We start from the raw sequence: 65,944 nt of genomic DNA, 5'->3' as shown, positions 1-65,944 counted from the left end.
CGACACCATGGCCTGGAGGACGGTTTCAACATCAGAAGATCAAAACTCTGCTTCTATTCCGACATTTCGGCACCAATCTCTCAAAGAAGCGGTCGCGCGTCGCTCGCTCGTTCAAGCCAAGACGGCGGCGTCCATCGCCGCCCCGGCCTCCGGCACACCGCCCGGCTAGACGCAGCCTCCCGCCTCGCGCGCTGCGGGAAGCAAACGCAAGGCCCTCATCAACTGGAAGCCTAGGCCATTTGCAAAACCGGGCCCTGACGACTTCGCGGTCGTGCTCAAGCCACGCAAACATGTGTCGCTGCACCAAGCCTTTTCGGAGAACCGCTACGGTACCGCCGTTACGGCCTACCTCGGGCCTGAGGTGGCAAGGTCTGTTACGGTTCTGCCGTCCCGTGAACAAAACCTGATATTGATCCACACCCCGAACCCGGCGACGGCAGATCGGCTCCTCGGGGACTTATCAACACCGAGCGTGCGGCAATTCCGCTCCACGGATACTTTAGGCAAGACGGAGGCGATATCTGCCACGGCGTCATCGTCGTCAGCAACCCTGACACGACTGAATCGCTTTGAGAGCAGGTGCAATGGAGAGCAGGCACCATTGTCGAGGTGAGGAAATTCGGTTCCTCTAACAGAGCTCGGGTAACCTTCGCCGGTAGGGAGAAACCACGTTTTGTGCACTGTGAGAGCATGCTCATCCCAGTGCAAACCTACTACCGGACAATCCCGGCCTGCGGCCTGTGTGGGGCTGTCGGCCACCGAGCGGATGCTTGTCCCAGCACTCAGCAGAACACGTGCGGACTCTACGGGCAACAAGCCCCCTTGTGGAGGGGGTGCGGGCCCCTCACGAGTGTGTTCCACGGTGCTCTGTTTGTGGCGGTGGACACGCCACAAACTCACGGGAGTGTGCGGCAAAATTCCACATACACAAGATGGCCGCCCCGGAGGGCGGGACAAAGAGGAAAATGGCGGCCAAGAAGAACAGCCGCCATCTTGGCCTCCCCGGTGAGTCACCGAGCCGGGACGACAGCAACACCGAGAAGCCGGCGCCACCTACCGGAGAAGCCGGCAAGCGACCGCCGACGCAGCCACCACCACACGGCGGCACTGGAAAGCTGTCGACGTCACCACCACGAGGCGAGGCCAGGGCCTGGGCCAACGCCGTGAAACACGGAACGCAGGTGAGCGGTACGGGCAGGGCTGCCTCTTCTTTCCCTACCTGCTCCCCCCGTGCGCCACGCACTGCGGAGCAAGCCCAGATAGCAGCTTTCGAGGGCCAAATTGAGATGCTGCTCAAGAAAATTACGCTCCTGGAATCGCAGATAAAACAGCCTACCATTCCCCCCTCTACCCTCGCAGCTGAGGTTATGGATAGTGAGCCCGCGGCACCGTATGCAGAACTGAGCATGGAAGCTGCACCTGAGGCCCGTCTAGAGGCCCGCATAGACGCCCGTTTCCACACCCTAGAAAGTCAAAGTTCCGCGGAAATAACCTCCACCATCGCCAAAATAACGGAAAACATACCGACAATCGTGGCACAGCACATCGCGCAATCCTCGCGTGGCGTCGAAGAACCGGCGGTCTTACGAAAAACGTGTCTGGCCGCTGTCCTAAAACGTCGCGCCGCAACATTGAAACTGAAGCAGAAGACAATGTCAGCTGCTCGCTCTCCGGAATGGAGGATGCTCCCCTCCCCGCGAGTGCTGGCTCCGGAGCAGCGTCCCTGCAATTGGTCTCTCCCTTCAATGACCATGGCGGAAAGCCCTCAAATTAGGTGCTCTCCCCGTACCAATTCGGCCACCCCCATCCAAATTACCCATTGGAACTGCCGGGGATTCCGCTCCCGCGCCAAGCGGGTGGACCTCCGGCTTTTCCTGTCAACATTCGCTTCACTCCCGGCGGTGGTTGCCCTCCAGGAGCCAGGGAGCGCCGCCACCCTTACAAATTATACCACGTTCCAGCAGGACCCCTGTTCCTGTATCTGCGTGCAGAAAAATTATACAGCCAACCAGGTTGATTTGGAACTCAACACTGATTATTCCTATGTGATGGTCACCCTTCTTCCGCTTAAGAAACAAAACGCACCATTACATATACTCAACATCCATTGTTCTCCCAAGCTCAAAAATGTAACTTTCGCAGCCCTCTTCAGTCGCGTCTTGAAGGCTGCGGGCGATTTCAACGCTCACAGCACACTCTGGGGGTACGTGCGTGAAGAAAAGCGCGGGCGCAAGCTAGCGGAACTTGCGTCCACGCTGGGCCTGACTCTTCACACCGACCCTGCACAACCAACGCGGGTGGGTAACTCCGTGACTCGGGACACGTGTCCGGACCTTACCTTCACCAAAAACATTAGACACGCAGAATGGGCCAACACCGAGGAAACCCTGGGCAGTGACTAGTGCATACTCAACACAACCGTCTGAAGAAAACCATAGGCAAGATCCCACGCCCAAGCCCGCCTACCCGACTGGACCAAGTTCCGGCAAAACTACACTAATTCGGCCCCTATCCATGAACAAGGTTACCACGCGTGGTCACCAGAATTGGTTGCACACCTTCGTTTGACGGAAACTCAAGTTCAACTATAGGAGGCCACGCCGGAGGTGGACAACCACCTCCTGCACCTATGGGAGGTGCGGCACAGCCTGTCCGTAGCTGGCGCCGCCGAAAACACAATCGGAGGCTCAAAATTCGCATCGCCGAGCTCACCCAATGAGCAGCAGAGTACGCGGCCCAGCTCACCGAATTGATTTGGGTGGACCGATGCAACACGGTCGCTAGACAAATGTCTGCCCAAGCACCTGGCGTCTCTTTCGCACCTTGATCGATCCGACTCAAACCAGAGCCGAGACACAAAAACACCTCCAACGGGCTATCCATAGCTTCGACGGAGACATCTCAAAATTAGCATGCAAACTACGCGATCAATACCTTTGTATACAACAGGACCCCCGAGAGCCAGCGTACTCGTATGCAGCTTCTGAGAACGTGGAGCTGGACCAACCGTTCCGGCTTCACGACCTGAAGGCGGCCCTCACTGAAATGAAGCGACGAACGGCGCCGGGAAGAGACAAAATAACAGTGAAATTTCTTGCCAACCTTCCCGACCCGGCCTACGAGGCACTCCTCGCACACATAAACTTAATCTGGCTCGGTGAGGCACCCCTCCCAATCGAATCGAAGACCGCCCTGGTCACTTTCATTCCGAAAGCCGGAAAAGCCATAACCACGGACAACCTCCGCCCCATCTCCCTCATGTCTTGTGCGGGAAAGCTGATGGAGACTATGGTGCGAGACAGGCTGTCCAAGTTTCTGGAAAACCAAAACGTTTTAGCAGACACCGTGTTCGGGTTCCTCCCGCACCGGCCCGCGCAAGATGTTCTGCTTCAACTAGACCACGAAATTCTAAATCCCGTGGAATACCCCCTCAATGGCAAGGCAGTACTCGCCCTCGATTTGAAGGGGGCTTTCAACAATGTCACACTCGACATAATTCTGACAGACCTCTCCCCAAACCATCTGTGGACGCAATACGTTTCAATACGTTAAGCAATTTCTCTCTGACCGGCAGTCGTACATCCGGATACAAGATCAAGAACACGGCCCCTACCAATTAGGCACCAGAGTTACCTCGCAGGGCGCAGTCCTCTCACCCCTACTATTCAATTTGGCAATGCTGAAACTCCCGGCTCAGCTGGAGAATGTAGAAGGCATACAGCACGCGCTGTATGCCGACGAGATCACCATCTGGGCTAAACACGGTTCAGTAGGAGACATTGAAGCCAACCTGCAGCAAGCGGCGGAGATCGTGGATGCCTACACCTGCCGCTGCAGCCTTCAATGCTCCCCGGCCAAATCGCAATTTGTGCACATTCGCCCCTCGCCGAAGTGCACTACCAAAATCGGACTGTCCCTACCAAATGGACCCATCACAGAACACGATCAGATCAGAGTACTGGGTCTCTTTACTCATAAACACCGCCGAGTCGACACAACACTGGCCAAAATGGGCAAGGTGGGGGACCAGGTGGACCGCATGGTTCGCCGGGTTTCCAATAAACGCGGGGGATTACGGTGCAAAGACGCTTTGCGGCTGGCGCACGCATTCGTAACCAGCCGAGTGTTGTACTCGACTCCTTACCTCCACCTTCGCAGGTTTGACGAGAACGCCCTCGAGGTGATTCGTAAAATATACAAGCGTACTCTCGACCTCCCACTCAACACATCCTACCAGCGCCTCCTCGGGCTGGGACTGGTCAACACCTTCGCGGAACTCCGAGAAGCACACTTGACGAACCACTACGCAAGACTCTCAAAGACGCCGTCGGGTCGCCGCCTTCTTGCCCGACTACACATCCACCATCCAACACTGACGTAAGAGTGCGTGCGCATCCCGTAAATCTGGAGATACGCCCTGCACGTGCGCCCTCTTCCGGCCAACATGACACGAGACGACCATAGTGGCCGGCGCCTCGCGCGGGCGGAAGCATTGGCACGTCACTATGGAAACAAGTATGGAGTATTCTATGTGGACGCCTCCGGCCAACCCCATGGGGGTTGGTATACGGCCGCAGTCGTCCACCGAAACACCGCGGTGAACGGCCCTATGTTCAAAGCACAAGACATAACCCATGCGGAAGAGGTGGCCATCGCGCTCGCCGCTCCAGATCAGCACTCGCGGGTTATTATTAGCGACTCATGAGGGGCCTGCAGAAACATCGAAAGGGGCTGTATTCCCTATATGGCGTACCCCTTACTTCAAGGCAGCAATTATCTCGGGGTCTCCGCGTCCCGCACGATAATATGGATTCTCGCGCACGAGGGTCTCGAGGGAATCGAATCGGCCGACGCCGCTGCCCGCGCGCTCACTCTCCGGGCATCGCCCTCATGTCCCGTCGTTGCGGACTCCGACCCTAATGCGGCATTTACCTTCAAGGAAATCACCCAGCACTACCAATACGGCCATGCAATCTCTCCTAAGCCCTGGAAGGGCTTCACGAAGGCGGAGGAGTGTTTACTCCTTCGTCTCTATACTAAAACACTGTTGTGCCCGGCAGTCCAAAAACATTTCGACCCTGCGTGAACAGGGAAGTGCCCGCACTGTGAGGAAAAATCTTCGGACATTTTCCACATAGTGTGGGCATGCCAATAAACCCCTCACCTTCCCCCTATACCTAACCCTACCCATATGGCCCTGGTCGGCCGTGCCCGAGCCTCGGCTACAGCCAATGGGCTCCTGTAATCAGGTGCCCACCTAGTCTTTATAAGGAACGGCCCCTTAAGGACTGCTCCACACGCTCCGTGTAAATACTTCAAACAATGAAGTTTTTCAGTCACTCAGTCAGTCGCAGGTTGTCCCGTTGCGAAAGGAATAAGACGGATGCCGCCGATCGCTCAGGCACTGGCTACCCGCATTTGCTGGAGAGCATGGATTTATTTGCGTATATTGGCGGCGAGCTCGACCACTGGAAAAGCAAGCGCCACCGTCGGCGTGACGTGGCATGGAGGATCACGCGGACACAGTGGCTGCGTCGGCTGGTTCGGAAGCGCCGAAGCGAGCTGAAAATGAAAGTTTAAATTCCCACCTGCGCCGCATTTCTGATTAAGTGGTGAAGCTTTACCGCCTTGGGTGTCTGCTTGACAACTTTTGAAAGTACTATAATAGGTAGTGGCTGCCTTTGGAGGCGTGCAGCATGGTAGGCTACAGCCAACACCACCTAGAAGACTGAAGGCCCCCTCCCCGCCTCCTCGCCCAAGCACCTACGTCACCAAGCTCAGATCATCGCTCGGATTGACGGCGACCGCCTCACCGAGAGTCTGTGCGCTAGGGTAGGGCGCGAGGGGGCAGCATGGACAAGCCGCACAAGAACAGCTATGGATAGCTCGCATTGGCTTCAGCATTGACTTTCGCAAGAACCCAAACAACTCATTTTTTTAGTTTTTGGTATAATTAGGGCCAAATATTACCAAAGGCCGCAGCATTGAGCTATTCCGTTTTCATTAGACAGCTATATTGTGAAAGAATGGCACACAACATCGTTAGGCGTGGTTAGGCAGCCACATTTTCATGCGCCTCAGTCGGATTTTGTTTCCCTTGTGCTGGCCACAGTGATCGGAGCTCCTTGCAGTCGTTTGCATCGAATGCTGCCGGATAGCAGGCACGTGAGCGTGCGTCGTTTTTACGTCAAGATGCATATTTTCTATTTTGTACTCTGTTTGTGCTCGTGAACAAACTGCCAGAATGCCGGGCTGCTGTTGCGCTCCAAACTGCAAGTCCAACTACGCTGAAGAGCCGCGTTACATGTGCACGTGTTTTCCGATGACCCTGTGCCGCGAGCGGCATGGACAAGAGCGGTTCCGCGGAAGGATTTCACTCCTACGAAGAACACAGTGGTAAGCTATCAAACAGTAGTATATGATGTGGCTTATGAGTCGATTCGGGGGCTTTTTATTGAAGCAATGTGCGTTTTTCCGGCTGAACGTATCCAGCAACAGCCGAATCGGCTTGCTTGCGTTGTCGGAGCATGAAACGTGCTCATTCTTCTATTTGTAGTATCGAAAGCCGAACCGAGCCGTTTTTGTTTCAGGCGGTATGAAACGTATTTGCACAGAATTTTTTTTTGCCATTTCAGCTCTGCGAGAAGCATTTCGCGGCAAGCGATTACGTCAAAACATCTGAGTACACAGATGTGAAGACGGGGAACGTTACTGAAGTGCCGCTGAGAGTCTTAGGCTGAAGCCGGATGCGGTACCAAGTGTGTTCCCTAATTGTCCCCAGTACTTTTCGCGGCGACATGCGAGCACTCGGGAGGCTCCGGAGGATAAACGAAAACGTGTAGAGGACGAATCACTCCGCATTGCCGTGGAAAAACCTCTGGAAGAAAAGCAACAACAAGACCAGCAGAACAAAGTTTTTCTGAATTTCTTCATGCTCTGCCAAGCTTTAACACTTCGCCGTTTTGGTCTGTGATCAAAATGGAGTCCAAGGTTCTATTCCTGGATTTGACTGTTGATCAGGGCGCCTCTGTACGTTCGTCGGTGGTAGTTTGTGACAACATGTGTGTGGAAGTGTATTATGGGTAAACCCGCATTGTGGAAATTCATGGTGTCAGTGTGCCTGCAGAGTTGCAGGACTTTAGACAACTAAGTGATATGCTTCAACGTGTTGAGTCTCTGCGCACTGCTCATTCTCCCAACAATGACCAGCGGGCTCGCCATCTGCTTGCAACTGTGGAGGAATCATTGGAAGAGTTAATATGCAATGATCAGCCCCAGCTACACGAATGGCACCTCGAAGTGGTGAAGTTTATAAAATCCCAAGTAGACCTAATCCTCAACAACGCTGCACGCTACTCGTCAGACCTTGTGGTATTTGCAAGCCTCCTTTACACCATTTCACCGCATGCGAATAAATTCCTCAGAAGTTCACTGAAGGTAAAGTTGCCTCATCCAGAGACAATAAGACGTCTCTGCTCTGCTCAACAAGTTAGCCCAGCCATACAACAGCAAGACTCATGTTTCCTGTATTATGCTAAGATGGTTGCTACCACATTCAAAGGGCATGAAAGGATAGTAACATTAATGATGGACGAAATCCACATTCAGTCATACTTTGATTTTAAAGCTGGGTCAGTAGTAGGTGCAGCAGTCAACACTGCAAGTCCGGCAAAAAAAGCGTATGTCTTTATGACTCAGAGTCTGCTTTCGAATAACAAAGCTGATATGCATATTTTGCCAGCGGCTACAATTGATGCAAAATGCTTGCATGATTTTCTGCGAATGCTAGTCGTCAAGCTTGAAGATACAGGATTTAAAGTAATTGCCATCATCTTGACAATAATTCCATCTACAGAAAGGCAATGTCGTTGTTTTCAGACCCTCCGAGACTAAAGATAGTTTATCAGCATCCAGCTGACAAATCACGACCTTTGTTTTTTGTCATAGACCCTGTCCACGTGTTGAAATGTGTGAGAAATAACTGGTTAAATCAACGCAATGCAGGAAGGTGCATGTACTTCCCAGATCCAAAAAGTACAGACCGAAACCCAGAATCTTGGCAGCATCATTTAACACTTTATGTGAGCTGCATGAGTCCGAACAGAATGAGCTTTTGAAGATTGCTCCGACATTGTCCTTGAAGGAATTGAATCCTTCAAACATGGAGAGGCAAAATGTAAAGTTGGCCTTGAGAATATTCGATTCATCAACTGTCGCAGCACTTCATAATACCAACATTCAGCCTGCTGATGGCACGGCTCAGTATATCAGCATGGTGCTAACATGGTGGAATGTTGTTAACGTTAAAACTCCCCGAAAGGGCCAGCGGCTTTCAGACGACCTGCAAAAACCCATAACGTCGACATCTTGTCCCCACTTAGAGTTCTTGAGGAAAATGACGCAGTGGCTCGGCTACTGGGAAAGTTTGAAGCATGATGCAGGATATTTGACAAAAGAAACACACTCTGCTTTATGTCACACAACTCATGCGCTCCATGAGATCACTATCTACTGCCTTGAACAACTTGGTATGCAGTATGTTTTGGTAGGCAAATTTCAGACAGATTCCTTCGAGGATCGGTTTGGTCGGTACCGTCAGTTGTCTGGTGCCAACTATCATGTGTCAATTAGGCAGATTTATGAGTCTGAGACAAAGCTGCGGGTACAGAAAGTGCTCGAATTACCAGACATTGACATGGTGTGCGATGTTCCTGTCATTAGTTCCGACTCACTGCTGAGCCAGTTTGATGTCACAGTTAGCGACAGAGATATTGAGAAGTGGCAAGGCTGCCAGCTGTGACATATGTTGCCGGTTACTGCGCACATGCAGCTGTAAAGAAACTGTTGTGTTAGCCGTGCAAAGAAAGTCTGGTAATGGATGATGCAGAGATAGTCGTTGCTAGAAATGTCCTTATTACCAGCATGACCAGAGGTGGGCTGAAGTTCCCACGTGAACTTGTTGTGAATGCTGTCCTTACCACAGAAATAGTGCTGGACAAGCTTAGGGGTCCCCGCTTCGCCAAACAATTCTTTGCACTTCCTAAGTAGAAAGAAGTACTGGTGGCTCTTGTGTATGGCATCCTCAGTGATAATGATGACCTGTATGTTTGTGTTAATGGACATGCTCCTCAACAAGTCATGCATTACATTTTGAGTGCAGCAGCAAACACCCTTTTAAACAACTTGTGCAAAGCAGCAAACAACAAGTTAGTAAAGGACAAGTTGTCTGCCACAAAGGCAAAGCGAAAACTTGAAACTGTTAGAAGTTGAGGTGTCATTTATGCATTTTACTTCCACAGTATTTTTGTAAAAAAATACCTTTTTCTCTCATCAATGTCAAATAAAATGCCTTTCATCCTACCTTCATTCTCAAGAAGGCTTCTGATGTTCTAATCTCTTTCCGTTATTTGTCGCGAAACATTGTACGTGCCTGGATATTCTTGCTTGAAGCAATAGTGTGTGCCGAAGCAGTAAAGTGTATTCGCAGAAAATTTACTCAACCAACTTTTTTTGTTCCTGACACCGACATGCATCGCATTTATGTGCACATTTAACAATAATGTGTTCTTGTACAAAGAAGAGACTGTCAAGCTGTGTATAATAAAGGATCCTGTATTGCTGTAACCAGAAATGAGTTTGTGTCACTTTATGAGTGTTGATTTCCTCCACTTTGAACTCCTGACATTTTACTTTCATGTAATGTCAAATTTTGCCATTTTTATAATGATCCTGATAGGGCTTTTGAAAGTAAATAAAGCATCGAAGTGTAAAATATAATATAATCATGGTGGTAGGTTGAAAAGTGAATAGCTTATAACAACACCACATTAGTTGATGCCCAACAGTGTTGATAAAATTTTAGATCAGTCGCTTCCAGTCAGAAAACGGTTTCTTACATGTGTAAGCACGCAAAACGCCTCCTTAAGGCACGAGGCAACAAACTGTGGCGATTTTTCCCGTCCAAGCTTCGTACGTAACTGCAGACGCAGCATATTAGTTAGTTCCTACTCGTAACAAGAGGGAGCGAATTTAATTTTATTTCACGGCAACGCGCCGCTTCGCGGAGAGAGCGGCCGTGGTGAAGCCCACTTCCAGGACGATCTGACCTGCGTGACATCACGCCGCCACGTGGAGGCCTTCAGTCTTCTAGGTGGTGTTGCTACAGCTCGGTGCCGCAGTGCCGGACGCACGCAACGGAGAGCCTTATTCACACGTAGCCGCAGGACAAGGAGCTGCGTGAAGCTTGGCTGGCGAAACTTAGAATCGGCAGACTGCCATCGCCTACAACTCGGGTATGCAGCAAGCACAGACGCGAGGAACATTTCTGCTACGGCGCCGGGACTGCGCGATGTTCGGTGAGTAGCATAAAACGCGCACTGAGACGCTCGCCCGCGCCCGCTGCCCGGCTAATGTCATGACGGTTTGGTCTATGAACTTGTTGATGCTAGATACTGGCAACTTCTCTGGAACGGAAAGGGAGGGGTAAGACGCACATTATAAAAAGGCACGGCATCTGGTCATGTTTGTGTTATGAATTAATGCACTGGATTACAAAAATCAAGCAGAGGGAAATCGCACGCTGAGAAAACCGATAAACATAAGTGCGACGCAACTTGAGAAATAATACTGAGATGTCTCAGAATTTTGAAGACAAAAAGGATTGAATCGTCGCGACGACAGATCACAGCCGCCGTAGCTAGGCGTCGAAGTCTCTATAACAGAATTATTTTTGTACAGTTCTGATAGCGTCCAAGCAACAATTGTTGCTAGTGTACTGTCAAATGCTCATATGCTGCGGCCTAAAGCTCACGGCATGGAGCGAAACCGCGCTCACAGCGAAAGCAAAACATTGCGCACGGACATGCATGCAGACGCGCAGTCGGTCGCTGCGAACCCGTGTGATCGCTGGATTGAGGCTCCATTCTGTTATGCCCCATTTGGTTATACAGACAGCTCACTATAAGCACATATTTAACATAGCTTACTCTCAGCGTTTGCCTACCTTTCACGCAAGAAGCCTGTTCGGGAGACTCCATCGTGGCGACCGCGCGCAGTGGCGTTCACGTACTGTACGTATTCGGTAAGGAGATAGCGTTTATAAACGATTCTGGGCTTTCAGTTTGCCCAAGATTACTATATCGACAGTCAGAAACTTCCCTCCTTTTGAGAGTACCTGCATAAATGTCCAGGAGGGCTACCGCATGGTGTTTTTATTGAGCGCCGTAAGCGAAACCTATGAGGAGCGCGCCGCGTGATCCCTCATACTACGCAAGTGAGGCGCTTCCGAAAGATGGCGACTCCGTAGCTCCTGGCTGCCAATAATACAAGTTGCTGCGCGGCCTTGCAAGCTTTTCGAGCAATTTGGGCACGCTTACGACCTCGCTCTGCCAACTCTTCTTTGCTGAGGACCCGTTTTAGCGGTATTTTTAACCTTCTGTTGCACGCCTCCGCCATTTTAGACAAGCCATGCACCGCAAGCTATGCAAGGGAACGCGGACCAATTGCAGACGGCCGCACCGCTCTCTTCAGCCGGTTATCTATTTTCAGTGCGCTGGGTCGGCCCCTTCGAAACCCACTCCACTTGAGCGTCCTCCTCACCTCCTCGAAGCCAATTACAAACGAAAAACCGCTCAACGTAGAGCACGTTATTCGTTTTCAAAACAAAGAAAAGTGACCTTCTATAAACTAAGAGACCGTTTGATTGGGCTGTTGAGGCAACGCTGCGGTTCACCGCCCGATGCTTGCGTCGGCAGTTGTGCACATTTGACGTCAGGAGTTTGGAATAAAGACATATTGGAATACCTTAACGTTATAAGGCCCCTGATCTAAAACCATTTAACAATTCTTTAGCGATTACAGCTCACCCAAACTCACCCAGTAATTATAGTGTTTTACATAATATTGCTGTTCTGCTATATAGAAGCGTTTCTGTGTAGGGTTATACGTGTTGCCCCATAAATTGCATTCATTCTTTCAGGTACACGACACCTGGACATGGGGAAGTATAACGTCATTGTATTGGCACGAGCAATTGTTTATCCTTCTTCTGGGAACTGCATTTCACCCGCTCGCAATTTAAAGTTATCGCACAGCGCAAGACGCGCCTGCATGATTTGGAGCTTTCGCGAATGCTATCGCTCATTGTATAAGTTCTCTATGTTCCCGCCGACGCCGAACTTCATGTACTCCAATTGCATGCGCGACGCGAATAATGTTGTAGTTGCTAGAAAGTAAGCGAGTAACCATCGATTACACGGAAATCTTCGACAGGTCATGTACAAAAGCCGACGCACTTGACCCGCATGTCAGATATCGACGAGTATGCTCACTGCTATCATTGTTCTGATTGTTACTTGTTTTTCTGGGCACATGTTCGCCCAATAAACAGCTAGTTCCATGACTTGCTGTCTATTACTGTGGTTGTTCACCATGACTGCAACGCGCATTCACTCGGCTCTACTAGTTTATAATCGCCTACAGCTCACGACTGGGTGATGTTCGCAATAACGTACAGTCGAACACCTTTACGGCGACGCGCTTGAAGCCTCCGATATCCTTCGTTATACACGTCACTTCGTTGTAAATGTCGTGCTCCGCGCCGCTCACAACATAACCGGGCTATAATAATTGCTTCGTTATACAGGTCACTTTGTTGTAGAGACGCTCGACTGTAGATGGACGCTGCTCGGACCACTGAGGAAGCCAGAAATGGAAAATGTATGGGAGTAGCAAAATATTTTCTTCAGCGAGTTAGACCACTACAAAGAAGGATAAAACAGTTGCGTGGAATAAACAAGGATGAGACGAGAGCACGAAATTGGCGCTGTCCTGTGTACTCTCCTCTTCCGTATTTATTCCTCGCTATTATTTATACATCTTCGCTATTTTAATAGCATTGTTACATTTTTACGCCCCTGGAACTGAGTTCTGAGCGTTCACTTAGTGGAGGCCTGCGCAGTATTATTTTTCCTCATCAAGCGCTCTTTACCGACTACTTAGGTGCTTGTAAAGGATCTTTCTTCTTAGTTTTTTTATGTCCTGATCGTGCAGCAGCCATCGTGTTTGAATGGCTGCCGACGGTAAACGTTAAAAAGCAATTCGATGAGTGATAGATGCTCTAGTGTATGATTACCGACTAACTGGAACACCTGAGGTTCTTCAAAAGGGGAGTAAACAAAATAATAATTAAGCTACATAGTAATATCCTTAATACATCTTAATACCTTTGCAACAGCAAAGCGATAATTTAAGGCACAAATTATGGCTGGACAATTATGCAGAGACAGAAAAACGAGAGACGGTGGCCTACAGCACCACCTTGAAGTTTTTGCAAAAGCTTGACGAGCATCGCCTCCGATTCCGAGAATATCTCGCCGCGAATTAATTGTTTATTGATTAAAAAAAAATGTCAAACTCAACTTTTTGATAAAGTAAGGAATTAACGTATTGCAAAGTTCGAGAACTCTTTATGCTCCGAACAGGCCCCTTGAGAATAAAAAATAGCTCGTAATTTATGGCGTCACACTAAGGTTCCGGCGCTGAGGTTTGAAGGAAATAAAGACTTCAAGAAAGTTTAGTTTTACCTTTCTTTTTTGGGCTATTGATGGATTATTTTACGGCCAATGACTGAACATATAACGAAGGAACACGGGTGGAGGCATGGCAAGAAGCTACACGTATTTACTTAATCACGATCATAGGGACACCCACGCATAAGGTTGATAACATATGTTCGCCAGTCTTTATGCCTAATTTCTTGCACGGTGTGCTCCCTATGGCAGCCCAGGCTCCAGCATTCACTCGGTCCAGCCAAGCAAAGGAAAAAAAAAAACAGCGTGCCTTGGAATGAGCTGCATTTAGAGCTACGTGATAGTTCAACGTCTCTCTGTCCACTTGTTTCCTTCTTTATCGTGTTTTTTTTCCTGGGAATTCTTGTAACGCACTCAAGTTTGAAATTAGCTCTGAAACAATACTTTAATGAAGGTACTAGCTGATTTGTGGTCGCTTCTTACTGGCCCCTTAACATGGATTACACTTTCGATTCATTATCCTTTTTTCTATTGGTATCCACCGAAAACAAGCCCGCCACAGCCTGCCGCTCAGCACAAAGTAGCACCGGAAGCAGACAGACCGTCCATTGCACCGTACACCGCACTGACAAACCGTAAACTACAATTTCACTTGAAACCCCAGCGTCGCCGGTTCCGGCTGCTATGTATGCGAAGGAAATGAGACGCCAGCCTTTCCGAACGACAAACGACGCTTCATCGCACATCTGAATGTGATGCGCCGAGCCTTCGGAAGCTCATGCTCAGGCATGTTCCTGCTTCATGGATATAAATCGAAAACATTTGTTGTCATATATGGAACATGCGCACTTTATGGCATTTCCCCAGTCTTGCTGTCTTGTCCGCTCCTTCAACTCGGCGGAGGCAGATGAGGCTGCCGTTGCCTTCACTGCTGTGATCGGATTTACCCCCATTATCAGCGACTCAAAGACCGCCATATCCGACAATGCACCTTAAATCACGGCCCCAACCACGCTTCAAATACTGCGTCCCCTATCCTTCGTCAAACAACAAGATAGTGAAGAACCCAACCCAATTTAATTTATATGGGTCCCGGCTCACGCAGGGAAACCGGGAAATCATGTAGCCCCCAAATGCGCTACAGGATTCGTCAGCCGAGCTGTGGGTTCCGCATCTGACTCGAGGGACCTGGTCAGCGAGCCACTGATTACATAACGGCACTGCACAACGCTAGCACAGGTGGACAGATCCCCCGGCCCATCCCAAGCTCACCAAGGGACAAAAAAACACCTGGCGCCAACTCGAAACGCACTCCTTTCACAACCCACAAATATACACACACTTTTACCCTCAGTTGATAGACCCACACTGCTCACTATTAGAGTCCACAGCCTCATGAGACCATATTCTCTGGGTCTGTATAGAAGAACCCCACCGCCCCCACCAGATCTCTTTGCTGCTCACTCACCTGAAGCATGGGAGGCAATATTCCGGGACCCGAGCTTGGAAGTTCAACTTCGGGCCATCGAAAGAACTACATTGACGAAATAAAGTTGTTTCCTCCTCCTCCTGTCTTTCTTCCGCCACTCGTTAGGCCTAGCTTTCTGGCGCTACTATCAACTTTGGAAAACTTCAGCGCGCGATGCTTCTAAATGGCTTGCATATAGACGTCATCGTGGTCGCTATTTTGGTGTGCTAGCACATCGAGAAGCTACGCGTACAAGAAACGCGACAACACGAAAAGCGCCTCTTGCTCCGAACGACAAAACGGAAATGGTGAAATCAATAGTATGAAAAGCGGTCACCGTTCAAATACAAAGCACTGCGCTGTATGTTAAAATGCTGCACTGATATCGTGGTGACTATCATGCCCGGGTACTGGCGCATTGGAAAGCTGCGTCCACGACGTTACGGGAACATTATCGACACTTGCCGAGAAGGCGACAGCAGTCGAGTTCCAGTTGGACAGAACCGTGACGTTGCTGTCCCGTTGGGGCCACCTGGCGAGCAGCCTGTTGAACTCGCCGCGCACCGCCCTGACCAGAGCTTCCGCGTCGTCACGGGCGCTCGCGTAGCTCACCTCGGCGCTGTAGCCGGCGAACAGCTCGAAGCCGGTGAGCAGATACGTGTGCGCCAGGCAGAAGACGCCGTGCAAGACGCGCGCGTGCTGCTCGCTCTCGTAGAAGCTGTTGATGAGGCGCTGGCTGGCGAACAGCGCTGCCACCTGCACGGGCGTTGAGTTTCGCGGCTAGAGCTACTTAACAGCATGTTTGAGTGAGTGATTGATTGATCGATTTAATTATCGATTGATTTAATTATTGATTTTTTTAATGATTGGCTTTCGTGATTTGACGGCCCGAAACAACACTGCGGCTACCAGAAACGCCCTATTTGAGGCATTCATATTAATTTTCACCGCCTGCTGTTCCCCAGCATGTCACTACATATAAATACAGGAGTCTTTCATCGTTTTGCATTCATCGGAACGCAGCTAACATTGCCGGGCACCGAACTAGCAATCTCGTGCTCAGCATCAGAACTCCATAGCCGGTCATCCATAGCCCTGGGCCGCCACCTCGTGAAAGGAAGTGCGAACAATGATGGCATACAAGTTTCGGGTTGTGAAGTCATTCGTTATTAACTGCATAGACTTGTGAAGGAGCGCTAAACGATGGGGCAACGAAAGGCAAACGAAGGGCGCAGACTAACAACCAATTTTTATTTGAAGGCAGTTCAATGACTTTGTCTATAGACGAGGCGCAAATAGTTAAAAAAGAGCTATTCACTGCGACGCGGAATAGTCAGCGCAGGTAGCAACCCGAACGCACAACCATGTTCAGCGCTCTTCCAAAAGTTTAAATGTACCAACAAGCTCAATTTACAACTCTTGTGCGCACACTTGCACGTATGAAAATACATGTAATTATTTAAGTCGAATGAATCACTTTTTTTCATTGATACACTACTCTTGTTTACTCCGCAGCTGAAACAGTAATTCATTTACGTTTTTCAGTAAGCAGTTATATGTAAGCAGTTATTTTGCTTACGCGTTAAGCTGTAACACGTGACGTAGCTTTGAGCACTTAATTCTGCAGAAGTTCACACAGGCTAATCGAGGCACTCAGAATTTGTTCCCTCAGTTTAATGCTTCACCACACGTTGGCTGATGAGTTGAGCCTGTGTTGCTATGGCTCGATAACGATTGCCACTTTGGACGTTGATGCCTGTAAATCACTTACAAACAATATTTGCAGCTTTCCATTGGCCCTACCTAGAGTACCTCCTCCCAGCCTCAGCAAGATATTGAGCGTTGCGCCTCATAGGGAACCTCGACACGACATGGCGACGTTAAGTAACAACCATCTTGTGCGGAAGTTGTCTATTTTGCGTTCCACCGACACCCTTCGAGGATAGAACCATGGAACAAGGGTCTGAGTGCGCTGGTCGGTACTTCAATTGGTTCATGAACGATGCATTTTGTACGCAGAAGCAACAACATGTTGCAGCTTATCATCATAGCGCAGACAATAATAACTCAATTAGGCATGCCAAAATCCCCACAAGGTATGATATTGTAGCAGTGTTCATTGAAGGGCAGTTTGTAGTGGGCGAATTTGATGCCCGGAAAATTAGGGGTAACTCTTTTAGACAAATGGCAAGGAGTGTTAACAGGAGCCTTTTTTGAGAGCCGACCGCGTCTCCGCACAAAACACGTTTCACTTTGGCACAGATGATTAAGAGATTTGCCGCTACTTTTCATTGGACGAGGGACTCTGATGGTTTCACGTCCGCGTTTACCAGAGACACCCGCTGTCTCACTACGGCCGAGGCGTTGCCGGCGGTCTTCTAACGGCGATGACATGAGGTGCTTGGAAGGGTACTTCACAAGAGGGCTCGCAACTTACTTGTAAAGCGCTTTATGGGGCTATGTAAACATGGTCGTGGGCTAGAGAATTAAGTGTAGGACACACATTTGCTTCTGTGGCCCAATAAGTAGCCATACTACCGAAATCACGTTCTCCATAAGTTTTATTCGTACAAAGTGTTCTACTATGCGCTTCCCCGCTCGACTTAATTTCTTCGCGATAGTACAGCCGGCATCAAATGTATGCGACCCACAGAATGTGAGAAAATGGCCAATATTTCCTCAGCCTGAAAACTCAGCCCCGCATTCACATTTTCAACCCGTACTAATATGCACACGAAAGAGTAGTACTGCGAGGTTTATTGGCTATCGTCAGAAAGTGCTTGAAACTTAACCCTTTCCCAAGATTCCGCCGTCCACAAACATATAACACTCTACAGTCAAGTTAATATATAATCTGAGCACACCATACGCGCTTTCTTTACTTTTTCTGCGGAGGGTGCCAGCTATTCCTCATTGGGGCTGCCATTGCAGTCAGTCTCATGCAGCTTCCTTCTAAAGCATTCAGTGTTTGCTCCACACTCCACACAACTTGCAATTGCTAAATTTGCCGTATTTCCTTCATTCTAGATTGGTCTGAATGCTAGGCGGACTCCAAAATCGGGAGTTTTAGAAAAAATAACTTCTTCAAATGCAAGCCAGTGAGAAATAAATGTCTGCGGTGAAAGAAACACGCATTTTATTACAGTTTCTTGGCTGTAATCACCAGCATGTGCAATGTTTTCGCTCCTTATTTTTTCCTCGACGTCGCTGGCTTCATTATCACCAAGTTCTCACTACAGGGAACCGTTTCCCTCTCCGTCTAGGGCTCCCGAGATGGTACACTTTCGTAATGCCCGCATCATATATGCTCGGCGTAAATGCGAACCCCTGCTATAGCGGTCAGGTTCGCTAATAGTGAGGTATGTAGGTATGCCGACGGTATCTAGACTAGCACTTGAACTTGTTCCGAGCAACGCCTGCAGCGTTTCAAGCCTCTTTCGTCTTCTCCTGTAGGCTATCCGACATTACGGAAAGCCTCTCAAAGACATCAGCAACATTTATTTTCTCCTCGTGGAGAGTATCTTTCATCGGTCGACAATATTCGCCGGCTGCAGCCAAACCAAATCTTCGTATCTAAGCCCGACTGCTGCTTCCTCATACATTATTTTGTTTAAATATGTGTCTGTCTGTATTCGAGCTAATACGTTAGCTTAGATGTCGCAGGATTTTAGAACATGCGCCTTAAACTACGAAAAATTTAGCAATCCACGTCAAACCTCTGGATAAAAACGGATTGCATAGAAGGAGCTGCACTGCACTTAAAATAATTGAGAAAAATTATCCGTACCTTTTTAAACATACTATAAAACATGGCTGCCTATACATCCAAGTAAATACGTAAAGCCGGTGTAGATTTGTGTTGAGTGTTCATGTTAACTCTGACGGCGGCATCAACCCGAAAACTTGTCCTGTTGCTCTTATATGCATGGAGCGATACCTGCACGATGCACCAGGAGACGAACATGTGCGTCTCCTCTTCGCCATTCGACTCCCAGATCTCGATCAAGGTGCGCACGAAGTCGCTGTTGTCATTCCGAAGCAGGACGTCGTGTGTCGCGGCGACTCCGTAAGAAGACAGGGCGTCTCGCCAGCGGGTCGCCAGCGCCGGCCGGCCCTTGAAGATTGTGCTGTTCTCCAGCGCAGTGGTCCGCGCAGTCCGGTCACCCACGATGCTGGCCAGGGGATCCAGAAACTCGGAGTCCACGCGATCGGCGACTTCATAGGCTGTGCTCTGCAGTGCCCGGTGGTTTGCACGCAGTGGAGAGGAATACAGTGTGCATCCCGAACTGTCTAGCCAAGTAAGTACAACTGATGAACTCAAAGGACAAACGAACACCAAATATGCCTCAGTTAACAAGCCCAAGTGTGCAGATACATGTTTGAACTCATAGGATTGAAAAAAAATTGGAAGGCAATTTAACCGCTGGTTGAATTCGATCAAACTCAATGTCAAGCTAAGCTTGTTGCGGGTGAGAACGTGTCGGAATCGCTGTGCACGGCACTTTATCGCACTGCCCCTCGCGTAGCTAGCGCCAGTGGGAGAAGCGTTCACTCTTTCTTCACTCTTTTTTGTACAATTTATTTCGTAATATAGCGTATTCCCATACGTGGCTGGTATTGGTCAATTGCTCATATCAGTCAAGAAGGGTGTTTGCATCAACGTGCTTCTTCCCAGTGTTACCGTATATAATTTATATAGTTTAATAACAGGCTGACGTAAGCCAAAATCTGCTTTCATGTTTCGATAATAATTAGGTACTTACGGAAGAAGCCGACTATCGTCTTCTCACGTTCCGCCGCGACCACGCGCGCAGGATCTGAACTTTGGCCATCCTGCTCATCGGCTTCCAAGCCGTAGACTAGTTTAGAATGCTCAATTAGCATCGAACCACGCAAAACTTGTCAGATAAGACGCACGATTGCCAGCGCGTGCTCACTCGTGGCCCCTCCGGGTGAATGCCTTGGCGGATTTGGCTTCGCAATGAGCTTCAAAATCGGCAAGTAGAAAATGGCTACTATCCGTCGGTCAAGCTGGTGGAGTTACCCTCCAGTCCTCACCAAGTAGCTAAGCCAAAAAGGTGCATAGGATCGCAACCGCACACTCTAACCCTGTCGTGCATAAAGCAAACGCTGAGCTTTCATGTCGCTGTGGTTTGCTACGTAGCGTAAACACCGAGGGCGCCAAGGGGTACCGAGACGAGTCCAATGGCTCATCGCACTGTGGCTCACTGAGAGCAACCGTGTTTTGCGTGTTGTACGCGATAAATCGGAAACAGCAGCGTCTACGTGAACGTCCAAACTCGAATTTGAACTGCTCGCCACGGTGACCTTCAGTAGGCGAAGCGTTGTGGACGTGCCCGCTCCGCCGTATAGACTTCGCAGTGCTAGGGCCCTATAATGTAAAACTAATCCAATAAGCTTAAATTCCAATCTCCTGACGTTAAATTTACGTAGCCGCTGACGCAAGCATCGGGCGGTGACCCGCAGCGGAACAACCCAATAAAACGCTCTCCTCGTTTACAGGAGGTCAATTTTGCTTGATTTCAAAACGACTAACATAGCCTACATTGAGCGGTTTTTGTTATCTAATTGGCTGTCACGAGGCGAGAAGCACGCTCAAGTGGAGAGGTTGTCGTTGGACCTGAGCGAGCACATTGAAAATAGATAACTGGATGAAGAGGGTGGTGCCGGCGTCAGCGATTGGTCCGCTTTCCCTTAGGGAGCTTGCAGTGGCTTCTCTAAAATCGAGGCGGCATGTGCAACGGTTAGTTAGAAATGCCGCTAAACAGTATCCTTAGCAAAAATAGAGTTGGCATAGCGATGTCGTACACGTGCCGAGAGGGATCGATAACGTTACACGGTCACGCAAGAAGTTCTGTTATGCGCAAATAAACCCATGCTCTCCGCCAGGTGCGAGTATCTTGTCATAGAGCGATCGGCGGTAGCCATCTTCTATTCCTTTAGGAAGGTGGCAGCCTGCGGCTATTCAGAAAAAAATGGAGTTTTGTTCGGCATATAAATGCATCTTTGACGCCTACACGTCACTTTGAGGCAATGAGTTTTTGCAGTTTTGTGACGTCCAATGACAAACAGGCGATATGGGTGCAGCATGAAACCTTTTCACCGATAGCTGAGGGTTAGGGCGAAAAGGCGTCGAATCAGAAATAATTAGTTTTCTTTTGTTCAGTCCAATCACGCATAAGCAGTGGGCACAGGTCATATCAGATTGCGAGCTATTTCGGTCTTCATGACGTCGCGTGACAGACAGGTGAATTGGGGGTGGTCCAACAGAGTTTTTGACCAATCGGGGAGGGCTGATTGCAGAATTGGAATGGAACGTTTGAATTAGTTTTACTGTATAGCGCCTCTAGTAATTCACTGAATAATGTGCAAAGCCCTGCGTTTGATTGCCATAACTCCGCTTCTGCTGAGCGCATTAAAGAATACTTTGCAGCAAAGTATTTCTGAACCAGTGTAATTTATAGTCAAGGGGGAAACGGACGCTGATCAATAAGATTGAAAGAAAAGAAATCAAGACGTTTCGGCTGCCATACGGGGGCCTTGTTCACAATCACAACAGAGATTCACAACAGAGGTTGTGAACAAGTGCCCCGTATGGGAGCCGAAACGTATTTGTTTCCTTTCTTTTAATGTTTTTGGTCGGCGTCCGTTTTACCCTTGACTATGAGCAATTCCGACCAGACGAGTTTTCGTCGAACTCTTCATTTCAGTGTAATTTTACTGCACATGCATTTCTCGACTTAGATAAAAAGTGATTCAGGGCTCCTTTAGGTGTTTTGACTGCACTACCTTCAGGTTCAGCCAAGATTTTGGACAGCACACGTCCACGGGAATGGCTTGAGATTGCCCTACCTTCGCGATGAGCCCACATGTCGACATCCAACTTTGCGGGATCTGCCCGCGGGACAGGCTATAAATGCATATACCCGGTCTGGAAAAGTAGCGATAACTCAGTGAGAGATTATCTTCAAGAAAAATCTGCGCAAGTCATTGTGTGCATGATGTAGCCCAGAAGAACACAAACACACGTAAATTCTCCATAAACGCTGTTGATTAGGTTTTTCCAAGGGGTCCCTCGCCAGGCCACACAGCAAACTTTGGCTGTACGCTGAAAGTTGGTGCGTGAATTTTAGGGAGCGTTCTACCGCAAGAATTTTTTTTCAAAATGGTTCATTAATAGCGGAAATAGCAATCTTTCAGTGTTGCCAGTCCGTGATCTCAGGAAGCGAGTGTTACACCCAACATCTCTCCACTTACCCCCGTCTAACGTCCGCAAGCGAAATCCCATCCCTGCGTTCTCCCATAGCGGAGCTAGAGGATTGCGTGACGCGTCCGTAGCGGAGGCCCCGCCTTCTTTTTGTCGCGATCTTCTTTTTTCTTTTTTGCGCAGCGCACGTTTGTTGACGGTCTCTCGCGCGCGCTCTTGCGTTTTCGTCGTTTCGCGCAGCGCGTGATTTTGAGGGCTGTGAACGAGAACACTTGACTAGTCAATGCTATATACACGAACACAGGCAGAAGCAAGCAGGTCACAGAGCGTGGCCGCGCGCTGCAACACGGCAAAAAATGACTTCGTTTCGCTCTCGGCGATCGACTGCAGGATGTAGGAACAAGTACACGAAACGGAAGTGCATCTCTCTCGCTACGGTACGCAGCAAAACAAAAACACGCAAGCATTCTGTTTGTACATTCTATTATTTCTCTAAACATTATTTGACCTACTGAAAAATTAATGAAATTGTGGGGTTTTACCTTCCAAAGCACGATCTGATTCCAAGGCACGCCGTATAGTGGGGGACTCTGAATTAATTTTGACCGCTAGGGATTTCTTAACGTGCACCTAAAGGTAGGTACACGGGTGTTTTTCGCATTTCGCCACCATCTAAGTGCGCCGCCGTGACCGGGTGTTGCTCTTAGAAGCACAACACAAAAGCCACTAAGCAACCACGGCGGGTTGCAACAGGCTAAACGAATAACTCATGTTGCCTTGAATAATTTTCGAAGTCACGCGCCAGTACGGGTGAGGTCACAGCGCCATCATGTACGTAGGCGCACCTTTGCGATCGATCCGAGAGAAGGGCAGACGTCGTTCGGTTTGAAATTTAAGCTCTTTCTGTGAAGCATAGGGATGCTGAGCAGACACCATCGTGAGCGCGCATTTTATGCACTGCGCTTAGCAGCTCAATGAGGCCAGACCTGGTGAGGGTCCTTTAAAGCCCAACCACATGGAGTGATTTTCCGTCGAAAAAGCGGCATCATGCCACACAACAGCGTCCGCCTGGAGACCGCGGGCCGAAATCTAGCCATTCGCCGCCGATCAAGCTGGGCTTGATATCGTCAGCCGGCGGCCAGCCGCCCGCCGGAAGTGGCGAACGTAGGCAGCCAGCAAGGACCAATCAGGGCTAGACTACATCCGACTTCCGGCCACCAATATTTGACGTGCGTATCTATAAAATGGTTATGACCACTAAATGAGCGCGCGTCACGGATAATTACAGATCACAGGCTTGCAGATGCGACGGGTATTCTGGGACTTCACGTGCTCGCTACAAGGACACTCGCAAAAGGGATTAGGGTGTGGCACGAGATTCAAGCGGCGATTCAAAGTGACCCCAATGATAAGTCAACCGTGCATCATTACGGCAGCTTTTTTGACACGTGCGATTTGTTTACATAAACTCTCGCTGTTCCAGTGGCCGGTAAACAGCACTACATGCTGTGCATCACAACGTTGAAAGCGAATTGCACTAAGCACTCTCTTCTCGTAGCGCTGTCATTCGAAGTAGGCAGCCGTAGCGAGTATTCTCACCTCTCTCTTCTCTAACGATCAATGTTGGCAGGTGCCTTTTTGTTCGAAGTCGGGCATGGGGTCGGCGCAGTCCGCACTCGACCTGGGATCAGTGCATTCGATTCCAGCGGCGTGGCCGAGAGGAATGCGGGGCATTTGCTGTCCGAAAGTTATCAGAAATACCCGCCATGAGTGGTTCGTGACTCCGAACTGTACGTGTCAGCGCAGGTCAGCGTCGTTCGAGAGAGCGAGGAGAGACGGCCAAATTGCGATCGTGCGCGCGCGTGGGTGAGGCGTGCGAGCTTATAGGCTTTTGTGCCACTGTACTCGTGCGCTTGCAGTCTATTGCGTGTAAATCGCGTTGATCAACCTGGTCATCTCAACCGGTTTGCTCATAAACCCAGATCGAACTCACCACTGACACGTCGTCGCCGCCGCTTCCCAGGTTGTCGTTGAGAAGACCAACGTACGCTATACGCGCTGGCCGCCTGGCCTGCAGAGACGAGTGCTTCCGGGCCAGCATGCCGAACTCACGAGATAGTGTTAGCACGACGGTGTCGGTTTGTCGTCTCGGTGAAAGGCTTCTGTGAGGGTGTTCATCATGGCTGCCTGCGAAAATGGAAATTATTTTATGTGTTATCGAGAAACCTTTTTGTTTAAATACAAACAGCACGGATGTGTCATACAAGGCGTGATCCAAGTGATCAATAACTGTGGACGAACAAGGAAAGCACCAAAGTGGAACCAACGTTCCGGAAAGGATACTTGCCTCCGTGATCCGCTGTCAGTGCTTTTCTGTTCTAAGAATTACATATTTCATTTCGCATCCATCACTATAGCGGTTTCCTTTCACTATATGTGTATGCAGCATTATTACGCGTTAACAATGTTCGCGACCCCGCTGTTACAATGATCGCATTACGCGCAACTGACAACTAAGGCATCGCTCATCGATTCACACCGGTGAGCGATACCTTAGCTTGCCAAAGCGTCTGGTGGCGTCACTTCACACAAGACGTACGGCTGCTACGACAATTACCAGAAGTTCATAAAATAGTAGGGTGGAGCGTCCGGGGACTGCATAATTTACGTTATCAGTGACGCCGTAATTGGAGGCCCCGGATTATTTTGACCGCCTCGCGTCCTTTTCCGTGCACAGAAAGTACGGTGCAAGCGCGTTCTTATTTTGCGATAGCAATCTTATGGACACTCCAGACGGATTTCTGTCGTCGCCGTCTGCATCGCCGATGCCAGGATCTTCCTCATAAAGACGAAGTGCGATAACACCATTGCCGTGCGCCTTATGCTGTATATGCGAGTGAAAGCGGCGACGGTGAGCCGGTCATGCTGGCTCAATCTCGCACGCGCAAGGGAGGAAAGCGGGGAGAAGCGCGCAGTCTCCCGTCACGCGCAAGCCACCTGGAGGAGGGGGGTCGTTTCACTACTGCGACACCTGCATATGGCGCGGCTGCGCGGCCCTTGTCTTGAAAGCGACCTGCGATCAGCGATCAGCGCACACCTTCGTGTGCGCTGTGCTCTTGCCGCTTAGTTCGCGTTGAAGAGAGAGAAAGCACGAAGGTCCATTCGCTCGCTGCTGCTAGCACTCTTCCTCACTCCAGCGCCTTGACAGCGAGTGCGCGCTGTCATCGAGGGAGATGTGTTCCTCTTTGCTCGTGCGCGCGTGATACCATGCTCGCTAATTTAGTTGGTATGCCCTCGTTTACAAGTTGAGACGACCTATAAAGCTACCATCCTTAATTTGTATAGCTGACTACACTTTTTATATTGCAATCGATGCTTCGATTTTCGGCCGAAACTGTGGCTTTTCTTTCATTCTGCTCCTAATAGAATGCAGCCACCACTGTTAAGAATCACGCTTTCGACCTCGTGCATGACAACGCCACGCTAAGGCACACTGATCTGCCCGGCGGTTTAATTGTCGTAACTGAACGTGATCTACTCCTGAACACACGAGAGGCAGAGACGAGTGATGAATGCGCCAACAAACGCAAGACAATACCAACATCACAGTTCTGTGCTCATCTGGTTAATTGCTTTGGCCACTTGGGATATTACAACAAACTCAGCAATATCAATACGCAGATGTTTCCTTGCATACTATTGCACTAATCCCACTGATGGAATTTGTGCTTTGAATAGAAAAAAGGTACGTATGCGCTTAGGCGGCGACTCTAACAGAGTCTTAGACAACGACGTGGATGTCCCCCTATACGACGTACTGTCTGATGTGTCCACCGATTAACTTAAAGGAAGCTCATTGCTTTTTGTTTAATGAGGGTGTACAAACAATTAGCTATGTGTCTATTGATTTCGGCCGGCGTAACCCCAGAAAGAGCCACGTATCAATTTTGATTTGCGGAATTTGAGTTCTCAAAAGTTCGTCTTAAGCGCTTCTGAAGTAATATAAAGAAAGTATTAAGGCTTTTGATATGCTGGAGAAAAGTTTTAGCGGCCAACACTCGGCCCACGAACTACTCAATAAATAATTGCCACGATAGTTCATTTTGCTCAAGCCTTTGTTCATTCTTTTGCAAATATGGTTTCCATGGCCAGAAATAAGCGTAAACGAGTTGTTCTAATTTTCGTTGACGCGCAACGGTCTGTAGGGCTTGTTTGCTTAACGTAAAGGCAAAACCAACCTGGGCGAATGTCAACGTGCAAGATGGCCGTCCAGCCGAGGTGAATGGCGGCGAACAGCAGAGTGTGCAGCGCATCGGGTTTGCCAATCGCGCGGCCAGGCCATGCAACGCCGGCCTCGGCCAGGGCGCGTCTCACATTCGCCATCTCGTTTCTGTTACCCCTGCAACCGGACACCGGAAATCAAGCAATCAATCAAGCAAACAAAAAACAATCAAACTAGCAACCTACCAACTAAGAAATCAATGAGTCAATCAAGCAAAATTAATAATTTATTTAAATAAGACATAAAATACATAAATATTTTTTTAAAATATTGAGCACACAAGGATTGTTACCGAAAGCACAGGAAAGCTTGTTTTGGTAGAGAAAAGAAATAACGACATGATGGTGAGCGGCGGAAATAGGCACAGCTGAAACTACTCGCATGATTGAACAATTGGCGCTTTAGTTGCGAAAAAAAAAATCGTCAGGCGTGTCAAGAGTAATGCGCTTATTGCATGCGAGAGAGTTCGCCTTTCAAGGTCTCGCTAGTAACTCTGGTCGCCGCGAAGGGGCGCAACTTGATCGCACCTTTGCGGGCTGGCACTTAATCGCTATGCTGCAAAACGCGGCGCAAGAGATGAACACTTTTAGAGCATATGTATTACTTGTTAAACAATGTATCGCTTTACATGGATTCTAAGAAGGACAGAGGCTCTCTGTGTGTGTCTGTTCTTTTTTTTCTTATTTATGTATTTGCTCCTAATTTCGGAGGAACGGTGCAGTGAAGCGAAGTGCCTACGAGTTCACCGCTGACGCCAAGTGCGGCGACTCATCTCTCCCTGCGCACGCACCTGATCACGACGTCGCAGCTGTGGAAGAAAGCAGCGCCGATCTCCGCCGCCTTTCGCGGGTGCGACATCGAGGCGCTCGCGGAGCGCGCGAACCGCGACAGCCTGGAGAGCGCGGACTCCAGCACGCTGAGGTGCACGCTGAGTACATTGTGCTCCGTCCAGCCCGAGCACACGAAGCGCGTAAAGCTGTCGCACGGGTTGGCGGACGTGTTCATGGATTGCAGCAGCCTCTCGGCGTACTCCAAGCACGAGTGGCTGCGACACAGTTCGGACGGCCTCGGCTGCGGCGTCAGGAGCATCACGACCGCGACGACGAGGCCCAGGGAAAGCACGGTGACCACAACGCGCACCAGAAGATTGGACACCATCTTGTGGAACGGTTCCTTGCCCTGGGCACGCGGCAGTCGATGGAGCGAGCGCTTCGCTGAGCAGAGCATCAGCGTAAACGCGAGAAGGGTGCATTGCTTGCAAACGGAGCCAGAGAACACGAAGGCCAAGCAAGGTGATCCCAAGGCGTCTTGTGACCGTCTTGATTTCCTCCTGCTTGTCCTTCGTATTCTCTGTCGCCTCTCCAAAGCCTTGACAAGCCGACTATACTGACAATATATCGCTTTCTTGGACGAGTTGTTTGATATCTGTTGAAGCACTGCATCGCAGTTGAAGCGAACGCAATGAGCAGAGGAACTCCGCGGGCACAGCAAGTACGAAGCGAAGCAACTTTTGAGGCTTTCCGTATGAGAAAAAGACGCACTCATTTTGTCAGCGTCAAGTCTATGTACCTATGTTCAAGCGAGATTCGATTTTTCGATTCTCTTTGATATGCTGCACTTCTACGCGTGCACATCGTTGCTTAAGGTGTTCCTGCTTGGCTGAAGAACTCCAGTAAGTCAGTGGTGACTCTATAACGACCGTGGTGCCCGCTCCTCTATTCCTTGCGTGCGTTTTCGTTGTGCTACAATGGGTTCACGAGAACAGCAATACGGGTTGAATAATACACCAGAGCTTTTGCTGAATGATGCTTGTGGCGGCGCAAATGCAGGAAACAGGACAAAGTAACACGCGACGGAGACAGCAGTTACACAGCAGTGAAGGATTATGGTCCTTGTTAAACAAGTAATTTATTATCATGCAATAACTAGAAAAAGAAAAGTTAAACCTAAGTGAAGCAATCTAAAAGCCACATCCTCCCATTTACCCCACGCGCACGCCCAACCGGTCCAAAGCACCAAAGTTCTGCTGGAAAGAGCAATGAATGGTTTGCTGATACATACGATAACCTGTCGTGCTATTTGCATAGCTTGAAAAAGACCAAATTAGTTAAGCCCAAGAAATGAACTGGGGTTTCTGGAAACCGAAAGGTGGAAAAGAGTTTGACACGGTGGTTATTACCCGTGACGTTGTCTCCATTTGTCGAACAGAAATTCAGCTCTTTTATTGACAGGCTGACAGGCGTGCTCACGGGCTCCCCTTCATTTTTGCTGCACGTTTAGTTTCGTTGCAACGGTGGTGCCATCTATCACGGCTACGGTGAAAACACATGGCTAAGTAACTAAATAAGTAAGTGATCCTGATCCCTTTTGAATCAGGGCGGGAGTTTGTGAACGCCACAGGAGATGTTGCAAGCACGAAAAGGAAAGAAAGTAAGGCGTAGAAAGGAAGGAGAGAAAGAACATAAAACACAGTTTTGTCACAGTCACAGCCTGTGAGGCCGTCTGGTTGGTTTTCCTCCAGTTTTCCGGCTCGCATGCCAGTCGTTCCCACTGTTCTAGCCGGGCGTTCGTAGTCTCGGCGCGAGCAGTTCGGTCCTTCCCGGCGAGACCAGTCAGCGCCAGGCTCTCGGTCAGCGGGCACGATGGGTAACTGCGGGAAGCCTCGGACATTGCTGTAGCACGCGGAGAAGGGTTTCTCCTGGAGCACCGCACAAGCGGCTCGTCGGATCCACGCCGAATAGTTCGTCGCGGCGTTGGTTTGTGAGGAGAGTGCCAGTGCGGTCTTGAAACAGCAGTGCGCTGCTTCTGTATCCTCGGTATTGCGGTGATGGGCATGGTTCCCGGTTGTGGTGGTAATATAGTGCCAGGCTTTGCTTTTTTGCCACTGTCCTGCGCCACATCGTTTTTTCAGCATCATTGATTTCTTCGATGACTGCCTTGCGCCACTCTGCTTCTGTCTTAGTGTCGGGGTGTTTTGAATTTTGACTGAATTTCGTGTCTAGGGACGTGTAGTTCTGAATCCAAGCCATCTTGATGTTTTTGTGTCTCATGTACATTCTGCGCCTGTAATTTGAATTTGCCATGAATTTGAGTCTGCCGGCTTATCATAATTTCAACCTCGCCTCCTTTGCTTCGTACGAGGACTAACACATTTCCCCGCTTACTGCTGCGTTTGCAATGACTATGCTGCCCCCTAGCAGCCAGCGGCCCAGTTCTGTTTGGTGACGCGCCAGGCATCTTGTGGTTTTACTGGAGTGGGCCAGCACATCCTCTGCGTATGTTGTTTCTGGTACTGCTACACCCTTCCACAGTGTGCGTCCAACAGTGCGTGGGATGTATTAATGCCTGGCCAAGTGCCAGATGCGGCCTGTGAGGGGATTAGATTTTTTTCTAGTGCGTTTTGGTGTGGATGAAGAAAATTTGGTTGATCGATGAGAGTTACGCCGAGGTATTTGTATTCCGATGTTTTTCGATGAGGTTCCCTTGGACGGTGAATTCGTTGCCAGTGTTACTTGCATTTATTCCCATCCACAGTGTGTTTTGTCACTGTTGAACCTTAACTGGTCGTTTCCTACCACTTAGCGGCAAATGTCGAGCTGGTGTTGGAGGTCAGCTCCTGATTGTGCTAGCAGCACAATATCGTCAGCGAATGCAAGACACGAAATTTTGATGTACATTGCTTGCCCGTCAGTTGTTATCGTGGACAGACGGAGGCCTGGTCCCTCATTTTCTAATGTTTGAAGGAGTTGTGGGATGTATATGTTGAATAATGTTGGGGACAGCGGGTATCCTTCTTTTAGTCCTATCTTTTGCTGGATTTTCTTCGACCATAGTTATTGTACTGTGTGCACTGCGTGTAATCTCTATGGAGGTTCTTGAGCAGGTCTATGCTTTTACAATTCTGTACAATGCTCAGTAGTTTTTGCCAAAGCCTCGAGTGTGGAACAGCGTCATGGGCTCTTTCTATATCAAGGAAAGACAGATATAGCGCTGATTTTTCCTTATTTGTCATCTCCATAATTGGGTGAGAGTGAATATATGGTCACTTGCCCTGCGGCTTGGTCTGAAGCCGTTTTGAGACTCTGTGAATATTATATTTGATTCACAGAACTTTTGTAGTCTTCGGCTGAGGATTGCGCTGAACAGCTTTTGTACATTGCTCAGTATAGATATCGGGCGGTAGGAATTTAGTTCAAGTGGTTTTCTTTGGCCCTTGTGTATGAGGGTATCATTTGCATCTTTCCATTCTGGTGGGATTTGACCCGAATTAAGGATGCTGTTCAAGTAGTGCTTTAGTCACTCTCTTGCTTTTGACTTTAGTTTTTGCTCACCGGGACAATGGCAGATGGCGTCACCGATTTATTGCAGTGGAATCGTCGTGCTCTGCGTGTCGTCGCCGCAGAAAGCGCCCACTTCGAAGTTATTGCGGACGACGCTGGGGGTATTTGATGCCCACAACTGTGGTGTTAAGAGAAAGGTTTAGTCCGGAGACTCCTATCTGAATACATTCTAAAAGAGAAATCATTTATATTGGCAACAACTGCACCGAGTTTGATGACATTTTTTATTTATTTATTGGTACCTCCAATACCCCATTTGGGGTTTTACATGTGGGGTGGGCATAGTTAGATCATATTTTCACTCAATGCCTTGAACTATGAATGACTGGAGTGGTGCACCGCTTCAGCAGGTAGATGATTCCAGTCTTTCGCTGTTTGAACGGACAAAGAGTTAAGGTGAGCGCAGGTGCGAGCTGGAGGGGGATAAACAGCCTTTGAATGGCTATGACGGGATGAAGTGCGATGCGCAGGCGTAATGTCGGTCTGATGAAGTAGTGAGTAATAAAATTTGTAAAATAGGCACAGTCTTGCTGTTTTGCGGCGCTGCTCAAGGGTTGGAAGGTTCAGAGATGACTTAAGTTTAGTAACGCTAGTGTGGTAAGAGTAGTTAGAATGAATGAACCTTGCTGCACGATTCTGTATGAATTCTAGTGCTTTTGCCAGGTTAGATTGGTGTGGATTCCACACTGAGCATGCGTATTCCAGTTTGGGTCGAACGATTGTTAAATATGCCAGTAGTTTTACTGAGGGCGAAACAAGACAATAGATTACGGCGCAGGTAGCATAGTACACGATTGGCATCATTGCTAATGTTGCAAATGTGCGAGGACCAACTGAGGTTATTGGACAAGTTAATGCCTAGGTACTTATAAGAAGTCACAGCACATATTTCTGAACTGGCGATAATGTAATTAGCTGAAATAAATGATTGGCGCCGATGGAAAGTAAGTGGCGACGTTTTTTTGACGTTGAGGGAGATTAGCGAATTATTATACCAAGTTTCAATGACGTTAAGGTTGGACTGGAGAGCGCGGGAATCAGCGTCGTTAGTAATAGGACGATAGATTACACAATTATCAGCAAATAAACGAATTTTGGAAGAACAACCTATCGGTAAGTCGTTAATGTGTATTAAGAAGAGTAGTGGCTTCAGGACTGTGCCTTGTGGCACGCCGGAGATAACGGGTGATAAATTAGATGAGCATTGGTTAGCGTAAACGATCTGTTGACGTTTAGTCAGAAAGTTGCGTATCCATTGGATAACACAAGGGTTAAGATTAAGACATGATAGCTTTAGGAAGAGCCGTTCATGAGGAACCTTGTCGAAAGCCTTTTGGAAATCTAGGAAGAGGGCGCCTATGGGTATGTTTTGGTCAGTATGCGAGCTGATGTCATTAACGAATAGAGCTAGTTGAGTCTGGCAGGACATGCCTTTCTGAAAACCTTGTTGATTAGGAATAAAGAAATTAGCGGATGTTAGGTACCTTACAATACGAGAATAAATTATATGCTCCATTGGTTTAGAACAAACACAGATGAGGCAAATTGGACGGTAATTGTGGCACGTTGACGATGATCCTTCTTTTGGTACTGGAATTATCTTACCTATCTTTCAGTCTTGCGGCACCACTTCAGATGATAATGATTGCTGAAAGATATGGCATAAAAATATAATAGATATGTGGGCAGTGTTCTTAAGCATTTTGGCATTGATTCCATCGATGCCGGCTGAGGATGTTAATTTGAGGGATCAATTCGCTCGGTGATACCATGTGCTCGATTGTTATGTCTGGTATCGTTGGGTTGTTGTGATAAGAACAGTCTGGGAGGTCAGTGTTAAGTTCAGAAGTGAACACGGAAGAGAAGACAGAGTTTAGTACTTCAGATACTTTATGGTCTGGAACACGGTTATTGTCGTTATCATATAATAATAATGGTTTATGGTTACTTGGGTTAATGTGTTTTCAGAATTGTTTGGGATCGTTTTGCAGCATGTTTGGGACTATAGTTGAGTAGAAGGTTCGTTTAGCTGTTGCGGCCAAAGAATCAAACTCCTTTTCACTGACGTAATATTTTTCCCAGGCCGGCGCGGTATTGGAACGCTTGGTTTTACGAACCAACTTTTTCTTTTTATTGTTTAGTCGTATTAATGTGTTGTTGAACCATGGGGACGAAGGTTGCTCTGTTAAAATGATAGTTGGTATGTAAGTCTTAGTGAGGTCGATCATTTTATTTTTAAAAAGCGTCCAGTTGGTGTCTACTGTGCGCTTTGGGAAATCTATAATGTACCAGTCGTAAAACTCCGTTAGTGCATTGTTGATGCTGATGTAATCACATTTATCGTAAAGTGTTTTCTTTTTTGATTTTTTGCACTGAGGTAGTTGCCAGGATAATTCTGCATGCAGTACCGAGTGATCACTTAGTTCTGGTAGATGTGTTATAGAAGAAACACTGTCGGGATGGGATGTTAAGATAAGGTTGAGTATGTTAGAGCACGGTTCATTTTTTTCGCGTTGGGGTAGATACTAGCTGCGTCAAACCAAAGCTGAGGCATGTGTTAAGATAATTACATGCAAGGTTATTTTTAGACAGTGTTATGGCTGGTTCAGACCGTGTTATATCAGGAAAGTTGAAGTCACCTAGGAGAAGTAGTTGCGCATGATTAAATGACTTCGTAACAGTTTTGCAGTGCCTTGTGGAAGTGAATAGTGAAGGAAGCATCTACGTCGGGGGATCGATAGCATACCCCGATAATAGTTTGTAGGTATGAATAACTGCACAATACGAATAAAATTTCTAGATGTGAGGTGATATTGACAATGGAACAACAAAGGCTGCGATGGGCAGCTATCAGAACACCTCCTCCGCGTTTGCCTACACGATCCCGCCTAAATATGTCAAAATCAGGAAGGAAAGAATTAAGTTCAGTGTTCTCAACGGTGGAATTTAGCCACGTTTATGTTCGTACAAGAAGCTTACAATTAGAAGAATCGATAACGCTACAGAGTGCTTCGCGTTTGGGCAACAAGCTTCTAATATTAGTGTAAACGAATGATACAGGGATGCTATCTGGTTTTGCGGTAGTGCGTGATGGTAGCTATGAAGTTGATATAACTCTATTTGTAGTGTTATAATACTTGTAAGTTCTGTTATCCATGATTAGTTTATCGTACCGAAGTTTGAAAGGTTTCTGTTGCGACTTGCCGAACTCGATTAGTTGTTTAGGTGCACGCCGAGTGTTTGCTGAGTAGTGTTCCGATATGCTGTAGATGGACCCTCTAAGTTGTTTAGCATTTGAAAGAATACGTTGTTTTACTTTGAAATGTGCTAGTTTGATAATTATAGGTATGTTTCTATTAGAGCTGTATTTGCCAATTCTATGAGCGCGCTCGATATCTCAGGGTTCCAACTTGATATTAAGGCTAGAAGCACACAGTTCCACAATCTTCTTTTCCGATTGTTGCCACGTTTCACGCTCAGTATCAGATACCCCAAAAACACAAGGTTGTAACGACGAGCCCTATAGACGAGCCCTTGTTGGAGTTATGAGAAAAAAAGTTAAATTATAGCGACTGTTGGCAAAATTTTTATCTGGGCTGTCCACTTTTTTTTTAAATTGCGAAAAATCGCTAATTTTCAGAAGGTCAAGCTACCATATTTGTAGCAGTCCAAAGTCAAGAAAGGGGCTGAGAGATGGAATAGCACACTGTGGTATAAAGGTCATAAACAGGGATAAAGTGCCTCGGAAAAGCATGGCAACGTTTCGATAGGAGGACCTATCTTCGGCAAAGGCGGCCGTGTCATTCTCGGCATGTAAGTTTTAAAGGGTTAGTATAGTGACGTCACGTGTGATTGTTGTCGGTAGCGGCTGGTTGTAAAGGGAGAGACTTCAAAGAGAATGAGCGCTGTCGCCTGACGTCTGTGGGCGTGGTTCCTAAGACGAGGGTACAAGAGCGGGAGAGTGGGAAGGCGGGGAGAAAGGAAAGGAGAGGTAAAAAGAAGGACACCGAGAGGGGAAAAAGAACAAGAAAAGAAAATGAAGGGCATGGGAAGGTGTTGGGGAAGCGAGCGGTTAGGGAGCAGTCAGAGGTGTCGTTGGCGGCATGTTTTTGTGGCTTTACAAGAGCCGGTCAGGCGGTCAGTGCGCGAGCAGCGAAAAAAAGGCACAAAAATACATCAATTGAAAGAATGACGAGTAGCCTAGTAGCAATGTGTCGGGTAATTTTGAAGGAGGTAAACTGGCGGCAAGGATTCTGGGGTGAAATACATGGGGTAACTGGAATGCAGCGGCATGGTCTTTCAAGGAACGTTGGCCCCGGTAACTCAACGTAGGTGTCGTCAGGGCGGTACATAAATGCGTTTTGTGCTTTGGTTGATGATATGATAATTTCAAATTTAAGTTACAGCTTTTAAAGATTCTAAGGTGCACGTGCCAACTTAATTCCCGTCGGGCGTAGGCTTTTAAACTGTGTATGAGGTATGATTCCGTATGTTGCCTCTCGCGAGGTGAAAGGAAATTTGTTTGTAGTATTAGATATACAGATATAGTATATAGTTTATTTGTAACAATGCAACTCAGCAATGCAAAAGTGATATCACAGTCCAGTCAATTGCATCTAACAGCACACTGAAAGCGGACAATATTGATACATCTTAAGTGACTCTTATATACACCACTAATATGGGAGTAGGATGTCTGCAAAACCCTGGTAAACATTGCAACAAATGTATGTAAGAAAAAAAGTCAGTTTCGCCTGACAGCCGCAGCATTGCTTGCGATAGCCATTTATTCGACAGCTAGACCAAGTAAGCTTACTCGTTCTATCAGCTACATGAACTGCGGTACACATTCGCCTACTAACTAAATCAGTCACGCGCGCATGGGCAAGCACATACACCTCTCATCGAACGAACATGGGCAATCACATGTCAGAGGCTGACTTGATAAAGAGTGCCAGCAGCGAGGAGCAAATTAGTTCTTTCTCTCGCTTCAACGCAAATTATACGCGCGAGAACGGAGCACACACTAACCTATCAGCTATATGCGGTCGCCTACCCTTCGAACCAAGTGCACACTAATTACCTCCAAGATAAGGCGCGCGCGGCTGCGCTCAGCCACCGCAGCTCAAGTAGAAGAGATGCGCGTTAATCTGCGGCCTCCCCATGCCTACTAGCCTGTGCGCATCTCGCCGCTCATACCCTCGCGCGTGAAGAGGCAGCGACGCGCATTTTCCCCTCCTTCCTCTCTTGCGAGCGCAAGAAGACATCGCTGCATCGAGATGCATACATCTCTGTTCACCCTCGCAAGCTTTCGCTCGCACAACCGCATACGCAACACAACTGCGATGTTGCCGCTCTTGGACTCTACACGGAATCGGCGTCGCCGAAATTCTCCTCGACTGTCCAAATACTTTAAAATATATCAAATTTGTCCACTTTGGATATTCTAATGGATCCGCTTGACAGGACTGCGCTATGCGGTTTTGGTGCGCAGTTTGATTTCTGCACTATGTGTTCAGTCCCTAAATCGAAATTGCACTTCCCACACTCACTACAACTGAACGATCTCTCTGAAATGCAGCACATTTATTAAAATAATCCCAAAGGCGATTCTGCAAGGCATTCCTGCGTTTTACATGCAAGTGATTTTGCGATGATGATGATGATGATGATGACGACGACAACGACATGCTGTGGTCCCCTTTTAAACTAGGTGGACCGGCGATCACATGACCTACTTGAGTAAATCAGGTATGCTATACCTGCTTTGCATTATAGTATATCTCTATTGCGACAGCAAACATATGGCTATAGTGCAAGTGAAATTTCGCCGTACTCATCTGCGTCGCCGTCCGCGTGACGCTCCGTATAAAGTCCAAGTGCGATAACATCGAGGCCGTGTGCTGAATGCAATGTGCGCGAGTGAAAGCATGCGACGGTGACCATAAGACGTCGGCTCGATCTCACGCGCGCAAGGGAGATAGGCAGGGAGAAAGCGCGCCGACTTCCATCGCACTCAAGACAGCCGGGAAGGGATGCGTTCTACTCCAGGGTTGGTTGCATGCGGTGCGGCTGAGCGCGGACACTATCTTGAAAGCTATCTGCGATAGGGGATAAAGTCAAGCAGTGCCGAGGGCTGATAGCTTCGTGGGCGATGTGTTCTCGCCTCTTAGTTCTTGTTGAATTCACAGCCAGCAGGAAGTTCAATTCGCTCGCTCCTTGTGGGTCTCATTAGGCGAATCAATTCGCGCTCCATTAGGATGAGCTGAATAGTCTCCGCATTTTTGCTGCACCGTACACATTTCTCATCGTGTTGCGAATATTAGCTACAGCACATTTTGGTCCTTAGGCAACCAGCTCGAGCCTCAAATGGCAAGGCACTGCCCTTTGTAGTGTCGTACAAATTTTTGCTTCAGATGAGATTGACGAGACTCGTGATGACATGAGACCCATGAGATTATTCCAGCTTCTCTGACTTTCCGCTTGACGTTCTTTGTTGCTGTGTTGCCCACTCTACAGGTTGCATACTTGCTGGTAAGCTTCTTAGGTCTGTTCCTCCCCTGTGAATCAGTTTTTCCTGTACAGATACCTCGACACTCTCCCAGTAAATTTGCTTTCTTCCATATTCCTCAGCCGTTCTTCATGCTCAATTTTACTGCGAGCTTCCCTCACTTCAAAACTAGTCCAGCCCATATCACCCTGCACAGCTTCATTTGTGGTCTTCCAGTAAGCGCCCAAATGCGAGGCGATCCACTGACCTTTGGTTCCCATCGACTCTTGATTGTACCCTGATTTAAAGCAAGCAACCGCACTTCCAAAAGTAAGTCCTAAAACCACTACACCTTTCCACATAGCTGGTAGCATCTCGTACCCATCCGTACTGTATCGTATCATCTCGTACTGTATCCCCATAACGCTCTGTGCTTCCATTACGGCTACATTTCTCTTCCCCTTCACTGTTATATTTTTTTCCTATGTTTCCACATATCTATGGCCTTCGTTCTTCCATATACCAAGGTATTTATATTCTGTCACCCGAGGTATTTCCTGGCCCTGTATCTCCCCTGTCTGTTCATAGTTTTCATTGAACACCATAACACCTGATTGCCTTCCTTTCCACAGATATTAGCCACGCGTTGCAAATCGCAACACGATGTCGCCCGCATAAAATAAATCTGGGAAGTGCTGCTCTACTACTGTACCCACCTGTTTGTATGAGAGATTAAACCTGATATTACTTCTTTCTAGCGCCCTCTCCATCCTCACCATGCACATCATAAACAGCAGCGTGGACAAAGGGCACCCCTGCCTCGGTCCCTCGTTGATATGAACTTTGTCCTCGCTCCTCATCCCTTCCCATTCAACGCAAACGGCATTTTCTAGGTGAATTTCTCTCAAAAGCTGTCTACAATCGTCACCTAAACCTCCCCTTCCAGACTATCCCACAAAATGTTGGGGTCTACGATGTCATAGACTTCTGTAATGTCTAAAAAGGCCACATATAATGGTCTGCTTTCTACTTGTGATATTTCAATACACTGAGTAAGAACAAATAAGTTATCATCTAAACGCCTGCCTATTCTGAAATCATTCTGAAGTTCTCCCAAAATGCCACTGTTCTCTGCCCGTGCCTGAAGCTTTAATTTGATTACCTGCATTGCTAGCCTGTATATTACCGATGTAATGGTCAACGGTCTATACGAGTGAGTTCTATCTTTCTCCCCATTACCTTTGTAAATTAAATTCATTCTACTTTGCAGCCATCTGCCTGGTGTTCGTCTATCTTTTAAAGTTTTTTCCACTGTTTTCACCAGAGCTTATTTACATTTTGGTCCTAGTTCATTATTCAGCCTAATGGGGAACTCGTCTAGCCCTATGGCTGTCCGCTTAGGAATTTTCTCTTCCGCTTTCTTCCAGTAAAATTTGCCAGCACCAGCTCCCATTCCACTTAGGTCTCTTTCATGCTCTTTGTTTCTTCAAATACAACCTCGTCATTAGCTTGGAAAGATTCGGTTGTTATTTTTCAGAAGTAATTTATTACCGCTTCTCCTTCCAGTCTGTTCTCATCTTCGTCTAGGACATGTTGTAGTGTTGTTCACCTCCTGCTTAATAGTTTTATGTGGTGCCAAAGTATTCTAGGTGCGGCCTTCTTTTTCTCACGTATTTCTGACAACCAACGTTCACTTTCACCTTTTAATTTTGCTTGCACCAGTATTTTAACCATACACTTTCTCTCCCGGTATATTTCCCATTTACTGGTTACTTCATCCTGCGGCAGCTGCGCCTTCTTTGCCTGCCTGTGCTCTCGGGGTACTTTCTGCCGCGCCACGATCACTTCTCGTATCTCCCTGTTCCACCAGCTTTTCGGTTTCTTTTTTCCTTTCCAACGAACATGTTGCTTCTCTTCCCGTATTTCTGTCGTTATTAAACTTAGAAGCTCACCATATTCCCACTCTTTACTTGGCCATTTCCCAAGTTCTTTCTCTACTCTAGTGACTATATTTGCTATTTGTTCAGCGTTCAAATTTGGACGGGCCATATTGCGCTCCTTGCTGTCTTTCCGAACTACATATCCCATTTTCAAATGATGCGTTATGGTCACTGCCTATGCTGCTATACCCTTCCTCATCAATGACCATTTCTCTAAGCTTATCATGAATTCCTTCTGTCATCAGACAGTAATCAATGTTTGATTGCCGGTTTCCCACTTCGCACGTGATCTGTCCTTCACACTTAGGCCCTGTATTCTCGATGACGAGGTTATGTCGATCACAAAGTCTAGCATTGACTACCAGTTGTTGTTGGTATAGCCATCTGAATCCTCTATGTGGGCATTCATGTCACCTAATACGACAATTTCAGCACCATTCCCGAAACCCTTATTATCAGCGTTAATGCATTCCACCAATTCTTTATTCTTCTCTGTGAAAGTATTTCCGGTCCACAAATACGTAACGCCCGGCCAAGTTTTTTTTCCCACTCATTGTACCTGATAACCAAAGATGCTCTTGACCTAATGTCAAGAGCATCTTTGGTTTACTCTTTTCCATATGGCTCCCTGATGGAACTGGCGGCTCTTCTGAGTCTCTAAGGTGCGTTTCTGTAACCGCATACACCCCTATTTGTTCTTTTAACTGCTCTTCAATCTCGGCCCCCTTTTCCTTTCTTCTGCCGCCCTGCATGTTTATGTAGCCTATTGCATGGCGAGCTCTCTTTCTTGCTTTCCTCCTTTTTGTGTTATCGACGGCGATGCTCTTCAGAGCTTCCCCTAGAGGACCTCCTTCATTACTACCTACTCTGGCCTCCTAAGCGCCCGTGCAACCCTTAAAAAAGCAACAGCGCGACCAGCAAGTCGCCAGCACACTTCTCGTACCAGCCTGTAATTGAAGTGGATCCCGTCTCGTTTAAAACCACCACACCTTCTCACTTCCCCGTTTCCTTCGACAACCTCAAAACCTTTATCTCAGCTCATTTTCCATATTGGCTCATTAGTAGCCACTACGGCTCTTTGCACGTGATTGTAACTTACAGGCACCTCCGGCACTGTGCATACCACGATTGGCACCTGAGGGTATAGCTCGCGCAAGTCGTCTACCCCTTCGCCAAGCGCTAGGCTAGGCGTGTGCCTTTCCTGTTTAGGACGTTATTTAACCCGCCTGCTACTATGACAAGGTTTCGCGCGTGGGCATTGTCCACGAGCTTTTCTTTTGCTCGCTCCATGACAGAACCCAGTGTCCGCTATGGAAATGTCCCTACCGCCACTATTTTATCGCATTTCACCCTCTCCACAGTTGCTTTTGAGCAGCTAGCCAGATTTGAGTCGCCGGCGATGATCACCCTTTCACTCTCTTTTACCTCTCCCTGCTTCCCTTTGTCCTTTTCTGCATGATTCGGACTCGACAAGGGGCATTGTCCCCTGGGCTCCTGCTTTTTCCGCGTGGCGGCCTCAAGGTAGGCGCCGCTCTTTCCAGCTAAGCCTTCATCATGTTGCACCCATTCCACGTACTTTGCTTATACTCCCTCTCCTGTCACGTCGGGGTCTGCGTTCCATTGTCACGCACATTCTTGTTCACAATGGCGGCCCTGTTCAGCTTTTCCTCGGCTGCTTCAAGTCTCTTTTCAACTAGCTTCCGTGCATCACGCTCCCTATTTAACTCATTTTTGAGCTCTTGAACCTGTTTGACAAGCTCTCCCTGGAGAGGCTCCATTTTATGCAGCCTAGTGTCACCAACACAGTGTGTGCCGGTGGATTCGATGCCCTCTTCATTCTCATCCGTCTCCTCATCTGCCTTGAGGGATCCCCCGGGCACTGCCGGCTTTCCCGGCTTTCTCGCCATGTATTCCACGGCTATTTGCAAATACTAAAATACTATAATAATGCTACTACTGGTGCAAATACTATAATACTATATCAATGCAGAGCACGTACCTTTTAGCAAAAACCGATAGGCACAGGGGCGAAATCCTCAAAATTTCGCAAAGCAACTCTCACCACTGTTTCAAAAGCAATCAAAGCCGCGGAGACCGAAGGTATGACACGCTCTCGCCGCGCCCAACCACGCGGCCACGCTCTCACTTTCCTACTAAAACACGCACAGTAAAACCCCTAATAGCAATTAGTCTTGCCACCTCCAAGCTACGACTACAAACACACAACGACAGTGACGCAAGTGGTTGAAACAATTGATGATTTTGCGAGGGCTTTGAATAACAAGGGGCAAATTGACTGTATTTGTCTTGACATTTCGAAAGCCTTCGACAGAGTCCCTCATTCAGAGGTAATTGATGAGTTGGTTCGTCTTGGCATAAACTACAATGTAACACAATGGATTCGTGCATACCTAACAGGCAGAACTCAGTACGTAGAAATTAATGGCTCCAAATCGGAATTGTTAGACGTCACATCGGATGTTCCACAAGGGTCTGTGTTGGGCCCAGTCTTATTTCTTGTTTATGTTAACGATATTGCGCAATGTATTAACAAAGACATAAGGGTGCGACTTTTCGCAGGTGATTGCTTCCTTTATAAACAAATAAACAACCAGGACGATTAGAAAATTAATAACAAAGCTCTGCAGGCGGTTGAACAGTGGTGTGAAATTTGAAAAATGAAAATTAACTTTAAAAAAACTTTTGTATTTCGTGTCACAAACAAGACAAAACTTGTTGTTGACTTTACCTACACCCTGGGTTCATTTACACTTGCCGCAGGTTATAGCCTTAAATATTTAGGCGTAACTATATCCAAGAATCTTAGTTGGAAGGAGCACGTTAAAAACATTTGTTCGACAGCAGAAATGAAACTCTGGTTTTTGCGTAGGAAGCTCAAGCTTGCTTCGAAAGACGCTAAGTTAACTGCCTACCTATATCTGGTAAGACCGACATTGGAATACGCCAGTATTGTATGGGACCCTTATGAAACAGGATTGATAAACATGATATAAAGAGTCCAGCGAAGAGCTGCTCGATTTATTCTGTCTCGTTACTCGCAAACTGATTCTGTTACAGAAATTTTGCAATGACCTAAATTACCCTCCTTGTACGAACAACGCATGTAGCCAGACTTAAGTTTCTTTTTTTGCTTTTGAAAGGGCATTATAACATAAATGCTACTCCCTATTTAGCACCAAAACAAAGCACAACCTCAAGAGGTACACATGAACATAATTTCCGGATATCTTAACCGCACATTAATGCATACGCCAATTCTTTCGTCCGCAGAAGAATAAATGAATGGAACAGACTACCAATAACCATTATTCAATGTGATACCGTAACACAATTTGAAAACAATCTGAGGCAAATAATGTCCTAAACAAAATTATGTATATTATGTTAGATTAACACAAATTGTGTTTATTGTCTCTGGATATTGCTATTGTATTTGTGCTGTTACTAGTTTCCCGGTTTTTTTATGAATGTATGCTCAAGCAGAGCGTTTTATGTATAATTTGCGTGCATTGTGTATAATGTACATTATGTTATTTTTCATTTTCTGTGCTGTACCCCACCCCTGTAATGGTCTCCGGGCCAACAGCATGACTAAATAAACATTAAAAAAAACGTCCGACCCCGCGGCACGTGTTGAAGCACGTGGCGGCAAAGGACGGTCTAACCATCCTGAAAAACCAAATGTACACGAAGCACACCCGCTCACCCGAAATACGAGACACAAAGAAAAGAAAGAAAGAAAAAGGAAACCACCCACTTACTATTTAAAGGCAAAAAAGAAAAAACACTCTTGCTATATAATTCCCTTTTTTTCTTCACACTTGAACTATTATCAGTTAGTGTGGGGAAACCCGACATCCAACAATCTGGAGCATATTCACTTACTACAGAAAAAATATCTCCGTCATACATATAATGCTCCCTACACTGCATCGTCAATAACTTTCTTCATGAACACCGGTGTAATCCCAGCGTATAATCTGTACAAATGTCGATTAGGTAACGTCTATAAGGCGGAAGATTATAAGAATAATTTTAATCTGCATAAACTCGCCCAATTGCAAACTAGAGCACCAACTTATATCACAAGACACTTCGAAGACTGGACAGTACCGACACCACCGTCAAACTATGGGAAACAGTGCCTGAGGTATACATTACGCACACTCCTAAATTATTACAATTCGGTTCGTTTCAACCTTTTCTCTTCGTCTCTCAATGAGCTCCGACTGATGTATGTGATTGCTTTGTAGCACTTGTGTGAGCATTCTATATGTATTTTTCCATTGACGCTCTTCGTGACTTTTGCGTAATGTATATGATGTGCAATATTATGTATGTACGGAATACATGTGTATATTTTGAATGGATGAAAGAATGTGATGCTGCCTCTGACAAAATGAGGGATGGTGGACTTGTCAAGCTGTCAAATGAAGAGTTTTTTTCCGCCCCCCCCCCCAACTGTACCTTACAAGATGGAAGTAAACTTCATTTGATTTCATTTCAAAAACCGAAGCAAGCTCAAAGTATGCACAAAAACTTATGATTTCGTCGCCGCCACGGAGCCCCGAAAAGCACGTCCATTTGCCACAAAATTCGAAAATGAAAACCCACTCGAAATAATTGCTCGCCATCTAGCGGACGCATTATGCAAAAAAGAAGTGAGGCGTGCAGACAGGACACAAGAGTAGAGAGTGGACAACACGAACGCCGACTATCAACTGAAGGGAGCACAGAGGCGAAAAAGGAAAGAAGACACAAAACTCATCTGCGCATGCTTAGGAATGGTAACACCACGTGTCTGTCGGGTACACATGCCGGTCTACGTGAGAGATAACTGTTAAGCCACTTAATCTCTTCCTTATGTAAAGTAATCAAAGGCTGACTCACGCACGCACTTCCATCATTATAGATATGCCATGCCTCCACCATAAGACGCGTATCTTCATTCCTATGCCTATACAATATCGCGCATTCATCTAACTCTGGCACGTTGCTTAACTACCGAAGGCTTGAGTTTTACTGGCTGTAAATTCTTTTCTATGGCTGAAATCGCTTTTTCTGAAAACATGTCATCTGGCATAATTAAGAAATAACCTTCCTTGTCAGATATTAATGGTCTAAGTTTATGCTCAACAAGGTAATCAACTAATGGTCGGACAGGGTCAGGCGTCTTAAAATGAGAATTTGATTGTTTAATGCTAGCAATACAATCCGAAATACAGCGTGAGCGTTCTTCTTCCGGGACGAACCTGGTTATGTAGCGCGGTATGCTTAAAACGTCAACGGCTTTTATGTTAGGCTTAAAAGAGTGCTTAGGACCTAAAGCAAGGGTTCTTCTATGGTTATCACTTATGATGGCGTCTCCAAGAACCAGTACGTTATTTGACGGTGAATTATTAGAAAGGTGTTTCCTCTTACTTTGTTGAAGCTCCGGAAGTTTCATCCTCCATAGGAAGTCCGCGTGTTTCACGGCTAACTTATTCCAGTCAGCGTAGGGGCGGTTCCAATGGCGACCGTCTCCCAGGGCCGCGCAACGGACCCTTAGACACTCCTGGTAGAACCTAACTTGGCGCCATGATTCAGCGGAAAGAATAGCTCGAATCCTCCTGGCATGCCCAGTTGATGGTTGAAGGAAGCCGCACATCAGTTGAACTTCCAATGGGACGACACGATTACGACTAAACCATGACATGGTTCTAGCGCGGAACATACATATCGCAATTAGGGAGGCTAACGAAGCAGGATTGTGCAAATAAGTAGGGGAACATTGTTCCCCTACTTATTTGCACCGGCCAGTAGAAGTAGTAGAACCGGCCACCGCCTACTTAGGGGGTGGCCGGTTCTACTTAGGGCAAACGGGACGGTGTATCAATCAGAGGCTAATGGAACATAAAAGGTCGTTAACCGGTGGATCGCCTTCTAATCTTTCGCTACATTGCCGAGATGAATGCGTGATATTGTATAGGCATAAGAATTAAGGTACGCGTCTTATGATAGAGGCATGGCATATCTATAATGGTGGAAGTGCGTGCGTGAGTCAGCCTTCGATTAGTTTACATAAGGAAGAGATTAAGTGCCTTAACAGTTACCTCTCACGTAGACCGGCACGTGTACCCGATTGACACGTGGTGTTACCATTCCTAAGCATGCGCAGATGAGTTTTGTGTCTTCTTTCCTTTTTCGCCTCTGTGCTCCCTTCAGTTGATAGTTGGCGTTCGTGTTGTCCACTCTCTACTCTTGTGTCCTGTCTGCATGCCTCACTTCTTTTTTGCATAGTGAATCCTTACCAACTAGCTCAGCTTTCTGTCGTTCTAGCGGACGCGCCCAGAAACGGCTGATCCAGGTACAGCCATGAAGCGATAGAGGTTCTCCTATCATGGTAGACCCTGTGTGCCTCGTACTTCACAAATGGTCATGATGCTACGGCGCACATACAGGAAAACAAACATATGTGAATAGAATTTTGCAATGTACCGGTTAAGCGTATCATCGCGGTACAAGGACAACTGTGTATCATTTGATCATTTCTCCAAAAAAGCAGACCACGCGCCTCAGGAAGCGATATGTGTTAGAAACTTGTCAATTGGACATGTATTGGGTGTGTATTAAACCATGCTTGCCTTTTCGAAACATTTAACTCGGGGCAACTTCTTTATTCCCAGTTGGTAGACCATTGCTTTCCTTTCATATATTTTTGTTATCGTGCGAGTGTTTGAAATCGCAGAGTTCGCATTCATTCAGGAAGGAGGTTTCATGAATTATGGTGATGTAGTTCAGTTTGCAGCCCCAGCTTTAGTGTTACAAATACAGTGGCCATATTCTCGCTAATATTGTTTGGCCCGCACACAGTAGGAGACACGGTAACTACCTTGAAAGGTCTGAAGTTAGTCATGGCACATGTTATATGCCGCGAGGTAGCATCGTTTTGATATCATACTTTAGTTGAGCGGTGTAAGCATAAGGTGCTGTTTCCTCATTGAACGCAGTAATTTCACAGTTTATTTGCTGGCAAGAAATTTAGAAGCAACTTCAAACAGTGCTCATTCCAGCTTTGGAACATTCAACCTGCGTGCAGCACCGCTAGTTCGCATTACAGCTCTGTGCACGCAGCTAAATTCCGTACAATTGTTTAAACTCCTCTCCAAGCCATATATTTACGCGATTACAAGTAACTGGGTTGAAACGAACACCCTCGATAAATTTGGGGAACCTGCTAGAAGAAACCCGACTTTTTTCTATTGCTTGGTATTCACTTCTCGCGTTTCACCAATGTTTGCGGGTGGCTGACGAGTTTCCAAGCCTGGTCCCCACGTCTAAGACTGCGTACTGCGAGCGCGAACAGGCACCAGTCAATGAACGCAAGCGATCTTATCATACGCATCAGCTATCTAAAGAGAAAGGTGCACCCAAACTCACAAACAGAACTCTCATTTGTTCTTATCCCAAGACACAATCACCAGGTAAATATACAGTATTTCAGCCTCGTCTGATCAGTGCACAATCTGTACACTTAGCTCCTGAAAGCACGAGAAACGGTACTGCACATTATATTGGTGGATGTTATTGATATAGTTAACGTGAGTCACAGTGCGGAGTTGTTTGAAGTCCGAGAAGATTCAACTATCATAGCGGGTCTGTATGGGGGAGGGGATGCAGCAACCACACACTATTCTCAGAGGCCTGCTACGCAAAAACGCTTTGTTCTTTAGCCTTCTGCTCGCTTGAAAGGCTAGTGCTCCTTAATTAAATCGGATTTGCCTTGCTAGGCAGGCCGGATATTTGCACCCAGGGCACAACTATTTCCGCAGTTTCGTGGCTGAAATCCTTGAGACCAATCAAAATAATGTGACCTGCAGCAAGAACCCTTTCGGTTTCGACGAAGGACCTCGATTCGACACGACAAACGAGAAACTTGAGTGCAGAACCAAGTGAAAGAGACGCCGTGACCGTGGTCGTAGCCATCTTTGTTTATTTGGACAGCGTTGCCAGCCCGAGTGACCGATTCTGGTGTTGGAAATAGGCGGCCATCGGTGTTGCGCGGACGCTAAAGCTAGCTCTAGCTCAGGGAATATTATATGAAACCAAGGGAGAACAGGAGTCGCTTTTCTCGGCAACCACTGCACCCGATTACGACGTTAGTTGCATCTAAAAGAAAAGTTAAGCTCTAGTCGCTGTAAAAAGTGATTGTATTATTAAGGTCGCATGGCTGTAAACATTTTTTTTCGAATTCGCAATAATTCCAAAACGAAGTATGAAGTCTAGAACGACGTAATTGAAAAATAAAAAAAAAATGATATGAACATTTTCTAAATTTCACCTCATGACACCTTCACAAGCCGCCCAAGCTGATGTACTGTGCGCCGCTCTGCAGCAGACCGTCATTACGTGAGTTCAACTTTTGCAAAACTCAGTAAACATTTTAGCAAATTCACGTTGGCTGTGACTTAATATATCAGATTTGTCCGCTTTAGGTGCTCCAACAGGTGCGGTATAAGCAACTTTTCGGAGAGTAGTTTGCTCTAGAGGAAGCAGATGTCGCTTTCGGTGGCTCGCCGCACGTTTCCTCAATCGTAACCGCACGAATAAGAAACTGTTTGTGCCACTACACTGCTACTGCACGATTAGCTATTGGAAATGCAACTAGGCGATTGCTAACGTCCTGCACTTTTTACACGCTGAAAATAGTGGAACGGTAGAGGGAAGACGTGAGCAATAGTTGTCTGCAGAAATAATTACGGTTATACTAAGGAATCGAGGGAATCTGTTGTGAGCCACGTCCGCAGACCGCTGCTAGACAAGGAATAACTGTACTGCCGGCCCTTTGCTATGCATGGCTTTCCTGGAGGATGGAAACATTCACTCAACCACCAGCGTGGCATCGCGAACTACCAAAGGAAAGATGTCATCCCTGGAACGTGCGCAATAGTAACTACCGCGAGTTATACGTTGACAAAGGTACTAGTACCGTTTTCTGGCATAGTAAGTTTCTCGCAGGTTATATGCAGATAGCCCCCCTCCCCCACTACCACTGACACTTACGCCCAGTCTATCGCCCACAAATAAAAAAAAAACCTAATGGTCTCGCTCTTGAATCAATGTGCTGAAGCATGGGTGACGGCGACTATACCAAATGCACACGAATATTCGAAGCTGAACGGTTATTAACGGTCCACAGAGTAAGCGCGTGACCGGAGATAACACGTCTTTGCTACAGGCTATTACAAAATACAGAACATCTACGTTCGTAGCCTTGTGCGCAGCAAGCTCAAATCTATCGCAAATAAGCACACACGCGAGCGATTGGCAAAAAATAAATAATCAGATCGCGACCGCACTTCATTGAATCAGAAACATGACAAGCCGCTTCTTCAAATTGTTTGCTAAGTGAACGACGAGAAAAACACACTCAGCCTTATTTAATGCATAAGCGGAAAGTTTGGGCAGCTGGGAGTAGTTGTCTAGCCCCATTCTTGTACCGTATGCTCGCACCGTTTGGAGAAAGCGTAAAGAGCTTCGAAAGCGCCTACATGTTCTCTAAAGCTGTGGCCAAAGCTTTGTGTCGCCCACCTAGTCACAATTTACGATATCGGCCGAAAAAGAGGTTTGCCGAGCTGTTTTGGTGTCATTCACATTCATTGTAAACCCGGAGGCAACAGAGGCAGCTGAGGTAAGCAATGGACGCATCACCGCGTGTTCAAACATGGCGGCGCCCGTGGGTTGTCCGTATGAATAGTCGATATAGAACTGCGGTACCTCGTTTTTTTTTGCGCAGTTAAAGATTTGTAGACGTACTGCTTCCATTTTCACTAACTTACTAATTTCTTTAATGGTTTCCAAAATTCCCTGCCCTAAATAAAGTTTTTCGCTCTCTACAGTCTCTCGACTTTAAAGGGGTTGAGACACCAAATTTTGAGGCTATAAAAAGCGTGTTGTAGGCTGCTTCCGTATGCAAGGACACCCAGAACGAGGTATTGGACGCTGCAAACATTTCAAAATAATTTTAATGGAGCTCCAAAGAGTCATTAAAAACTCCTTCTCGTAGTCGAGACCCATCGCTAGCGCGGCAGTTACTACGTCACAGAGGAGGAACGAAAATATTGACGTCATAGCACACCAGCACAAAAACGTAACGTATGATGAGTAGCGATGAAATGCCGATTACGGAGCCTGCTGAGCCGAGCAACCGAGCATAGCCTCCGTTACGACCGAGCTACAGGCATATAGAAATCCTTTTTAATGCAAAGAAGGGGTAAGGCGTGCAGACACGGACACAAGAGGAGAGAAGTGGACAACACGAACGCCGCACGCCGGCCCGCGAACGGCAAACTGCGTGCGGCGAGTTGCCCTGCGGACGGGCCTTACACGTTTGAGTGTAACACTAGCCGGCCGTCTCCGAAAGGGACCAGGATATGCGGCGTTCGTGTTGTCTGCTTCTCTCCTCGCATAGTCGCGTAGTTCGGCAGCTCGGAGCGGACTCTCCTTCGCTTGGCCTTTCCACGTTACCGGCCCGTCCACGTTACCGGCACGGAAACTCTCCGCAGGCCGTTTGCAGTTCGCGGGCCCCCGTGTGACGGCGGTTTTGCTCGCGAACGGCGAGATTTCCTTGCCGTAGAGAGGACGGGCCCGGGACCCATTTGTGCGGCAGCCGTACGGCGAAGCGGCCAATCAGCGACCGAGGAGTGGTCGCTCTGGCATCGACGGCAGCTTCACCGCCTCTGATCGTTCGGCGCCGCCGATATCGTCGCTAGGCCTTTTCCGGTTCAATTCAAAGTTAAAGCTTACGGCGCTTCGGAATGAATCACCGACTCTCACAAGCCGCAATATTTTCTTACCGTTGTTGTCGCTCTTCGCAATAATTATAATAATCACGACATGCACTTCGAATCGCCAGTGGTTGACCCCTGCTGGCAGAGCACGCGTATGCGCGAGCAGACAACGCAGCATAGTTTTACGTCACTATTTTTTGTGGGCCACGTGACCAAGCCATGTTGCGTTTCCACCTCTGTGACGTCATAGCATCCCCCGGAGCCCAGAAACCGAAACCGAAATCGCTCGGTATAATAATGCTATTATTAAATTATTTATCGTATATATATGAATCCCGCTGTGTGTATCGTGCTCCCTGAGGCATGACGCAACGTTTGAATCAACAAACGCATGAACGAAAATTTTGATGTCTCCACCCCTTTAACTTTCTCCCACTATGCAACAAGTTGCATTCAAATCAGTTTAAGGGTTGTCTCATACAGAAATGCTGCGTTTTACATGCGTTTGAATAAGCAAAGACAGAGTTGTCTCCGAGATAAAGCTTCCTCTTAAATAAAGCCTTATGGAAAGTGATACCTCTGAGCGCAATTTGAGGGGAGATCAGCCAGGGGCATTTTAAGAAGACTCGTGTACTCCTGACGTTTCTATCTAAAGGGCATCTGCAGGAAACTCGATGTTGAGGTTATCATTAGTACAGCGATATTATTTTAAATACCCTCTCGCACAACTCACCTTCTTCTTTTCGGGTCTCGCAGTGGAGGCCATGTTGAGCGCCTTGATCCGCTCTTGGTTGGAGCCATGCAGCGATAGGCGGCTGACGAGCCTCGAACCCAACAGTCCCACCACGGGCGTCTCGAGAAACGACGAGGACAGCGAGGAGCGCATCGCGCGCCCCACGTCTCGGAAGCGCTGGAACGTCGACATGCGGCGCCCCTCTCTGAGGCTCCCAACGGTGCCGTACTTCTAGACAACGAGGACAACACGACACCGAGAATGATGATTTCCAATGGCGTCCCATTTGAAACGGGGCGGCGACAAATATTCGAGTGGCCTGCATGAACTAAAACCTAGTTGTCTTGAATCCATATTAGTCTAGCATTTTGCCAATGTCTCCTTTACGATATTTCTTCGCATCAAAACGTTATCTCTACAGTACGGTTATCGATGCCGGTAATGTACCTCGCCCATCTACCCAAATGTCTCTAATTACTTTAAATACTCTAAATGTCCCCTCGCTTGTCTATAGCGCTGACCGCTTAACGCTCCCACAAGACTGAACTCCCGCACCTCTGGAAACTGGATCCTGTTCAGGATACGCGCAACCGCCGTGGTTGCTCAGTGGCTATGGTGTTGGGCTGCTGAGCACGAGGTCGCGGGATCGAATCCCGGCCACGGCGGCCGCATATCGATGGGGGCGAAATGCGAAAACATCCGTGTGCTTAGATTTAGGTGCACGTTAAAGAACCCCAGGTGGTCAAAATTTCCGGAGTCCTCCACTACGGCGTGCCTCATAATCAGAAAGTGGTTTTGGCACGTAAAACCCCAAATATTATTATTATTAGGGTACGCGCGCTCTCTGCATGCGGCGTCAACAATGATCCCCTCCAGTCACTTGATGATGATGGCCTGTTGCTACATGCGTAAAAAAAAATCAGTGGCCTTCCACTCTGTGAAAAAGAATGACCAGCGAAGCTACACTGTGCAGTTCGATAACTATATTGATTGACTAGCAAGAGTGGGCCGTTGCCGTGCGTCAAACTTCGTATGTACACAAATGCAAGGCGAGGCGTCACTAGTCGCTCCTCCACGATGTTGTGCTTCGGAAGGTGATGAGACACCGCGGGGTATACATAACCATGTCTTATTGCAAAATGCGGCATGGCATCTTTTACTAACGGATTCGGGCACGTAGAACACGCAGACAGGCACCTCACCACACTCCGAAGGTACACACTGCTTTACCGTATCCAAGGCGATCGTGCGTTGGTCGACGTCCCGCAGTACAGTAATCGTTGTGAGGTCACTTAAAAACCAGAAACGGTCGCGCACAACACAGGCCTCACAAAATTGGTTTCCCTCCAACTTCCTCGGAAACGTGGCCGTTGTTCCGGGTAAAAGTTCCAAATTCGCGGGATCAGGGCAACATAGACGTTTCGTATTTCTTTCCGCCTCGCGGTCCTGGCGAGCAGCACGCCTACAGGACTGCCACCACGGCAAAGCGTAAAGAATGGAGGTACGCAAGCGCGTGTAACGCCGTCAAAGAAAGAGTGGTGTGAACGTATACATGGCCGACGCAGGTCAAAGTGCAATATCTGTTCTTATCAGCTTATCTCCTCCACGAGGCGGCTAGGCAATGCACTATCTTCGGTATCGGCCCGCGTGTGGGGAGAAATTGCCAGTCTACGCGGCTCAATAGACGCATGCAATTTTTTCAGGAACCTTGCCACATGCAGCCTCGCTGTAGAAAGAGCATGATGGCAATCCCGACCGTTGCAGACTTCATGGAAGCTATTGGAATGCATCATGTAACCGCACAAAAAAAAAAAAAGAAGGAACACGCAAGACAGGTGCGGAACTTCAAAAGCAGCGTTGAAGCACAGTTGAAGTTCCGCACCTGTCTTGTGTGTTCCTTCTTTGTCCCTTGTTTTTGTGCGGTTACATGATGCATTCCAATAACGACCACCAACTAGTCCGCTTATCCCTGTTAAATTCATGGAAGCAAAGTCAAGGCAGTGTCGTGATGGCTTAATCACGGAGTGTAACCTACATCCAAAAAGAGTACCTCACCCTTTCCAGTACCAAGTGGGAGAACATAGTGGTAATCAACCGAAGGGAAGAACAGGCACAAGAGGAACGAAAATTAAAAACCCTACAAGTGAACCTATATATTATCCCGAGAAAAACGCATATCAAGATGCCGGGCTTCTGGCTACAGTATAATGGTAAGGCGGACGTTTGGGTACAGCAAAAAATCAGCAGCTGCAAGAAATCAAGAGGGTATTTACAAAAGTAGAGGTGGACAAAAGTGGAGAAATAAATGATGCTAATGTTTATCGACCAATTTCAATAATACCTGATTCTTTTAGGGATTAGAGACAATAATATTCTGCCTCGTACATAGCTTCTTTAACAAACACTTTACACTTTCATTGTATCAGCATGGTTATCAACGTGGTAAATCGACACAGACTGCGCTCTTACCTCAGAAAGAATTGATTATAACAGCATCGAAGAAAAAAAGCTTACGCTGGGTGTTTTCATTGACTATGGCGACGCCTTCGATACCCTCAACCATTACCTTTTGCTCGGGAAGTTAAGTGCTTATGGGGTATTTGGTGTAGCTGATTCAGTGTTTAGTTCATATCTGTCTGAGAGGAAACAATGCGTCTCAAATGCTTCCTGTTTTTCTTCATCTAAAACCATTTCTTGTGGCGTGCCTCAACGAAGCATTTTAGGAACAATGCTGTTCAATTTCTTCAGAAATGATATTAAAGCGAAAACCTTACTGGCCGCGAGCTTGCGATTTCGCCGTGGCGGTGCCCCGAGGAGGCGCATGACGTCACAACGCGCGCCTCACCGCGGATATTTCTCTCTCTCTTGCTCCCTAGTCACTACTGCGCAAGCACCTAGCCGCACGAGTTCCGCCGCCGCCGTTTGGTATGACGTCACACCGCATTCCTCGTCATTGCGCTCGCCTCCGCTCTCTGAGCCAGCTGCGTTGCATCCCTGATAACATGTCGGAGGACTGAAAAGGATAGCTTGCGTGCGCCGCAACCACAGTTGAGGTGGCACTATCTGCGGCGACAATTCTGACAAGCCGGAGGAGGCCTGGAATCGACATCGGAACGAGATTAACAGGAAACGAATCGCCCAGGAAACAGACGAAGAGCGCGCCGAACGACTGGCTAAACGCCGCAACACAGCTAGACAAGCAGACTAACCTGGACTTGCAATCAAGATTAACCAGGGCTAACCATGCTATGCCTTAGCTTTCGCTACGTATATATTGGCACAGCCGAGCTAAGCCACTGCCAATTTTCTGTTAGGATAAACTATGGCGCCTCATTTCTACTCTGTGCTGATGACACTAGTATTTTTATTTCTGGACAGAATCCAACTGAAATTGTTGCCAGAAACCAAAGTGTACTTTCAGATGCTCTGCAATGGTCCCCTGCGGATCGCTTACGAATAAATGAAAAAAAAGGAAAAGTTTTTTTTTTTCAGATCCCGATGCACGGAAGTCAACGTGAACCAATCAATAACGCTTGAGAGAACACCCGTTGAAATTGTGAAGGAACAGAAAGTTCTGGGGGTGGCCTTTTTTGCTCATATGACATGGACGTGTCATATTGAATCACTGACTAAATCATTACCGTCTGCTGCTGGTGTTTTGTCACGACGTAGGCACTTCCAGAAAAAACTAAACTTCAGGCTTATTATGCTCTGTTTTCTTCCCATATATATTACTGCCTGTTAGTCTCGGGCGCCACAACCCTAAGTAACAGAAAATCAATTCAGCTCTTGCAGAAAAGAGCACTTCGATATATTGCAATCGACCCGCGCAATAGTTTTACAAGTACATTGTTTACTCGCTTTTAGACAGTGTGAAACGCATGTTCGATTTTCGCTTAATGTCTGCCTGTTTCTTCGCAAAGGAACAATTCAGAGTGCCTATTAAAATTCATGTAATATAATGATGCATTACACTGATTCACGCACCCGCAGCGCCGACAAGTGGCTTGTTTCTCGTTCCCGCCCGGCGTATTTCTTGCAGTCTCTAAGATTCACACTGCCGTCCCTACATAATAAATATGAAGAGAAAGACGTCAACTTTCTTACGCTTACAAAAAATGAAATGTATTAATTTTTTCTAACACTTCGAACATGATCAAGAATGTTTCATTACTCTTTGTATCTCGTTTGTTCTTTTCGTCGTTTTATGATATGGGTTCTCGTGAACATTGAATATTTCAGCTATAACGTACAACCGCCCTAGGGTGTACTTATATATTGACCTTATTTGTTCTATTGTTCCATTGTTGTATTTGCCCAACCTCTTCTTAAGTTTTTTAAACTGCATTTTTGATTCTATTATTGTAAATTTGTTTTTGAAAGCAAAGGTTTTAAGGCAGCTATCATGAACTTCGGTCTTAAGGCATTTTCAAGGGTGTTATTACTGCTTTTCGCCTAAGGGACCCCCAACTGCCGTTGAAAATAAAGATTTCATTGTTTGATTGATTGATTGGTTGATTGATTGCATAAAGAGCACCAATCCAGAAGGCTCACCGTGGCGCCGGCTGGTCCTTGAATCATGTACCAATATCCATTCGTACAAGTCACAAAGACACAAAAGAGCAAACTTGAAACATGTTCCGACGTGCAACAAGATTTATACTAAGCACCTATGCATACCTTTGATCCAAGTGAGTGGATGGCAGTGCTACCTAAACTGGACGAGCTGAACCAAACCCGCCAAAAGGCACAATTAGCCGCCAGAAGCTATCAAGACAGGAGCGTGCTTTTTTGCTTGAATTAGGCTACGATATCACACAACGCCTAAGCATAGAACAAAGAAGTCCTCCGTGGAACGCGCTAGACCGCGTTATCTTCGAAACAATACTTAGAGACATGGAGGCAGACACACAACCGGAAAGATGGCAATATCGATCGCAACACCTCAGAGACGACACTGAGGACTGAATCCTACACACGGACGCCTCTCTAACTAAGAAATACTGTTGCACAGGCGTGGCAGTCAACTCTACACCGACAACTCTACACCGATATCATGGCGCCTTCACTGCAATATTTCATCACAAAATCAAGCGGAACCTAGAGCCGTCATGAAGGCCGCCACCATGCCAAACCCACACGAACAAATTCTGCTCATTCCAACACATAGCCAGGCTGCATGCGGGGCACTAACAGCCAGGAACATCTCCGTGGTACTACATTCAGAATTACCGACGCACCTCAACGTACATCCTAACAGATCACGGATCCAGTTGATCCCGCGTCGCACGGCGATCAGAGGGAACGAAGTGGCCATTGGCACATCCCGCGCTATTCTTGCGGGCCCTTCACTGTGGTAGGTTGACCCACTGAACCTGAAGGAGCAATACGCCCTCACGCGGGCGGATATGGGCCAAAAAACTTGAAGAATTGCGTAAATGCATGAAGTATCCACAAGGAGACACGCACATGAAACGAATAGAGGCGGAGTTATGGAGGCGTGCGCAGACGCACACCCTCTTGTCTCCACACGTTCAACACTACACACAACGTTTGTCTGGCAAACCTGTTTGCATGGCAGGCGACGGTTTCCCAGATAAAGCGCATATTCTGTGGTATTGACCGGGGAGCCATCCCGCTATTCCGGCTAGCCTTGCCAAACTCGCATCCATTCTGTAGACCTGCGACACTTAAAAGAGTGGCTGTCGGACTCCTTCTACGACTACGTACAAGCCACGATCGAGTTGATCACAAAGCTTGGCTTGGCAGACAGCCAGAACAAAGCAGGAAAACCCGGATCGGGGATCCCGAGTAAAATTTTTCCTCTCTCTTTCTCTCTAAATTGCGAAGCATTGCCCCCACCTGCTGATAGGCACGGTTGGGGTCGTCCGTCAGCAGCAATGCCTCGGACGTCCGTGGGCGGATGAGGCGACCAGGCAGTCGCTGAATCTCGGTTGTTGCCTCCTCCGCGTCCTGAGCTGGGAGTGGGATGGACCACCGCGAGTGCGGCTCAGTGGACGGAAACCGCTCCAACTGCTCGACGCCATTGTTGCGGACTGTATCGACTCCCGTCGTGCTCATCTGCTGCGTCGACGACGCAGAGAGCTGCCTTTCGGCGATGACAGTGGTCTCGGCTGTCACGTAAGCAGACGGCTGGGCAGCTGCCGCTGTATTGATTAGGCACAAGTCAATTTCTTGTTTAACATTATTTCAAGCTTTCTGTCCTGTTTACTTGGGGCAACTACAGAAAAAGAAGAGTAAAAGTTCACTTTGCTTGTGATCGCAAACGTCGGCTCGGCGCTTTTTGTTAAGGTCTACGAATGGATGTCAGCAGTGGCGAACACAAGCGCTTTTCCTTACCATTGTAAATATTGCATGACTAAGGCTTTCTCAAAGAATTCTGATTGCCCCTGTTGAGACTTATTCAAACACCCCATTAGGTCTCCAGGTATGTCGTGTCCTTCTCCTATGTCATCTTGGAAGGAAGGAAGGACGGAAAACTTTATTTGGTGCCATCTTGGAGATTTAACGCATCTAGCTTTTGGGGGCAACTAACCCCGAATTTTCTTTTCTAACCGGGTCGCCTTCGTGAGACATTATATACCATGAAGACAGTTCGGTTTAACATAGCTTTAAAAAGTGGCTGGCCTTCATCGTCTCTTGCACCTAGTTATAGGAGTGAAAGCACTGTTAAGCATGGTTAGACATGGTATTGCTGCTTTGAATGTTTTATTGCACGTTGGAGGTTTCATCACTATGTCGCTGTAGCTCGACTGAGGTAAAGGCTGATTAATGGTCTGTGAAGTAGTTGCATGCCGTTTGAACTTGGGATACTGTAATGTAATGGATACTCAGGCTCGCGCCAGCGGCGATGCGTTGACGCGCTCACACATGTGCGTGCTTCATCCATGGTGAGAGCAAGTGACTAAGCGCCGGCGAAGCAGCAGTTACACCCTCGCCTAGTCACGTGGTACACAATGGCGAGGCTCGAGCGAGCGCCGCTGCGACGCCTCTCCTCAGCGGATCACGGGACGTGACGTCACACCTTCACACCCACGCGCCGGCGGCTAAAGGTCAAACGCGCCGACATTGACCTTGGGTGTTGTACCTCGAGGAGAACTGAGTACGCACATAGGGTTGCTCTGCACAAACACTCTGCGAACGCTTTTCTTCGCGCAGTAACGACTGACTCTAGTACTCCCGACAACTTCGCTGTAGTGCCTAATGTAAGTGCCTGTGTGCTCCATTTACGCGACATTTCTTGTTGTCTGACACAGTCATGTAACCTGCACGGAAGTGCTTTCTCGTCTCGGTTACTTAAAACACGCTCTTCGTTCACATGCTTTTGAGCCAATTATATGTTTAAGTGCACATAGTTGGCACCTGAAAATATTGAAAAGCCATTCGTAAAAATATTCCTATTTACAAATAGCCATTGTATGATTCATGGACAGAATGAAATGAGACGCTATTTGATTCATGATTTGATTGGCTATATTTGATTCGAAATGTGCCAAGAGAAGGGACGCGTAGTCGAGGACCGCAGGAAACTAGGTGGGGTGGTATGGTATGAATAACTTTATTTAGGTCCTGAGGGATCAGTCTGGGACTGATGCGGGCCGCTCCCGCGTCGGTAATTTGATATCGCAGGGAAGAACTTCGTCTTGGCAATGGACATAAATAGGATAATGATCATGATGATCATGATCACGATGATCATGATGCAATCTCAGACACGAAGACCGAGGCCAACCGTGCCTGCTTTGGCCGGCGGTACCCTTCCTCTCTGTGGTGAGTGTTTTCCCGGTAGAGTACAGCACTGACGGCCTTCGATTTCTCATCAGCCCTTAGTTGTCGTGGAGCATTTATAGCTTACCGCCCTTAACGGGACAATGTAATCAAGCGTCCTGTTTATGTTCAAGGTTGTCAGTGCCCGAGCACTGTCCGCTAATCTACCTGGTCAGGATCCAAGTCACTGGGGGAACACTACCACAGACCCTGAAGTGCCCCATGCAGCAATATATGGTATCGTTCAATGTCCATTTAAGCGTTCGCGAACTTATTGCGGAACCAAACGTTGGGCATGAGATATACAGTATGAGATGCAGGAGTAGCTTTCCTACAAAAGAAGAACGAGAAGCGCTGCTCACTTGAGCGTGCGACACGAGTTGACTTTATCTTCGTGGGATATAAGTGGTCGAGGAAGGCGTGCTGCTTTGAACTCGGATGATGAGGTCTTCTGACGCTAATAAAGATACAAGGTAAAATTACTATAGAATGTAGAGGAGTATAAATGTATAGAAATAGGGGTTCACCATCTTGCATTTATATATACATGAATCGTCTGCTGCACCGCATTTTCTTCGTGAACTGCATCCAACGCGCGCATCTTGGCATGCACTAGTTCTTACGTGCTAAGTCCACCGACTCTGCGACATCCTTCGGCGGCGGGGACAATGTTGCGGACACAGGCAGGATCACCGGGGCGTCCAGGCCAGAGCCAGCCCCGGGCGAAGCCATCGCCCTCGTGCGCTCGCTGTTACGACGTGAGGAGCGTGACGACCCAGACGAGGATGATGTGGAGGCCTTGCGATCACTGTGACCCCGCCGCGATGAGCGAGAAGCCCTCCTGGACTTCTTCTCGCCGCCTGTACCCGTTGTGGAAGCCTCCATAATGGCGCTACCGGATCAGCACGGCAAGAGGACCTAGTGGGGGCGGCGAGAGTTAAGTAAACCAGTGAATTGGTAAAAAAAAACAAAGAAGGCCGTTAGGAGTAACTCGCTAGAGGAGACCTACCTGGTGCCGCCAAGGAATTCCGTCAAATGAGCTGGGAGAGGGACAAGTGCATAGACCTAGGTACACCAGCTGGTCTTATTCTTCTTCTTCTTCTAATTGTCAACGTAACGATGATCATGCGCCTTGCAAATGTGTTTGGAGCTTTCAATTTCATGAAGAGAAAAACTACAAAAAGTTGTTTTAATTAGGCGCTGCGTTCAGTGATGAGATCGCAATAATTTATTTAAATAATAACGCGAGATATATTTAGAGAAGTGTGTAAATGAGCGTTCCAATGCACTCCGTATAATTTACAGCGCAAATCTCACATTTCAATGTTAGTTTAACGTTAGGCAGTAGATGGACGACATCGAAGGACGGTTTCATCTTAGATAAACGCTTGTTCGGGAATGTCCTAAGTACCGCCAGTGGTGGTTCCAAATGGAAGGGAGGTCCTTTTCTGCTATTCCCTGGCGATGGGCTCAGGCCATGTCATGTTCTTCGAGGTGAAGCTTCCTATTAAGCAGGGCTGTTCAAATACTTCCCACTTGTAATATGTCTTCAAGATGTACCTCTGGTACGCCACCATCGCAGGTTCCACCAATAGCTTCAGTGGGCCTACCAAGTAACGGACTTCGTTTGCAGAACTTTTCTCGCTTATCTTCGAAGAAACCTGTCCGTGTCCCTATTGCTTAGACTGTCCTCCAAAGTGGGAACCTAATGATACCATCTGATGCAATGAAAACCGTCGAGGAAGGTCCGAAGTTCTGCTCGCCACGCAAACTGCTCGCCTTTGTTCGAAATGCGGCTTCTAGGCCAAAAGGGAAATGAAGGCAGACAGATTGCGCATTTGAGGGCGTGGACACACTAAGTGTCCAAAGGCGAGGTCTTGCATTGGTCTAACTCATACTGTTGCATCGCACAAAGACTGCATGAGCTGATATACAATAAGCCAAGGAAGTGGTTTTGCAGCACTTTCCTCAGAAGACCAGCAGCCAAAGGCGGCTGTGCCATCTTAACCAAGTTTCGTCCAACAGAAAGCATTTTAGCCCGCAATTTATCCCAAGAGGAATGTGTGCCTTATTTTGTCGTAATTTGTAAAAACATATGGAAAAGCGCATTAATTATCCATCTGTATGCACTAACGCTGCTGTTCTAACAAGATTACGGCAGAACTTATATCACGATTAAAACAGTAATGCAGATAGCAGTCGAGTAATGTAGCGACAGACCATATTCCTGAAGTCACGTTTGTTTGACAAGTGTAATAGTATTTGTGCGCCTTACGTTGCTCCGGTTAGGCGGCATATACATCGATATCGCCCCACTTTGCTATGTCACTGACTTGTAAAAGTCTCCCATGAACATGGAGGCATGATAACGACTGTGCGACACCCATGCCGTGACGATAGACTGATGACGAATAAATGATATCGACAGAACGACAAAGGCGTATAACCACGGCGGCATGACTACAAATAGATGTGGATTGTTAAATTTTTACGGTGGTATAGCGACGACAACGTGACGACGACAATATAGGACAATGAAATGACGATGACGACTGCTTGGCAATGGACGCATGGTAGCGACTATCTGATGATCTAGACATGACAACGGTACCTTAATCAAAATTCAATAACCACAGTAAGAATACAATATAATGTCAGGGAAAGATTGGCGCCGATGACACAAAGGAGGAGGTATTGCGATTGCGGAATGGGCGTTGTCGGAGCTAATGCGAGGAAGACCCAGCTGTGGCTGCATTTTGTTATCAACGGTTGATTTTATTGTGTATGCCGCACAGCGCACGCTGCGCGGTCGGGAGCTAACTTCCTCCTCTTTGACAGCGGCTACACGCGGAGCGAGTTGTAGCCTGGGCCCAGGCCTGAGACAAGGGGCGCTACAGGGCTGCCCCCTCCCTCCCCCCCCCCCCCCCGTAGTGCGGAAGCCAGAGGAGCCGCCCAGTGAACATGCTTAGATGTGACCGCCCGGGATGATGGAGGAATCGAGGTCAAGTTGAGTGAAGGCATCATAGGCCCAAGAGCGGTGACATAGGCAGGTTTGATCCAGTCAGCAGCCACGACGTATTCGCGACAAATAATGTCTAGCGTGAACGTCTTAGACGTGGAATAAAGTACGCGGAATGGTCTATCGTAGGTCGGCGTGAGAAGTGGACGCACGTGGTCACGCCGAACGAAGACATGGCTGCAGAAATTAATATCCTGGCTGACAAATACAGACCGGTGGTACCGGTCAGCAGAAATTACAGGAGCAACGTCACAAAACGTGGTGCGCAGCTCCCAGATGTGTGCTAGCGTCATGGGCGCAAGGTGGCAACAACGGCGCGAAGAATTCACCAGGGAGGTGAGCCTAGGTCAGAACCTAGGTCAGCCTTCAGTGCTGATCGGATGCCCAGAAAAACGAAGGGAAGTTGGACGAGTCAACCTTTCCTTGCCTGATAAGTGGTGAGGGCAGCCTTCAGTTGTCAATGAAGTCGTTACACCATGCCATTAACGGAAGAATGGGAGTCAGTCGTGTGGATGTGTCGAACGCCCAGGATGTTGGCAAGCGCGGTGAATAGAGCCGATTGAAACTGGCGCCCTCGGTCGGTGGTGACGACAGAAGGGCATCCGAAACGCGACACCCAGCCGCTCATGAAAGCCGTAGTAACTGTCTCCGGCATAGTCTGTAACGGGAAACGCCGCTGGCCATGGGTGAAATGGTCCACACATGTGAGCAAGTAAGAGGCCTCATGTGATTGCGGGAGACGGCCCGACAATGTCGAATTGGACGTGGCAAAACCTCGCGTCTAGAGGCGGTAATGGGGTATTAGACGTGACGGTATGGCGGTGAACTTTAACACCATGGCACTGAAGGCAGGTTCGCCCTCACTGACGGACGTCTACGTTGATGTTTGGCCAATGAAATCAAGTTTTGACAAGCTTCTGGGTCTCTCGAATTCCAGAGTGGCTCATGTTATGCAGTTGATCAAAAATTGCGCCATGAAAATCCAAAGGCACGAAGGGTCGAAGAATAGCAGTGGATGTCTCTCACAGCATCAACGAGGAAGAAAATCGAAGCGGCCACTCAGTGAAGGACAGGGACATGGATGAGGAGCGAAAGTGATGCAGCTCAGGGTCGCGGCGCTGGGCAGTTGGTAGCTGCTCCCTGTCTGCTGGTCGTTGGGCCGCCAGGGTATCGACGCGAGAGAGCGCATCAGCGGCAGCATTTTCGGGCCCATGCACGTGACGGAGATCCACTGTGCACTCGGAGATAAAGCATAGTTGGCGGATTTTGCGTGCAGTGTAGTTGCTCTGATTCCGATGGAAGGCAAACGTCAGGGGCTTATGGTCTGTCAGGACGTGAAAGTCCCGGCCCTCCAGAATGTGGCGAAAATCCTTGATGGTAAGGTTCACCACAAGGAGTTGTCAACCGAATGTGCTGTATTAAGCTTCAGGTGACTTCAGTCTTTGCGAGAAAAACCAAGAAGCTGCCAACCAGATACGTGTTGCTCTATAACTGCGCCGACGCCATGCACAATGCATCGGTGATGAGACAGATTGGGGCATCAGGAACAGGATGTATGAGCATGGTGGCGTCTGCCAGCGCCTTCTTGGCAGTAGCGAAGGTATATGCAGCTTCCGCAGTCCCCGCAAGTGGCCCAGGAGGATTTTTTATAGCCAGTAGGTCTGTCAGAGGCTTCAGGAAATTAGCCCACTTCGGAAGAAAGCGGCGATGGATGTCAGTAGGCCCAGGAATTCCCTGATTCTTTTTAGTGAAGTCGGGGGTGGAAATTCTTGAATTGCCTTCACTTTGCTGGCGAGAGGCGGAATACCTTGTAAAGTTAAAAAGTGTCCTATGACCTCGATGGTAGCGATGCCGAAGAGGCATTTGTGCGGATTAATGATGATGCCGTAATCATCTATTCGTTGGAAACGGGCGTGCAGGTGAGCTTCATGCTCGGGGCTGGATGAGCTTGAGATGAAGAGATCAAGGTAGGCTAACACTAAGTCGACACCTCGCATGACCTTGTTGATAATGTGCTGAAAAGTCTGCGCAGCGTTGCGCAATTCTAAGGGCATTCTTACATACTTGTATAGGCCGAGGTGGTAATTGCCGTCTTCGGAACATCACCGCGTTCTACAGGAATTTGATGATGAGCTTTCACTAATCAATTTTAGAGAAGATGGTGCACCCAGACAAATTCGATGTGGAGTCTTGTATTTGAGCAAGTGGATAGCAGTATGGTAAGGTGTCGGCGTCCAGAGCGCGGTGATCCCCACATGGCCTCCAGTCGCCAGGATTTTTGTTTGGCACCTTATGAAGTGGTGATGCCCAGTTGTTTGAGGAAGGTCGCAGAATACCGAGTTCAAACATGTGGTCAAACTCGCGGCGAGCGATGGAGAGGTGGGGTCCATACAGTCGGCGGGACCGAGTGTTTTGACCCCAACATCGTGTCCAATGATCACGATATAGTGGGTGATCAAGTGCTTCCTCGTGACTCTCTTGCAGGCGGCTTCGTAAGCTTGGGGAAATCAGCCAAGATTTTTCAGTATGGCGAATCGGGTGCAAGAGCTCGAAGCCCCGTCGGCGAGAGAGTGCGGAGTGCACCTTTGATGGAGCGGCGCATGCTGAAATGAGGACGCTACAAGCATGCATGTCTACCGCAAGGCTGAAGAAACTGAGCAAGTCAGCGCCGAGAACAGCTCGCTAGACATCAGCAAGAATGAAAATTCTGCAAAACATACGGCGCAATCCATGCAATGTTAAGTCTAAGAGACCGTTGGCCGTATGTGACGATGGCGGAGTCGTTTATCGCTTGGACCTGGTAGGCCTGTTATTTGCGACTGCAATCTGGTATGAGGCTAATCTGGGTTCCTGTGTTGTCAAGGAAGCAAGCGCCACTGATCTTGTCAGAAACGTAGAATAGATGGGTCCTTCGACAACTACCACTTGCCGCCGTCAGTGGCCGGTCGCAGCATTTCCCGCCCAGGATCACGGACGGGTGCACCTGCGAGCAGAGGTGCCGAATACACGGTGGTACGAGCACACAGCCGAAGACGAGCTTTCGCGTCGCGCGTGCATCTGGTAGTTGAAGTTCGAGAGAACGCGGAGGCGCCGGGTAGTGACTACGGGACCGGAACCTGGAGGAAGACGGGCGTGAGAAGGACACGAGGTCATAGAGATGTCTGACAAGGGCGTCCAGACGGCTATCTATGTTCGCGAGCATAGAGGTTGAGGCAGTAGCCGGAGGCGGAGTCGTAACGCCCCTGAAGCTAGGGGCGCGAGTAGTCCGCAACTTGGTCAGCCATTTCAGCGAGCTTGTCTAATGGCACATCACCTGCTGCCGCGAGAAGTGGGACCATGTCCTGCGGCATGTGTCGAAGGAGCTGTGAAGGGCGATTGTCACCGAGCTCCTTAGCAGTGAGGAGCTGCTGGAGTCTGCTGTGCTCGGACTCTGACTTGCGGGATATCAGCGCCGCCGTCAACATGTCGAAGGGATGGGTCGGGTCCGGAGAGGTGATAACATCCGCTAAGTCCTCGACGACGTCCGGAGGTAAGGAGGACACCAGATGTGATAACATTCTGTTCACTATGCGATGTGATATGCGGGAGTGATATGAACATATCCCATGTTCTGTGATATACGGTAGACGGTAGTGGGCGTCGACCTGCTGGAGCCAGATGCTGGGGGCTGTTGGGTCAAAATGGTGGAACGCGGCTGCCGCAACACCGCCAGGTCGGGCGACGTCCTGGGTGTCGTTACCGGCAGCAAGAGCAGTAGAGCCGGCAGGATCCCTGCCGGAGGGCTGGAGCTGCGTGTTCTTTACCGGGTCACCAAATCCGTTGAAGCTAATGCGAAGAAGACCCAGCTGCGCCTGAGTTAGGTTTTCAACTGTGCTTTTTTTTATATTGCGCTGCGCACGCTTCGAGGCGAGAAACTACAGCCTCCACCTTGAAGGACACTGTACGCGGAGCGAGTTGTGGCCGGCGGCCCGGGCCCGAGGCGAGAGGCGCTACAGCGTCAAGTGGGTGACGTTACCGAAGTGATGACAATAATAATTTACTAAGTGACGACGACGGCAAGACGAAAGTGTGACAACAATGGCGTGGCCACGACGGCATGACGAGAGTGGGATGACAAAGCTGGAAGGACATCGATGCAACATCAACGACGCCATCATGACTCCGAACACGCACCTATTGGCGCAAGCTTATTATATATCTTGGATCTTTGGGTCGGAGTAGAACGCGCGACGACGACAGCATTGCGATAATGGGATCATGAAGCTGGAATGATGATGATTGACCGACCACGGCGGCATCACTATGGCAGTGTGACAACAAATGCGTGACGGCAGTAT

General features: G+C 47.9%; 1 protein-coding gene across 1 annotated transcript; it reads right to left on the bottom strand.

Annotated features, from left to right (window-relative positions):
• Positions 1 to 6,850: 6,850 nt before the first annotated feature.
• LOC142586182 (uncharacterized) lies at positions 6,851 to 59,682 on the bottom strand. Its single transcript, XM_075697434.1, has 10 exons — positions 59,598 to 59,682; positions 59,212 to 59,506; positions 56,663 to 56,967; positions 50,801 to 51,031; positions 27,298 to 27,686; positions 26,464 to 26,624; positions 24,219 to 24,412; positions 18,935 to 19,228; positions 15,463 to 15,753; positions 6,851 to 6,877 (listed from the first exon to the last, which is right to left on the bottom strand). Exons 2-10 carry the CDS (start codon positions 59,471 to 59,473, stop codon positions 6,851 to 6,853), a joined length of 2,154 nt encoding a protein of 717 aa, XP_075553549.1. The 5' UTR covers positions 59,474 to 59,506; positions 59,598 to 59,682.
• Between the last annotated feature and the right edge of the window lie 6,262 nt (positions 59,683 to 65,944).

The sequence above is a fragment of the Dermacentor variabilis genome, chromosome 6 (assembly GCF_050947875.1).
Source record: "Dermacentor variabilis isolate Ectoservices chromosome 6, ASM5094787v1, whole genome shotgun sequence".
In the NCBI taxonomy this organism is placed as follows: Eukaryota; Metazoa; Arthropoda; class Arachnida; order Ixodida; family Ixodidae; genus Dermacentor; species Dermacentor variabilis.
Note: the sequence above shows the minus strand (reverse complement) of the source record. Positions and strands in the feature narration are given on the sequence as shown.

What these genes read in the sequence shown, in the direction of transcription:
- LOC142586182 (XM_075697434.1), bottom strand. Translation starts at nt 59,473, where the DNA reads ATGGAGGCTTCCACAACGGGTACAGGCGGCGAGAAGAAGTCCAGGAGG. An exon ending in CCAACCGTGCCTATCAGCAG is followed by an intron (nt 51,032 to 56,662) that starts GTGGGGGCAATG and finishes CTCGTTGTCTAG; the next exon opens with AAGTACGGCACCGTTGGGAG. An exon ending in GCGGCGACGACGTGTCAGTG is followed by an intron (nt 19,229 to 24,218) that starts GTGAGTTCGATC and finishes CGGGCACTGCAG; the next exon opens with AGCACAGCCTATGAAGTCGC.